Source organism: Maylandia zebra, linkage group LG1 (genome assembly GCF_041146795.1).
Source record: "Maylandia zebra isolate NMK-2024a linkage group LG1, Mzebra_GT3a, whole genome shotgun sequence".
NCBI classification, from domain to species: domain Eukaryota; kingdom Metazoa; phylum Chordata; class Actinopteri; order Cichliformes; family Cichlidae; genus Maylandia; species Maylandia zebra.
Genome location: NC_135167.1, coordinates 11,107,636 through 11,176,047, shown reverse-complemented (window position 1 = coordinate 11,176,047; position 68,412 = coordinate 11,107,636). Strand labels below are relative to the sequence as shown.

The 68,412-nt window shown below is 38.2% G+C and overlaps 2 protein-coding genes across 2 annotated transcripts in view; one reads left to right on the top strand and one right to left on the bottom strand.

Annotated features, from left to right (window-relative positions):
* Positions 1–25,992: 25,992 nt before the first annotated feature.
* ube2q1 (ubiquitin-conjugating enzyme E2Q family member 1) lies at positions 25,993–38,275 on the bottom strand. Its single transcript, XM_004539630.3, has 13 exons — positions 37,556–38,275; positions 37,078–37,182; positions 35,048–35,170; positions 34,678–34,731; positions 33,367–33,507; positions 33,014–33,098; positions 32,423–32,483; positions 32,236–32,326; positions 31,773–31,831; positions 31,596–31,644; positions 31,349–31,444; positions 29,725–29,791; positions 25,993–29,204 (listed from the first exon to the last, which is right to left on the bottom strand). The coding sequence occupies exons 1-13, from the start codon at positions 37,712–37,714 to the stop codon at positions 29,173–29,175; spliced, it is 1,122 nt and encodes a 373-aa protein (XP_004539687.1). The 5' UTR covers positions 37,715–38,275; the 3' UTR covers positions 25,993–29,172.
* Positions 38,276–64,469: 26,194 nt separating this feature from the next.
* Positions 64,470–68,412, top strand: part of chrnb4 (cholinergic receptor, nicotinic, beta 4 (neuronal)) — a 10,585-nt gene continuing 6,642 nt past the window's right edge. Inside the window, exon 1 of the mRNA XM_004539631.3 lies at positions 64,470–64,770. Coding sequence (XP_004539688.1) covers positions 64,722–64,770 — 49 coding nt within the window. The 5' untranslated portion in view covers positions 64,470–64,721. The remainder of the gene's footprint in view (positions 64,771–68,412) is intronic.

Sequence of the window (68,412 nt, the reverse complement as noted above, 5' to 3'; positions counted from 1 at the left end):
AAAACTCTTGGCTCCTTGAACAGTAGGGGCATCAGGTTTTTAATCTGGCTTAAAAGCCCATTAAAACTCATGAATCAGCTGGCGCGATAAGAAACTGTAGAGGACACTGCTTCCTTTCCCCTTTTAAGGACTGTGTAATCACTTCTCACATGTTTTACATAGATTAATGAGAGCAGAATTTGCTGGGAATCATGGTGAGCTGTACCTCACAGACAGAGATGAGGACAAATATTGCCTTTGTGCTGTGAAATCATTGCACTTAAAACCTTGGGACTTAAAAATGCTAGTCTTACATTGTCTACTGGATATTAGTTTAGGTATTGCAGTAGAGATTTATGGGATTCAACAGTCTTGTGAAACCTTCAGTGGGCCTAACATGAGCTACAGTGCAACCAGAAAGTCAAATTAGCCACCAATCTGTCTACGTGTCCTCTTGGCTGTCCATGCATGTTGATCACTGGAATCAGTTATTGACTAAAGTAGGCTGACACAGAAAAAAGACACATACAGATCACACTTCTAGTCTTGAAATCATATATTAACAGCAAGGGACATATATTGGGTCTACTAACAATCTCTCGTGTTGGCATTACCTTTAGTACACTACATTAAACTGCATAAATTGGGTGTTATAAAAGACCAGGTCCACAAACTAGACCCACATACCACATGGGGTTTTATATCAAACCTATCATTTCCCTGTGGAGTTTCCTGCAAATGAACAAAAAACTAAATTTAGTGTTATTCTTTTCCTTTTCTTTTTCCTTTTCCAGATGGCGAGGGTTTTTGTTGCTATGTGATTCCCATCAGCTGTCAGTGAGAAAAACTGTGTGTAAAGTATGGATGTAGCCTTTGTGCAGTGGTTATTTAATGTTCTTCTGATAACCACTTGTAGTGGCTGAGCAAACATCTGACTCTTCACACCAAACATAATCCAGTGTCCACAGAGCTGTTGCTGAAAAGAAGCAGTAGTTATTTAAAATAATAAAGATATACTTGAGATTTTGAAAGGGATTCCACAAACAAATTAAAATTTTTTTTACTACTTTTTATATTTATGCCTACAACACACACTTTATATAAAACATGGATGTAGTCACAGTGACATCACCTATTGACAAGTGAAATCCTGCATTGAAGAGATGACAGGAGGTGGATCTGACTGAGACGCTAAAAAAAAATCTACTTTCAGGTGAAAAGTTGGTGCATCCTTAAGCTTATTCTACTTTGTTGTTCTTTCGTCTCTAGTATGGTAAATAATTTACAAGATGAACTTTATGTTGTACTAGATAAGATTTGAAACGATTAATAACATAAACCCATTTAATTATGAGTCATTGTTAATCTCTGGCTCTATTCCACAGCATGTCTTTTGTCTTGTCCCCCTTCCCTTCACCTTCAGTTTTATATAAATTCTGTGTCAGATTTTCATGTAAGTATCCCAGGACATAGTATTTTATTTAAAATTTGTACAAAAATACAACAGGGTACCTTTATGATTGAATCACTAATTTGTTACTGACAAAGACAATGTATTCCTAATAGCGTTGCTTTAATCTGCCACCATCTCCCCATGTCTTCTGTTGCTAAGGCTTAGAGCAGAATAAATAACTTTGATTTATTACCTTTATCTAAATTAAATTAGCTTATTTACTTGTGCACGAGATTTTTTTGTGCGTGCCTGTCTCAGTTTTTAAGACTACTGCTACTCAACCTTTTCAGAGCTGTTGTAAAACATGCAAATCCATCCCAGTAAGCCAAAGCACACCTGTTGAAATTGACTGGTCTAGCCAAATCCGCCTCTTCAAAGCACCCAGAGAGAAAGCTGGACACTTCTTTCATTCAGCAGCCTCCATGCTCTGGGCACCGCTCAAGCCCACGCACACCTGTTCAAAGCGCCTCTTTCTGTCATCTAATTCCCGAATCATATCAAATGAACACATGGCGTATGTACAAACTTTTGCTTAGCTGCTTGATTTTAGATATTTTCTGTATATATTCCACTTGCTGAAAGTGATCAAATTGTATGTGCTTGAGAAATGATCTGATAGACTTTGGTTGTTCCTTGCTCCTACACAGCTCGTGAGGCACTAGTTGTACTGAATTTGACAGAAACTAATTTAAGCAGTGCTTTCTGCAGTCAATATTTGACTTATTTTGGGATGAAAGGAGGCATGGTTACATAAAGGTCTGGTGTTGAGACAAAGCAATAAATTCACTATCAAGAGAATGAAAGGAAAGATTGTAGTGGCCAGCTTTTACATAATCTAAACCCATCCTTATTGAGGACTTAAAAAATTAAACAAATGTAGTTTCTTTATCATTTTCCAGTAAGTAAGAAGCCATCTATCATGTCATACTGACAAGCAACTACAGAGTTTTCACTGGGAGATCAGAAAAAAGTTGCAATCAATGACTTCTTCATTTATACATCTTCCCATCAGTTCCCACTGTCACTCTCTCATCTCTCTCAATCTCTGCTAGTCTTTGTATGTCCCTGTTTATCATGTGTTCCTTTGCTTCCTGTCTTCCTCTCCCTGTAGTTATCTCGCATCTCTTTCAGCTCACTTCTGTCTCTCCAACTTCCCCTTTATTCTCCTGCCTTCTGTTTTTCTCTTTGTCTCTTAATTCCCTCATCGTCGTCACACGGTGCTAAAGCCTCAGCGATGCAAACTGACATGTTAAATATGGCTAATCGAAGGGTTTGGTGCTATTTCATTCGGCCTGACAAAAAATCAATTTATTCGCTCTCCTTCTTTCTGTGCATCATTTATCAACTCAAAAACAAACTTGTTTCTTGAGGTTTGTAACGATCAACTGTAAAAGAGTCATTAGCTTTGTATTTCAAAGAGGTATAACAATAAATTTCCTGCAATATTTTTAAGACTCAGGGCAAATTGATCTTGACATCTCTGACTGATGGCCAAGTGTACAATTTCACAGCTGTGGGTTTTGTTGTACTGACTCTCTTCCAAGTACAAATTCTAAAAATACTCTATTATATTAAAAACCTGCATTGTTTACGTTCATATTTTCTGTCCTTTCGTTTGCTGCCACATTACCGTGATTGCACACATCTACTTGTGAGATGCCAGTGGCTTTGAAAAATGTCAGTATTTCAGTATATAGTAAAAACAGGCCAGCTGCAACCTCATGTAGATCTGTGAAATAATACAAAACATTAACAGAATGTACTTTGTGTTGCACATTCAGCTCCAATGGATGGATTTTTCCACATTCTTCTAAATAAGAATTACTGAAATCTACTCAACATTTATGTGAGGATGTTTTTGATATGATAATAACAACCATGATAGAAACCAAGCTCATGTAAACTGTCTGACATTGTCTGTGTGATAATGTTATGAATTAGGATTTAAAAAATATCAGTGCTAACTATTAAAGGAGTCAAAGGGAGGCAAAAACCAGTAAAGGTATAATTGAAGATTTTTTGGTGATTCCCAAAAGAGCATCAAAAGACAATAAAATCAAATGACAATTGTTGAGACATCATTGTTTGCATTAATAAAGGCTGGATTGTGTTTAAACATTGTATTTTAGACTCAAATTATTATTTTGTCAAAGTTTGGGGATGTTTGTTATTGTTCAATAACCCCTTAGCTAAGGGAAGGGAATAATCATGGTCACTTCAAAGGAAACTAGCATTGACTGTTGGTGAGAAAAAGCAAGTTTCCATGGTAAAGCCTGATGTTTTGTTGACCCACTTATACTGTTCTCAGTGCTCCATAATTTATCCCACATTTTCTTTGAAATATTACAAAGGTTGTCAAATCATTTTTGAGTATTTACTAAATGTATGTGGCTGATGTTTTTGTTGCATGGGCATTTTTCAAATACCATATAGAGAAAGAAAGAACAGATAAAAACTAACTGACTAAAACTAACTTTTATCCAGTGTCCATTAGAGTTTCAGTATTTATTTGGGTGTGAGTTTTGAAAATGGCAAAACAAAAAGAAAATGATATAGAAAGACAAATCCTTGCAGGCGTGACTCTCCACAACAGACAGAGGACTTCAACAATCAACAAGAGCAACAGCAAGGCTGCTCCTCAGTGTGAGAGCAGCTGGCTGAAGTGATTACTGTGATTGCCCTGCTTCTACCCAAATGGTGACAAGACTGTAAGCAAGAAAATGAATGATTGGAAATGTCAGTTTAAAATGAGTTCAACTGAGATTTACATTTGAGGATTCTAATATGTGTTATTTAGTAATATGCACACAAATAAACTATCAGTGTTCTATTAAAAAAGACGATGACAAAAGTTTCAGATAATTCAGAGATTCTTTTTTTTTAATACCTAGATGTATGATTTACATTTAAAATGTGTTTCGTGAGCTGTAGCCTTTGATCTTTAACTAACATGAGAATTTGTATCACTACCAGTGAACAATTCTTATAAACATTTAAACTATCGCTCACATATAGGTTTATACCTTTTGACTCAAGCTTTCAAGATAATTCCCTTGTGGCCAATGGGAAATTTTATTCTTGTAATCAAAGTGAAGGTACTTCTGAGCTCCTCTTCGCATGTCATTTTGTCATCCACCATTGTCTAATCCCTCTATCTCCACAAAACGGCAAGGGCAGTGAATTAATAATACCCTCTGAGGGCTACGGCTCAAACCTCTTTCAAAAATGAGGTCTGACAAAGTCTCCACTCTAATTGTATAAGCATTGCCACTTTTCGCCCGCTTCCAGGCACATCAGTGGAAGTAATGCTTGCAAGAGCTGCCCTCTTGGCCCTGACGCTGCTGTCATATCTCTGCCCTGCCAACTACCCCCACAGCGGGAAATCAAATACACTTAATGGAGAGAGGAAACATTACGACTGTAATCGAACCTGGAACGAGATAAGTGTGTCACCAATCACCACCTTACTGCATATCGTCTCAGCGGTAGAAAAACCTTTTACCGTAACTACAGTGTCAGCGGTCCTCGTGATTTCATTTGAATGGTTGGATGACAAGGAGATTTATGTGTTCAGTGTATTCCACGACCTTGAGGCACATGAAGCCCATATAAAGCCATAATAAAATTTCACTTTTGCACAGCAGGAAAGCTTAAACTACAAAAAAGAAGTGTTTCACTGTTTGAGGAGAACACATTCACAGATGGTTACTCAGAGATCCACACATGTCCATCCACCGATGGCCTTAAGAGCTCCTGGTGGGCAACAGAGTGCGTGGCCAGTGGATCAAGTTCTCCCTTAGATTGAGGTCAGTCTTCTTGAACGCAGAGTTATACTAGTGCTCGGCTCACCACAATCCAGCTTCTGTTTCAGGGGAAATGGGCAGACCTCTGAGGGCAACCTCAAGGTGAAACACATGATAAGTGTTAGGGAGTATTCAGAGACACTGTATCCTGGATCTTTTTTCTTTTGAGTCAGAGAACTCAGGTTTCTGAGAGATGCTGACAGACATTGAAGGTAAAGTTAGCCCGAGAAGCAGCATTTGTATTGAAGTAGTTCAAAATAGTTGTTTCTTTACATTTTCTACAGGGAAGGTTTCTTTTGAATGCTTTTTAATTTTTTAACAAAGACATCCTTCATGACAAGTCTGTTGAACTCATCATCTATCTGCGGTTTCACAGTAATATTTAAGTGAAAATAAAAATTAAAAAGTACCAAAAGGTATTTTTATTCTTGTTTTCTATGTTTGTTTGTTTGTTTTTACATCCAGACACTTTGTTGATTTTGAGAATGAACCCTGCCAAATGAGTCAGGCTTAATCTCATGTTTAACTGTAAATGTTGTAACAAGCATTTTTATGCAGATGATTATTTCACATGACACTGACTCTTCCCTTGATTAAACCACTGCAAATCTGCTATAGGCTTTTGAAACATTTAGGCAATGTCTAATCACACTTAAACTTGCTTTAAAAAACGTTCCGTCACTCATCTCAGTGACTTCTTCAGTCTCAGCTTGATGCAGGTTCCCCCAACTTTATAAAGACACAATGACTGAAACTAGCACCACTGACAAACAATGGGCTATGAGGTCAGTTTCTTGATCATTAATATGCACATTGTCATGACCACTGATCAATGATAATTTGATCAATGCCCATGAGTATCATTTGCAGAGAGTTGGGAAATGGCTGCAATCATAGCAAGATGTATGATGGTGAACGATGTACCCTTAGACCTCCTCCTCAATTCAGAGATGGTTTTTCCCTTTTTGCATAAATGACCTCTTTGACTCCCGGCTCAAACCAGCGTTCCTCCCTGTCCGGCATATTACTCAGGGCCGCTGTATCTGTGGGGATGGAGTTCGCTCTGTGTTGTCAGATCCTAATGACACCCAGTTTGTGCTCCAGTGGATGATGAGAGTCAAACCTAATAAATACTGATCCGTATGGATTGGTTTACAGTGCACATCAACTTTTAAATGTCCCCTATTATTGATGGAAATCTCACAGTGATCAATGAATCAATAGTGAATTCTGGTATGTTTGAGCCAATGACTTGGAGCCCTCTTTTCTATTTCTTCTGTGTACAAGTTGGACACAATGGGTGAAACTGGGGAAACCCAAGGTACATGCATGTTTCTGCCTGTAGTACTGACCCTTGTATGTGAAATATGTGAAATGAAGACTCGGTTCTGAGAGCAAACACAATTAGTGGGTGCTAAGAGGTTCGGGTCACCCTGTAATCTCTTACGACCTACCTCCACTCCGTCATTGACTGGAACACAAGTGAAGAGAGATGTAACATCATCATGTTTATAAGGTTGGGGAAAGCTGCATTTAGCTGAGACTGAAAAAGCCACTTGGATAAGTGACAAAATGTTTCTCCTACTGAAAACGCTACATCCAGACAAATAGAAGCTACATTTTATGGGGTTTTTTATATTAAAAAGTAAATAATTCCATGTATATTCTTGAAAAAGTGACATAGCTCCTAATGCAAAACCTAAGAGTTACAGTTCACTTTTGCCTTGCTCAAATGGTCAAGCCACCTTCACACTCTCACAGGGTAATATTGTGCAGAACCAACATCCTTCTCTCCTCATCATGGTGATACAGTGATACATTAACAATAAATAATGAAGAAATTCATCAGAAGAGACTTTGCATATAGATAGCCTACTTAAGCCGGAAGCGACTATTAACATAACTTGCTGGAGACTGGAGGATAATTAGAGTGGCTCGCCTTCTTTCCCTTCCTTTTCTGTGACTAATAGAGAGACGATGGTGACAGAGGGAGGATACTGTTGTCACAAGACTACGGTTCATCAAAAAGACACTAAACTTTTGACTAAGTTGGGAGAACCCTTATAATCTGCAGATGTGCACAGGAAATACAGTAATCAGAGAGAAATTTTTAAATGGCTCTAGCTCTAACAGTGTAATTTCTAGTGGACACGAGCGCCTGCTCAGTCATAGAATTTGCAGCTTTAGATGCTGGAAGTCGTCCTGCTTATTACAGCCAGATGATTTTATGATATCCTGAGGAATATGCAACTTGTCTCACCTCAGTGGGTGTTAAAAGACTTTTCAGGCTCATAAACCAAGTTCCCCCCATGTTTTTGCTTTTTAGGCCAAACATTTATCCTAATCCTAAACCCTGCATGTAAAAATGTTATGACAGACTAATTGTGCTAGAGCTGTGCAGCTGTATTAACATTTTAGTGTCCACTCATTGGCTCTTGTACTTTTGTGTGAATCAGCTGATTGTAAACTGACAGATGACTCCCTAATTCCCTCTGGGTTGTCTTCCAATGCTTACTTAATTATACAAATCTCTTAAAACAGGTCATTAAACACAGAATACATTAAATATTATAAGGTTTTCAATTCCAGCTATCAAACATTCTTCCTTTACTTTGGTTGCACAAGATTTGGTGGGGTAGCAGTAGGGCTGCTGTGGAAAATTGGACCGATTTCCAGAGTTTTATTGTAGAATTAGAAACATTGCCCATTGTGTAATTAATGTTGGCAGAGTGACAGGGATTTTTAAATATGCGTGCACCTGTTTTCCTCATAACCTTTCCAATCTGTTGTTTGCTGCTGTCAATAGCCTTTCACTGGCTTTAGCTGTTGCAGTTGTTATGGAAACTGTGGCTTATTAAGGATGTTAATGCTCTTTATCTGCCGTTTTAATACTTGGTCTTGGTAACACACAACTCTAATTTTCTTGCTGTTTCATGTAATATTAAAAACAGAAAAAGAAACCAAACAACAATGAAATGATTAACAACTCATGTAGCTCAGGTTTGGATGACACTGCAAATTAAGGAATGCTGTACATGCCAAAAAAATGCTGAGACACGACAATTATGATGCACAAAGACTTTCTTGAGGGCACCACCTGCAGGGTCAGGTGATGTTTAAACAGCTGGAGATCCCACAGCAATTATATCACACCATTTTACAATTTTGGATGGCAGTTACAAAATAACACCCTTCCCTAAGATTTCCGCAACCAAAAAAAGCCTGCAGGTGTTCTTTGGGATATTAGCTGAAGAACAAAATGCAGTGTCTGTGTTTTCCCAGCAGCATTTAGGTTGCTATCACATTATTCACAAAATAAAAAAAGAATGGGACTCTGTGTGAAATGTGCTGCTCTGCAGTTAGCGTTCATATATTTGAGTCAAGACTAGAACTGATGTGTAAAAATGAGTGGCCATAGAAAGAGAGGCGTGTTAGTGGTACAGCCTTCTGATTTGAAAAGTGTCATGTTGAGACCTGAAAATTGATTCAAGGACATGACAGAGCCCACATGCTATTACTCATGTGCATGACTGCTGCTTTCTAAAGGTTTGCTCGAGACCACCGGTCATGCATGCCAGTCTAAGAGTGAAATGTCAGTGAAGACAAAGAGATTTGTAGATAAAAATAGTCAGTTTCCATACTTCCATACTTACTCTGAGACATGATGTGACAATGTTAGCTAGCACATACATAAACAGTATGCAGCAAAACTGAATGAAGACCTGGTTGATATTGCTAAAATGTTAGATCATTATGATTCCTATACATTTAATGTAAATATGTCCTTCTTTGATAAAGATCAAGTGTAATCCAGCTAATTTCTTAGCAAAGTAAAAAAAAAAATTCTAAATCAACTGCAGGAAAGGTGAATGCACACAATTTTAGTGAGATTTCACTTAATATATTAAAAATATAAATAAATAGAGGTTAGCCTTTATTTATTTATATTTAAATTGGATCCTTACTCGTGGATGAAACCAGTCCCACAAGCACCTGCAGAGTGATGTTCTGCCATTCTTTAAAGCTGATTCTTTTTAGCTGCTCTGTGCTGGAGGGGTTTTGTTGCCTTCAACGTTCCACTTTAAAAATACTCCAAATGACTGGCTTCTAGTCAAGGACAGAGTCAATCGGGTCATCTTCTTCTAAAAGACTTTTGCATTTGTTGCAAAGAAATACAAATTTCTTGAGACTGAAAAAGCCATGTATGAAAATCACATACCTATACTTTCTGCACATACTTATGTACATAATCTAACTTGCACATTGCAGACTACATTATGCAAACGCTTTGGGTGAGTCATGTTAATGACCCATGAAATCAATAAATAAACACATTAAAATATATTTTGGACTTGGATCTATCTGTATATATCAGGCTTCTTTTCAGTTTCATCTGATTTCCTTTGCAGTATTTGAGCAGTCACAGAAATACTCCAGGTAATTCTTTAAAATGTCGACTCATTAGGCATTAGATACAGCCCAGGCTAAAAAGAAAAAAGAAAAAAATGAAGCTGTATAGTGTTTACAGGTCTAGCCATGTTCAAGCAATTATCCCTAATTGGAAATTACATGTGCACTCACTTTTGTTGCATTGCGTTTGTATGGTTTTAATGTAGCCTGTCTGTGTTTAATTGTACATAATTAAAATACATTTATTATAAGATTTGTTGTGCCAGTAACACTGTACAGTGCTGGAATCTATTTAGCAGTATGTTTCATACATACTGCACGCCGTGACTGAATATGTATAGAAAAGCAGGACAATGATGCTGTTTACAAATATCAAATTTATCACATGATTACTTTGCACCATGTGAGACAAAATTCAAGGCAATATTTTTCTAGGTCATCTGCCATTTCCCATAAATGACTATTTCTATAAAAAGAACAACATGTCAAATAGCAATGTTTAAAAAAACACTGACAAAGTGAAAGCAATTGCTTTGTAGTAATGATCCGCCTGGAATTATCACTCAAATCTGCAGCTCCCCTCTTGCTGTTTTCAGCAGGGGGAAAATCACTACAAATTCACTGCATACTACCTGCCCAGCATGAAAAAGCAGACAGATAAGGTTAGCAACAAAGTGGCCCCACAATTTCCAAGAGACTGATTTTGCAAAATGGCCTTCTTTCTTGGTCAGCACTCTCTCAGTCCATGGCAATGTAAAACTTGCTTCACTGTGGACAGTGATGTTGGCCTTCCAGCAGTTTCCAATTCATGGCAGGATGTAGCCTTGATGGTTCTTTGGTTGTTCCTGAAATTTGTAACAAATCTCGTCTCGTCTGTGGGTGACCATTTGGGTCTGCTTTCAGACTTCGGCAAAGTGGTGACACATCTAAATAACTTGTACTTATGTACAATTGTTTGAACAGATGATCTTGACTCATTAAGCTTCTGAAATGACTTTCCCTAAGCCTTGTTTTTACCACTATTGACAATTTGTGGAATATACTTAAAAGCTGGGTCTGTTCCAGGAAACCAGAAAGTTTAAATGAACTCCACAAATTCTACCAAGAAAAATGGTCAAATATCCAGTCAGAATTATTCCAGAAGCGTTTTGATGGTTACCAAAAGTATCTGATTGAGATGCAGCTTGCTAAGAGACATTTAACCAAATATTAGTGGAGGTGTATAGGCAGCCTGCACGTTTGGTCTTGTGTGGATTGGAGAAAATCTAACACAACTTCAGTCTTTTGCACAGAATTTTATGTAAAGTCATTCAAGAGATATGCTGTATAATCATTCCACCCTGGAAAAAGAACAGTTCAAAGAAATCAACAAAAGCCCAAAATTACCATGACATTCATGCCCATAATGAATGCATGCAAACTTTTGACAATAGTTGTATATTTAACTTCAGTCTCTGAAACCTTACTGCTTCACCCTGACAGCTGTGTTTGAGAGGGAAATTACTTTCCAGCTGCTGCTGATGGCAATGACGTTTCTCTTTGTTGAAGACAAGACAGGAGGAAGGAGAGAATGTGGAAAGATTGTCAGCAGCATTCATTCCCTCTCTCAGTTGACGATGGATGGCTTCAATGCGTCCTTCACTGCCGGCCTCTGATAAGCCCTCTTTCAGAGACCCAAGGAGGAGGGCCCTCTTAATGGAATTGCTCTCATCTGGGTAGCAGTGGTCTATCGACTGCTCTTACCAGTGAAAGAGGACCCCGTTTGTGAACTGGATGAACCGGGAGATTGATGAGGCTTTGCTGTGTCAAATCAGCCCAGCATTGTCTCCTATCCAGCCCGAACCCTTCAACAATCTATTTAGGAGGGTATAATTCATATCTATGTAAAAATGAAATGTTTGTACTGGACTGCAAAAGCTGTGCAATGCCAATACATGTCAGCCTCCAGTGAAGCAGCTTGAACAGCCTCCATGCAACTGGCGAGAGGAAACACAGCGTAATATATTTCACTGTCTGTGTTATAATATGAGTTCCAAAAATATAGCATATATTGGAAAAAAATGGATAATAGATAGCTATCAGTACAACAATAAATGACACTGTGTACACTTTTCTCATTTCTGCCTGAGAGAGAAATTTTTGATTAAACTAATAAAGTCAACCAATGTCAAAGGACGATTTTTTCCCCCCAAAATGTGAAAAGTACAAAAACAGAAGAGTACTTTATCTAGTAGCAGTAGCTGTCTAACATTCTGTAATACAACAGATATCCTCTGAGAGTTCAGGAGGCAGACGACAGTCTGATAAGATACTTATCTCCACTGAGGCTCTACCGCCTTATCGCTCTTATAGAGGCTCTTACCTTTTGGCTCTGACACAGCCAGACAATGATCCATTCTCAATAGGACTTTCAGCTCTGTGTGGAGGAAACTATTTGTTTGCTTGATTTCACTGTCAGTCTTATAAAACCTTGAAAGTATTTGAATTGTGTGCACAGAAAAATACATTAACATCTATACAGGATATGTATTTTACATCTATATCTCTAATATCTACAGAAGAAAATTGGTATAAAAGTCTTTTCATTGTAAAATTAGAACGTAAAGCTGCTTATGTGGCTGTGTTCATGGTTATCAACAGCATTAGCGCTATATTTTTGTGAAAAGCAATTTAAAATATTGCTTGATGGCAAAAAGCCATTCCCAAGATGCAGTTGTCCCCCAGTAATGGAAAGTCCTTTGTCTTTTCTGTGAGCCCTGTCTCTCCCATAGTCGTGAAGCCATTTGGCCAATGTAGAGGTCCATTCATCAGGTCTGTGAGTGCCCTCATGTCTGATCATCCGTCAGTGGCTTCCTTATGTCTGTGACATCCCTCCTGCTGCTTCTCAAAATAGAGCAGGAGATTAGGAAGATGAGAGCATTTTAGCCTGGTCCCAGGAGGTCATTAATTCCCTCCATCCAACCTTCCAATCACCCAAGTCTCCACCTTTTTCTTCCAACATCCATCCTTTCAATAGCCACCCTGTCCACTTTCCTTCCCCTCCTCATTCTCTTTCTTTCCTTCTCCTCCCAATTTTCCCTACCATCTTCACCTGATGGAGCCATCATGGGAAATCACTGTCGAGTATGTGCTATGCGGTATGGGGGAGGGCATCATCAGTCACAAAATGACACACTAGTCCAGCAACAGACACATAGTCGGGCACAGAAGATAAATATTGACTGAAAGCAGAAAGAGACAATCAAAAGTTTTGGAACAACCAAAAATCTTGCACAGTTTACTTGTGGATCATTATGAACATAAGATAAAAACAAAACAATAAGAAATAGGAGATTATATGACTTTACATACAACTAAAAGATTACACCATTGCAACCTCCTCAGATGAACAGCAGATTTGAACCTAAGCACTGCTTGCTGTGAAACAACATTGATTAAGATTGCACTATTGTGTCTCCCTGTGAACAGTAGGTTTTAATTGTACAAGTTATTATAAGTAATTATAATTGACATAAAAATACAAATAAACAGATTTAACACTCTATACGTGTCTCTCTTTCTATCTTCTTTATTTTTTGTCATTTATTAGAGACAAACTGTGGGTGCAATCAGTTTTTCATTGTCTATTAAAATTTAGAGATTCATCTGTGTATCAGAATCAGAATCAGAATCAGAATACTTTATTGATCCCTGGGGGAAATTATTTTTTGTTACAGTGCTCCATTTTAAACCAACATTAAGACAAGACAGACAATACGCTAACTAAGAATAGTACAATATATACATATATATACATACATACATACATAAGTCACTTATAAATAAATATTTGGAAAAGAAACATGTGTAGTTGTAGCAGCAAACAGTGTGTTAAGTGGATGCGTTGTACAGGGAGATGGCCACAGGCAGGAATGATTTCCTGTGTCGTTCAGTGGTGCTTTTCGGTAATCTCAGTCTCTCACTGAACGAGCTCCTGTGACTGACCAACATGTCATGGAGTGGGTGGGAGGTGTTATCCAACATTGTCTTTATCTTGGACAGCATCCGCCTCTCCGACACCACCTTGAGGGAGTCCAGCTCCATCCCCACAACATTGCTGGCCTTACGGATCAGTTTATTAAGTCTGTTGGCATCTGCGACCCTCAGCCTGCTCCCCCAGCATGCAACAGCATAGAGGATCGCACTGGCCACAACAGACTCATAGAAAATCCTCAGCATTTTCTGGCAGATGTTGAAGGACCTCAGTCGCCTCAAAAAATAGAGACGACTCTGGCCCTTCCTGTAAAGTGCTGTGGTGTTTTTAGCCCAGTCCAGTTTATTGTCAATGGTTTGTTAGATCCTAATCCATGTGTCACAGGTTGAGAGACAAGGTACTCCTGGTAATAATCCAGTTACAATGCAGTTATTGCCTCACCCTTTCTACAATGTAACTGTGAGTAATGTGATATATATCAGATCAAACCAAGAAGCTGTCATCCTTGTTAAGATCTTAAAAGGTTGTCTTCAGGGCATTGCCATTCTAATTAGTAGGAGGGTGTTCATTAACCGGAGACTTATGATACAAGTATCTTTGCTGTTCTAAATGAATGTGAGAATAAAAAAAATGTAGCAGTACAGACAATGAATATGACTTATTAGCATGTAAGTCATAGTAAACTGTACCAAATCTGAGTTTAATTCACCAATGTGAAAAATATAAAAAATATGATTGCCGCTTCCCAGAATTGCATAACTCATGGTTCCACCTTTCTTAACTGCACTACTGTATAATTCTGTATAAACAAACATTCTGTACAATACGATAATTTTAATTCTACAACAGTTTATAACTTGCATAGTTCATATTTCTGTATAGCTTTCATATTTGTATCCTGTTCATAGCCTGTACACCACTACAGCCTGTACATACTTATAGTTATAGCATATTCATAACATACCTTCATACCGTGTACATTATAACATACCCATAATAGACCCATATTTTGTACCCTCATACCTATAACAGACCCATTTCTGTAACATATTTACATATCTATATTATTGCTAATATATATTTTGTAATATATCTATATCATGGCAAAAGTACTTCTGGATGGATGCAAACTGCATTTCGTTGCCTGTACTTGTGACATGTGCAATGACAATACAGTTAAATTCTATTCTATTCTTTAGCAGCAACAACTGCACCCACTCACCTCTGATAACTCTGATACCTGATAATTTCACCCCACTGATTTTTCCTGGACTGCTTTAGTGCTGCCACGCAGCAAACTTTGTGTGTGTGAAATGCTCTTTTCAGATACCGCCACAGCTTCTGAATAAGTTTCAGCCCCTAATCTTGACTCGGCCATGGCAAAACTTAGATGTAATTGCATTTGAACAATTCAGAGCTTTTTGGTTTACTCCAGATATTTCACAAGCCCCTGTCTTTGAAACAAGTTCAACTTTCACAAGTCCACAGAACATTCCCTCCAAAGCTGCAGGGGTCATAAAACTGTGTTAATGTTTTATTAGGTTAGCGGTTGTTTATACCTTGTCTCTCCCATGAATATCATTTCATGTGCTACTGGTGAGCCCTTTCGGGCAACTTCATGCTCATTAAAATGGAATATTTATTAAATGATTGTTTAAATAGTAAATAGGCTTGCATGTGTTGAATCTAGCTGAGATCCTTTATCGATGCAGTTCTGAGGGCTTTTTGGCTTCAGCAACTGAGAAGGTGAAAACTTTTTCACACAGGCCCACTTGAGATTACATAATTTTTTATGACTCAAACACAAAAATAGAAGAAATACAAAGTGGGCACAGCACTGTATTTGTGTAACCACCAACAGCCATGAACATAAAGCTGCACATTGGATGAATCTTCTGTCATCATTAGAAATAATGAAACATACTGCCGGCACTGCCATGGGATTAATTCTGTGGAATCTGTTGAATGAGCGTTTTTCCAACAGTATTTTATTGAAGTGTTAATGCTAGTTAATATTTGTTGTTGTTGTTGTTGTTGAATGGTGAAACAGATGGCCTGAGTGTTAAATTACTCCACTGATGAACAAACTAAATGATCAACTGTTAAATACTAATGTTGATTGTTATTATTGAATGATTATAAACTAACACAGACTGTAGACACACAAATTCCTCTCAATTTGAATTTGTGTAAAGTTTAATGGGTGATTCTTACAAATGCTTGTCAAAGAAATTTATTAAACCATGTAAAGTGAACTTAGTAATCACTTCAGAGGTACAGAGTGAAGGCTACCACTCTGTCGGTGGCCTTCGAAGGCTACCATGATGGTAAATGGCCTGTATTTGTATAGCGCTTTACTAGTCCCTAAGGACCCCAAACGTCCAGTCATCCACCCATTCACACACACATTCACACACTGGTGATGGCAAGCTACATTGTAGCCACAGCCACCCTGGGGCGTACTGACAGAGGCGAGGCTGCCGGACACTGGCGCCATCGGCCCCTCTGACCACCATCAATAGGCAATGGGTGAAGTGTCTTGCCCAAGGACACAACGACCAAGACTGTCCAAGCCGGGGCTCAAACCGGCAAACGATTACAAGGCGAACTCCCAACTCTTGAGCCACAATCAAAATGTAAAGTACAAATAGGTCCATAAGTAAGGTCAATGACAATTTTTTATGGCTTTACCTTGTGTACCACCTGTGTGGAGTTGAAATCAGTCAATTAATTGTTTAAGAATCAGAGCCATTTTATAAATTCAAAGGTTTAAAATTCATTGGAAAAGCTAATATAGTTTTAAATATAATGATTACTTTTTTAAATGCTTGATAATTTAAAGTCTAGAAGTCACTGACATCACCAAATGCTGTGTCATCTACCTTGATGTGCTCTGCTAGGCCTTTATTATAGCCACCTTCTGTTGCTGTTTGTTTGTGGGACTCACTGATTTCAGTTTTATCTTCCAAAACTAAAAAAAAAAACATGCTTTGAAAAATTCTTGGTTTGCTTTTGCAGTAGACCGTGAGTCATTATCATTTTGCAATATGAAGCACCATCTAATCAGTTGTTTAACATCTGGCTGAATATGTGTAGAGAGTATAGGCCTGTACACTTCAGCATTCAGTCTGTGACTTCTGTCAGCAGTCACACCATCAGTACACAATAGTGACCCAGTTCCACTAGCAGCCAGACATGCCCATGCCATACCATTGGCTCCCCCATGTTTAACAGATAAAGTTTTATGCTTCAGATCGGGAGCTGTTTGCTTCCTTGCGTGTACTTTTCTCTTCCCATCATGTTAGTACATGTTAATCTTGGTTTCATCTCTCCAAAGATGTCTTTCTTTTTCTTTTCAGAACTGCGCAGAATCTTCTCAGCGTAATCTGGCCTTCCTGTTCTTGAGGGTAGACGGTGGATTGTACTACAACTACAAAAAGATTTATTTGGAATGTATTTATTAATTGGTAATAATAAATAACAACAATTTTTAGAGTGAAAAATATCATTTCAAAGCCCAAATACGACAATTATGGGGGCCAGTTTAATCGTGTAATCAGTCATTAAGAGCAAGAAGCGTTGTTCATTATTCAAGCAGCATTTACCAAATGCTATTTATATATATAAACTTTCTCACTTTGTCTTAAGAATTGAGGGGTGTTTTTCGGCTCTATAGATGTATTCACACTGTTCATATTGTAGCTGCAAAGCTGTGCCTAATGAAAGCTGGTATGTAAGTAGCTACAGCAGCAAAGAAAATAACACAAAAGATTATCCTGCTTAACTTAATATAATGAAACAGTAATGAGTCAACTAGGCTTTGCATTAATCAGCCTGCACAACCCTGCACAACACACGGAAAAGTGATGTTGTCTCTAACAGGCCCAGACTAATTTTCTTTTGTCTCAGTTGAGATTTATTTGATCTCTTCTTTCTTGTGTTGAAGGTATTATTTTTGTTTTCTTTATTTGAAAGACAATTTTGGAAGGCATTATTGTCTTTCTTTCTAAGCTATATTAGATCATCACATGTGTAATATAGCACAGTGTTTGGCTGTTGTTGACTTCAGACAGTTAACTAGAGCCAGAGCAGCTTTTTAAAAATCTTTTACAAACAAACAGTCAAACCAAAGTCAGCATTATATTATAACACTAAATATCATATACCTTAATTTTTTTGTATTAAAAAATCTCACACGATACATTTTGGCCTTAAGAGAACATTGCAGGCTTTAAAAGAAGTATATCAGCTCTAATACAAAGCACATGACAAAAGACAACTACCCCTCCTCGGCACAATATCTGGTTAATATAATCCAAGAAAAATTCTAAAGAGAGAACAGAGTGCTACTCTTTCTGCTCTTTTTGTGGTTTTAAATCAATGCTAAGATGATAATTCAGTTACATTTCTTCACTGCAGGCAGGGGGCTGCGTGAGCGAATCACTGTAAGATGAACGGTCCATTTCACTGAAATCATTGCTTTTCCTATTGATCATCTGATGCAGGTCTAGCCCGAGTCCAGATATAGTGCTGAAGAAACATATACATCGCATTGGAGGAAAAAAACATGCAATCTCTGCCTGGAGGTCTACCACACACACACACACACAAAGAGATGATGATTGGTAGCCTCATCTGAGCAAGCTGATTGATCAAACACACACTGTCGGCAACTAATTCCCATTAAGACTGTCTAGCTGTTCTTTGTTATTTACTTTGCAGTAACATGAAAGCTAGTTAGCAGTTTGTCATGTTTCCTCCTGCTCTGTGTGGCTTTTTTTTTTCAAAGTTTCTAATATAAGAATGATTTAACAGTGGCATGTCTTCTCTGCTGTAATAACTGGAGCATGCATTTTACAGAAGGAACAAAGCACAGCGCTCGCTGGACACTATCTCATCCAAGAGTGTTTGGTTTTGTTGTCCTTTTTGTTCTGTCTGAAGGAAACTTTCTGCTACAGTGCCCACACAGTATTGAGTAAGCATCTGGAATGAGTCATAGCCCCTCTAATGGAAATCCATTTAGCCTGGTCTGAAGTATAAGTCTGCGCAGGGAAGCATAGCGTCACGCTGAACTGAACCTCTGGCTATCGTTCACAAGGGAGGACAAGTAGGCAACACTCAAGGTGAAAAGACCAGCCTAGACAATCAACAGCAAAGATATGACTGTTGTGTGACAATAGACGTGTTTGCAGTTAATGACAATTTTTTTTATGAAACTAATTTTAAGGTCAATCTATTTTTTTTAAATACAATAGAAAACTTTTGAACAATCCAGGGATCATACTGCTATGCAGTCCAGTCCAGAGTCTTTATGATGGACGACACTCAGTGAGTGTCCTCTCTCAAAGAATTATCAGATTTAAATGAAAAGAACCAGGAAGGCTGCAGAATATGGAGAAAAATGCAGATTCGTGGCTCATTAATATTTACATATACTTCAAGCAGAGGGAGAATTGGATTTTGAGGCGGGCCTTTTATGCATTCTGCCTCTTGATTGTAACGTTGCTGCAGCCCATGAGGCAAACTATGAATACATTTGAAGTGAATCTTTTAATGGAGACATGAAAGGAGGCCTGTGAAGGTCAGCTACTCAGTAGCGCTGAGAGCAACTGAGCTCCTTTAACCTGTTTGTGTCACTAAAAAATTGAATAAGAAAGGTTTCCTTTTTAAAGTGTAAGTGCTGTAATTTAAGACTAAAATGTATATTCTTCTCTTTTATCACTGGAATTATGAAGCCTAATGTTTTCTCAGTAGCAGGCAACCATTTATATAAAGCCTTGCTGCTGGTGGATATAAGCAATCAATCTCTAATTGCTTTGTTGAATATTAGCAGACAAGAATTATATTCAACAAACGTTTATGGAAGCATGTTTGTGTAACATTGATGTTTTCTTTAATGAACACTTACATTTAAAAAAAAAAATTGGCCCCAATTCTCCATTTTTGTATTGTTTGAGGTGAATAACTACAGTGAACACTTGTGCTTTTACTTTGGTTCTTTGGGGAAAGACCTCATGGTGGTTTGGGTGGAAACTTGTTTGCATCACCTGGAACCCTTAAGGAAATTTTCCCAACCTGCCAGATAGCCTATATACGTCACGCACTCACTTGCTTGTTTCAACGCATGATGAGAATTTTCAAATTATTCAAATAATCCGTCCTGTAATTGTGCTTGATCTGCATTGTGGCCACTCAAGATGCTCAGCGGAGGATTATAAGGGAAAGATTTTCTTCAGCTTCACATGTGTGTAAGGGCTGGGACTGAAAAATGAAAATATAAAATATTCCCACAAGGTCTGCTTCATGTTCCTGTTTCTCTTCCACAGATTGTGTTAGTGTCACTTTAGAGTATCATATCAATACTGAAAGAGTAATAGGCTCCATCACCTTTTTCTTTGTGGTGACTTTCTACACTAACTTTTATAATTTGGTTCTGTGCGTCTGTGGGTTGGTTCAAAAAATTTCATGATTCATTTTCTATTCTGTGCACTTTGTCAGCCACCAATTTATTTTGAAGGCCTTGAAGATAAATCTGTTGTCAGTCGACTGGTGATGTGAATTTAGATATCCCCTGCCAAGGACAGACCTGGTAGCAATAAGAGACATGAAACAGAAAGGCATAAAGAAATGCAGGAAGGTTATATTTAGGTCTAAACTACTTTTCTTTGTCATTTATTTGTTGTTGATTCTGCCTTGTGTGCAGAATTATCTTCCGTGATGATATGAACAGGATTTAAGAAATCTTTTGTTAAAAAACCGAAACCTGCAAGACCTGCAACCCAGGTCTTGTTTCAGTTGCTTAACCCTTTAAGACCTACCATAGAACCAAGTCCGCCAGAGCTTATATTATATTTTTACATGCTGTAGAGCCATTTTTGGGAGCATTTCAAGTTGCTATACATCAATACAACCATTATAGCCCAAATTTTAATAATATGTAAGCATTAAGTGCATAGAAATTACATAAATTGCAAGAAAGTGCAATAAACTACAAAAAAATTGAAAAACTTTTTTTTTTTTAACATACATTTCTAGTTAGAGAAATTTAAGAGGCTTATCCCTCAAAACTGTAAATACAAAAAAGTTGCACAAAATAGTTTCCCAACACAGGAAATTTATTTTGAGTGTCTTCATAGTTTTATTTTTGAAATACACCAATTTTTATACACTGTAGGAAAAACGAAAATAAATATTATAATGCAAATTTGCAAAAAAGCAGCATATGCATCAAAATAAACTATTTCCAGCAGTGCAATATGAGTCCTAAGCATCCCAGAAACGACACAGAAAGTCATAAAGTCAAACATAACTCATGAGGCCCTGATGGTAAAAAAAAACTACATTTCCTCGAAAATGACGTCACTTCTGGTTTCGGGCAGGTAATCGCGGACATGAGATAGTTCACGCTGACGTCTATTCTAATGTAGGAAGTGTTATGAACAGCTGATCGGATCGGCAAAGCGTGTTTCTGGAATATTATGTTTTTGTTGCTGCAAGTGCTTTTTATGCAATTTTTGCAAAGCTATATGTGGAAGGAAACTGTGACCTAGGACAAGCTGATGGCATAAGATGCAAGTACAACTCCTCCGGTTTCATATGCAAAAAAAATTATTGCGTTAGCTTACGTGGTTGCAGTTCTACAAGGATTTAAAAGTAGTTGCGCAAAACGGAGCGTGCCTGCTCTGACCGGCTTTAAAGGGTTAAGTAATCCAGCATAAAGCACAAAATAAAATCTGCTGATTTTAATTCTCTTGTCCAATTCAGAGTTGGAGCTTATCATGGGGTGAGAGGTGGGGTCACTAATCTCTCAGAGGCCTAACATTTGGAGTTAGACAACCATACATGCTCACATTGACGTCTATCAGTTTAGTCTTTGGGAGAAAGCTAGATTACCCAGAGAAAACCCACACAGGGGGAGAACATGCAAGTTCAAACAATGCATACATTTGTCATATGTAAAGATTTTCTTTAAAAAAGCCGCTTTATGACAAAAAAAAAAATGTTCCCACAGCACACTTAAGGTATGACTATGCAGCGCATTGTTGCTGCCAATAAACTAGTGGATCATATGTCTTTGGAACAAATGAGGTATCTTCTGACCTTCACAGTGACATCAGCAATTGCACTGTGGGTACTGTGGGTTACGCAAACCAGGCTGTCAAAAAGATCCAACAAACTGTCTTTCGCTGCGGTTGCAGCCACTCCTGCCTCAGATGATGATGACTGTTAAGCTGTTTGTGGTATCATGAGGTTTGTTCTACACTCTGTCAATCAAACCTTATAGCAACAAGGAAACCACCTGTCGAAACTAGGGTGAAACACACCAAGATCTCATTTAGTTGAGGTCACATGATGTGGGAGTTTTGAACCACGCTTTGGAGAATTGTTTCGAAACATGCTTACGGTTAGCTCGATACAGCTTTGAGACATCAGTATCGAGCGTTCAATCTATAGTTGTCTGTCTCTCTGTGTTAGCCCTGCGGCAGACTGGCGCAGGGCTAACACAAGGGTGTACCCCACCTCTCGCCCTGTGACAAGCGAGATAGGGTCCAGATCCACCTACCACAGCCCTGAATTAGATAAGCAGAAGAAGATGGATGGATGGATTCACAGAGTTCCACACATACAATAATGTATTATTCAGTAGCCATTCATAATGTTCTCCCTGTGACAACTATAACAGTCTGTACATTCATCACAAGGAGATTTCTAATATGTGATAATATACTTATCTATCCTAATTACTAGGTTATGTCTTCTCCATCTTCATCGCCTAAAGCTCGAGGCCTCAATTTCAAATAAATGACTAATTCTTTTGATCTAAACAGCAGCACAGTGTGAGCAGTAGAGTGTTTTATAGCTTTTCACTATCTGTCTGTGGGGATGACACCTGACATAGCGATCGAGATGATCTGCTGTAACATCAGGTCACACTGAGATTTGCTCTTTTTTCAGAGAGAGACACGATTACTCTAGCCCTGTGCCTGTGCTCTCCATTTAGCTTAACAAGGCTCACACAGAGCACTATAAAAGTGCTGCTTGTCTATTAATACCAGGAAGCACCTGCTGTCTGTTAAAACATCTGGTTTTGTTCCTGTTGCACTGTTTAAAGCATCTTTGGGATACTGACCGCAGGAGTTGGCAGGAACAGATTACTTTAATTAAATGCATCCAGGAATAAAAGACGACTACAGGCTGTCACATCCTAAATGAGACACAGTGCTGCCCTTTAAATATGCCTATGGAGGTAAGAAAACTGCATGATGAAGGCACTCTGCATATTTTGTTTACATAGCTACTGTAAGCTAAAGAGAATAACGAGGTATAAAATATATACTTTTTTTTTAATTGGGGGGGGGGGGGTGTTAATATTTCCATTTTCTTTTTATGATGTTTATTAAAATGTTCAGTATTAAACAGGAAATTTAAACCTTTAAACTTGTTCTAAGTGTGTTGTCTTTCTTGGAATTGTACATACACTAATCATGGGCATGAATGGTAGTTTTGTACTGCTGGCAACACGACATCCACAGATCACGATGCTGCCACCGCCATGCTTGGGAGTACATATAGTGTTCTTAGGTTAGAAAGCCTCACCGTTACTTTTAAGTATTTGTCTTCTTCCTCATTTATTTTGTTTTCCTGCATATTTACTTATACATTTCACATCATCAAATATATTTTAATATTAGACAAAAACAAAAAAAATGTAGTTTTTAAATGATCATTTCATTTAAAGGGGAAAAAAGCGATTGAAACCTACCTGTGAAAAATTCTTATGTACAGTTGTTTGATGATTTCCAAATCTGCAGTAGCTCCAAGAGACCTTTACAACTGCTGTCTAAAATTCTCCTTCTTAACTTCACTGGGTTCCTTAGACTTTCCCATTGTTCTCAGTATTGGTTAATACAATGAGTACTTTCAAACAAGTCCTTTTCATGCTGGCAAAGAGAAACTACCAGTTGTAGTTGATCACGATCACCAAACAGAAGACCTTGGCCCTATTATATTTTCTCCCGCCTTCCTAAATTTTCTTTCCTGTCTGTCAGCTTAGACATTCTCATATTACACATATGTTGCAATAACTGAAATAACAGAAATTGATAAACAGATGAAAGAAACACACAAACAAGAGAATTTATAGAGCTCACCTTGAAAAAAAAATCAAAATATATTTGGCACAACATTAGCGAAAACTCAAAATGAATTTAGACCTTTGCACTAAATTCTTTATCTTAAGTGATTAAAGATGTATGCTACACAATCATGTCACTTGATAATGAGAACGATTCTGTTCCCTTCACCGGCAAAACAGCAAGGCTATTTTAAAAAATGTTTCAAGGCTAAGCTAAATACTAGCTGTCTGTGGACAGCTAGTATTTACAGTAAACATAAATTAAATCTTTGCTATCTGCATTAACCGTAATGTCATATCTGCCCAGTTGGTGAGAGGAGGAGGATTGGTCAGGTACAGGACTAAAAGGCTCAGAGCTCCCAGTTGATGCACACAATCTGAATCTGGGTTTACACTTGAGCATGTTGCCAGTAAAAGGTAATACAGTCAGGCTCTGATGGACGTGGCTATCAAGCTGGAGGCTATCAATCAGCTCCAGCTGGTTTTGAATGCGTCCCACCACGCAGTGCTCTGGCCCAGAGTGGAGGAGGAAAAGTCAGCTATTTCACACCCTCAGTTTGGACACTTAATCACACAGGGTATTTCCTTTGTGTTCCACCCTTGCTGATCTCTTGCAGAGCTGGATCCAAGGTAAGCAGCAGGTTGGACACGGATAATGAGCCCTTCTCTTCTCCAGCTCACAGGGCAGCCATCCAGACCTACCAGTAAACAAAAATAAAAACTGCTGTAACAACCGGCCATTAGCCTTTTGTTGACAAACTGCTTGTTTCCACTTCTCATTATGCTGGCATCCAAGTTTAAATTAGCGATGTGGTACCAGTTCCTAATTTTGTGGTTCTTGGCTTAAGTGGTTTATAAAACCCATAACTATCCAGGTTGCAACAGGATGACAATCAATAGGTCATCTGTTATCAGTGATGGGTCTCCTGCTCGTTATGAGACCTGTTTGGGATTAATTCCGCTATTTATCACAAATGTGACATCCATTAGATGGGGGAGAGAAAAAAAACTGATGGTAGATTATGAACTGTCCATGTCCATATGAGACTGAATTCCATCAATAGCAAACCTTTCACTGAAAGAAATGACCTCATTATTCATTCATTCAACCTTGGAGGAAATGAGCTACAGAGACGGTAAGAACAGGAATGAGTTTTATAATGGAGCACTAACTGCGGACCAATGTTACAAGCCAATGTTGAATATCACAACTGACTTTGAAAGAAAAAAAAATAGCCTCAAGTTATAAGGGTGCTCCATTACCACCTAGTGGTGTTTTCTAGCACAAACAGAACCTGGAAGGCCAACTAACCATTTAACTAATTCTACTATTAAACCATTAGTTGAAACACTAAAGAGGATCAAATCTGTTTATCTCATTTACCCAGAACACCACCTGTTCAAGTAGTTTCCCTTTGGGAAGTTGCAATAAATTATTGCCATCCAAAGAAACTAAACCAAAAATTGGAACTTCCTCTACTCCCTGCAAGACTATCGAAGAAGAGAAAGTCTCCAATTTGATCCCATGCATCCACTTCCCTTAAGCTGTTACTGTTGCCTTCACACTAGATGCATCTATGGGTATGTGACACTGATGCAACCATACTGTCATCTGACTACACTGGTCAAGTTTAAATTACTTCAGACATACAGCAATGTAATCTGAACATTTCATCATAATTGTTGGTGCACCGTGCTAGTTCAGATACCCATCTGAGCAGGTCCTATTATTTATTATACTAAAAAAGGCATAGATTCTTAGATATAAGTTAAAAAACCAAAACCTTAAAATCATGTTTAAAGAGAAGCAGATGGACAGTTACTGAAGTCACTGCCACATTTCTTTTGGTCTTGTCAAGATACTAGGTGAGGAAGGCTAAGCAAAAGCTGACACCTGAATAATTAAGCAAACACCACCATCTACTGGAAAATGTAAGACATGCACTCAAACGCTAATAAAATTAAACTGCATGGACATCAGCACCTGCAAAAGTACAGTACAGTAATTATGCATGTGTGCAGCCAAAAAAGTTTTACACTTTAGTTTCAAAATCTGTTAATTACCGTTTAGGCTAGAGTAACATATTGTACTCCAACACCAGGTTTTCCAGTGTATATTCTACCTTTTGCCCTGGCAGCTGAAATAGCCTACATCTCCAATTCAACCCCAAGATGAATAAGTAGAGATCATCTTACTTCCATACTTCTAATCAACTTGTATAAATAAAGAAATAAAAAATTCATAAAATTCTTTATTCATAAACTTGATGCAAGTTTACAAATTACTTTACATGGTCAAAATCACCCTTGCAATGGAAAAAAAGAAAAAAAAAAGAAAAGAAATTAAACAAAAACAAAGCATGCCGACAGTGCATAACTTTATAACCCGGCCACCGCAGTTAATGAAGCAAGGTGAAGAACCCAGTTTCAGGCTAGTTCAGTCCTCCGATACGTTACTCGTCAAGCCAAGGTTTTGTTAGTCAGACATATGTTGGTGTAATAAAAGCTCTTATTTGGAGCACAACAGACTTGAGTACACCATTACCCCAAAAGGTCAAGTTAAAGATGCAGGATTATAATTGATCTGATGGCACACGAATCTGAACTGCGGCTTTTGTTGGGAACCCTGGCATCTTTGAAAAAGTAATCCAACCAGGTAGGATGTCTTGTAAGTCCATGAGTCTCATACTGTAGCTGACCTGGTTAATTAAACAGCACACAGGGAGAAACAATTCTGTGCACTGATGTAGTAGGAAAGCACAAGTACGCATGTGTTGAAAAACTGGATACATCTATTAAAAAAAAACAAAAAACAAAAACAAACAGCCAACCACTTGTCTTTGGTTGCTTAGGGGAAACGATCCACTGATAAATGGACATGCAAAATACAGCAATATCAAAGACACAGGGTAGATGTTTCCTTAACTCCTGATCAAGTGCTTTATAATCAAAAAACATCTCTTCTCCATTTTGTTAAATCATTCCAAACACTTGCCAAGTAAATATGAACCTCAGAATCCTATCTGCAATTTGACAATAAAACCTACAGGTAAAAAGGAGGCGTAGTTTTAAAACAGCCCAAAAAAAGGTTGCCAAATTCAATTTTTTTTTCCTTTTTCATGACGATATTCTGAAGCAAGAGCTTGGAAAATCGAGTGTGCAGTATGTATTCCTGAGTTTGCTTCTCCAGATAATGCAGGGGTGGGCTCAAAAATATTACCGGAGTGAAGTGAATACCAATGCACATCATAACAGTTAACAACCATGCCAATAATCCATAGTCATGTTGAGATTGTTGTGGTGAGAACACCACAAGAGGGTGATTCTCACCATATCCTGCCAGACGTGCTGAACACGAACAAGCTCTATGCTTTGTACCCATCTCACACTGTTGAGACTGAGGTCAGTATCACTGAGGAAATTCTAAATAAACTCAAATATGAGGAATGCCTGTATGAAATAGCATAACTAAGCTTTCTACGCTGGTCATCAGGACAACATACTGAAAACAATGCAAGTAACCACACAACAGAACACCCACAACAAACGTGTAACTGCATTAATTGGAATGCTCCACAGTTTCTGCATATTATTCACATTACATCAAAGCCTCAGCATGCTGAGGGGTACAGCAGCGCTGAGAGTGGTCATGAATAGTAACCAGAGAGGTGGTAATGGGAAGAGATAGGTCTTTCCTGTGGCAAATCTGAACAAATATTTATCAAACCTGACCAAATATTCTGGAAATGGAACAGCCTCGAGTTGATCTTGCCAAGTGTGAAGCTAGAATGGTAAGGAAAGGTAAATGGAAAGGTATATGGTCAAGACTATTGCTGTGAATTTGTAGCTCTGACTGAACTTTAAAACAGCCATGAGGTCAAGGAAAAGTCAGCAGGTAAAAGGTCACTTTTTTCCTAGACTGCAAAATTGGAAAAGTTGTCAGGATGCAGACCAGTTACAATAACTAAGCAGGTAACTATACTGTTAAGGTCTTAAGACTAATTTTCAGCTCAACAAAACTCCACAAGACTGTCTTCACTGCATAGCCTTACTGAGGTTCGTCTGGTTTAAGTGATTAGATATGAATAGCCAAACCTTTGGCATGCCAGGAACAGCTGCATCTATGCCAATATTGTTAGGGTCATTGTAGTTAGAGGTGCCATCAAATAAGGGGAATGATTACTGTCACTGCTGTCAATAAAATAAGGATATATATATATATATTTATAAAAACAACAAAAACTGCAGTAGTCATAAGCTTACATAAGAACATGGTGAACTTTTGTTTCCTTCTGCAAGAGTGTCAATGAAGCAACTTTCTTACTCTAAATGGGTCTTGAGAAGTTGCAGTGCCCCTGCAGTTAATAGTCAAGAGTATATTGTAATACAGTCTCTGCCCAGCCAAAGACCCCGACAAGGTTACATTATAAACAATTAAATCCTTTTGCAGAAATACAAATGTACATGTTTACATGTGGAGTTAAAATCAACTACATTACAGTGTAATCCAATCCGAACATGCCTCTGCGTTGCCTGATGAGATTTTCTATGTTACCACTCAGGCACCACATCTCTCCTGCAGGAGGTGGTCCAGTGGCTGCTTGGGATGATAACAGTGATCTCCAAGCCCAGGAGGATGCTGTTCGTCATTATGGGCTGTGCCACTCAGACTGGAAAAGTCTCATCATCTTCTTCCTCAACTCAAGGTTTCAAGCTTTAAAAGACAGAGGTTTGAAAGCAAACTATCCCCAGAATCATGTTATTCCAGAGGAGGGGTCTTGGCATGAAAGATAATATATGAGCACAATATTACAGAGGCCATCCAAGGAGAGAAAAGGTGGGGGTCCTTCCAAACACTAGCATTTAAATGTCCTTCCCAGCTACCAGTGCATCATATTAGGGAATGTCACAAGCCATTCTCAGATCCAGTTTGTGACCAGAAAGGCCTTGTCTGGCAACTGGAACATCAGACTGCCACTGCTGGAGGATAAAGCCATGCCGCACCTTTCAATCCACAGCCAGCAAGTAACGTTGGCATGCTCAATGCCAAAACCAAAGGGTGAGAAAGCACATAATATTGAGTCTACCGATTTAATGGAGTATGGGACAAATGTTGAATGGAAAAAAATAATCTGATTGCATCAGACAACAGAAGTATAAAGGGAAGTAATATCTGAGGAGAGGACACTTTTTTCAATAGCTAATGAAATTGGATGTAAATTTCATGTAGAGGTGGGATGTCTTTGTGTTTGTGTGCTAGTTTTTGGGTTGTCAATTAATGGGAAATTTGGTATAGAGTTCCAAGTGTCATGTAGATAACAAAAATAGTTTGCAGGATAAAAACAATATTGGTCGCAAGGAAAAGGAAAAGAAAAATCTAAGACATATGGTCCCAGTTCAGGAAAGGCAACAGTCTGTATTAGCCGTCCTCCTTAGGGGGTGTGTACCAGCCTAGGAAAGGAAGATAAAGGAAGACGATGACTACAGGGTAAAGAAAAACAAAGTCAATAATAGCGAATGTCAAAATGATTGACCACATTACTTTCTACCTCACTGGCTTGCATCTGAATTTAGCAACATGTGTGGTGACTAGTGCAAGAACCAAAACCACCATGCAAATTTTTTTTCAGTTGTTAGACTAAGGACATATAGTGCACATTAGGATCTGGCTTTGTATGTTTGTTTTTTTCCCCCAGCAGTCCTTTTCAATTGCATTCATTGCCATTAATCATATATACACTAAAGATGTTCAGTTCCTAAATTCTTTATTTTATTTAATCAGACAGGTTTTATTGTAGCAGAGTGACATGAATCAGAAGCAGACTACATTCAAATGTAGTCCATGTTAGGTATATATACACCACAGTTAATGATCCAATATCCCTCGGCTTTAATGACTGAGAGGGTTTTGGTTTCAGTAAACAAGGTCTGCAATGTATTCTGTATGAAACTGGAGACAGAAAACACTCACCGTTCTTTTCATGGATCTGAACCAGGGATTTGTAGGACTGCTGTGCTCTGGCAAGATTGTACTGATTCTGCATTAAAAGATGAAAATGAAGCCAACTTTACCATAAGCACTGAGTTTAGGATAACATTGGAGAATAAGCAAATAGCAACGACAGCTGTTTCCTACAAGAAAAGGAGATTATTATCTAGCAAGCTCTAACATCAAGACCAAAACAGTGTGCAAGGTAGATGATAATGAAGACACTTTTTTGTCCTTCATACCAGACTGCATTCACAAACACCATCACCATTCAAGCTAGACTGCACCTGTAGTGCACCACACTTTACCTTCAGTACTAAAGTGTTAAGAATTCTGGGTTAATACATAATTTCCTTAGGGATTAATAAAGTATTCTGATTATGATAACAGAGATATTTTAAACTACAAATACAAAATCCAAACTGTTCCACTTCCATTAATTTGTCCATTTTTGGACAAATTGAAAATTTACAGGGAATAAAATGTGCAATAAAACCTTTATACAGTGCAAAACCTGTAGCAACAGTAAGATGATGTGTCCCTTTATTCTCAGACTCACTGAAGTCCTATTTACATTAATACCTACTCTGATCGACTCAGCATGGTTTGCCACAGTTTTCAATTAGGTCACAGTACCTGGTACCAGATACATTTTTAGTACCTGCTCAGATCGCTCGGGTTTCAAGTGATACAAGCAGGTACCAAAATGTGGCGTCTTCAAACTGCGTGCCACCGACTGGCTGGTCAGTAGCGCATTCGATGAGTCATAAGAGCGTCTCATTCACGTAAAAATGAAAACCGCCATTTTCGAAACCCAGCAACGAGGGATATGGCTACAAAAAACAACTTGCCTCAACATCCACCTTTTTTGTAGCGTTTGTGTCACATATTAATTAGATCACAGGACGCTCGGATAAGCTGCTATGACGACAACCACACAAGTTAGGTAGTACTGGATTATAGTGGAAAACCCGACGATCCGAGTTGAGTCGTGGCAATCCGTGGGGAGTTGATCCGAGTAGGTACTAATGGAAAAAGGGGCTTAAGTCATCAATTGTATATATTTTCACAAATGGGCTGGTGTGGTCCCCTGTCTGACTCAATTTTACTTTCTTTTTGGTATCTTTTTTTTAACTATCCAACTTATAATAGACTAATCTAACATCAAACATGAAGACTGGCTTCATTTTAAGACTCTATATGTAGACTATACAAGCAAACCTGCAACATGTTTTACACAAATAGCCTTAAAAGTGGTGTACTGGAAAAACACAGATGAACTACACTCATTATCAGATCTGTTGTCATTAGGAAAGAATAAATTGCAATAACTGAAAACTATTGCAATGTCATGCCAAGAAAGATGAAAAGCTGTTTTGCTTCCTATCTGAGACAGCCTGTACTGTGCATCCCTACTCAGTCCAACTTGATAGGAATTAATAAACAAATCCAACATTCACTACCAAAACAAGAGGCTGTTGCACAGTATGACTGGCCATCACTTAGAACCATGTAACTGTGTGAAAGCCCCTGTCACTTTGGTTCACATAATTCACTATGTGAATCCACCATTATATCAGAGCTGAAATGAAGCTTCCTCACTTACTTTATTGGCTCCAAACTGCACTCTGGCTTTTCCTTTAACTAAAGTGGCATTGATCTGCATGATAACAGACTCAATGGAATAGGCACTGCTCCAACCCTGCAATCAAAAACCAAATGTCAATAACAGCAGGTTTAAAAAAAATATATATATTCAAAGAGTAGAAGGAAAAAAAAAAAAACATTGAAAAACAAACCAAGGCAATACCTAAATTTGTCGTCTGCGTTTTATGAAACCATTCTAAAAATACCTGTTTAGTAAGAAGTTCCATGCACAGGGCACCTCCGCCAAGAACATAACTAAAGCACGGGAAAGGAAACAATAAGGCAGAATCACTTTTTAAATCTTACACTAATGCAGTCTCTGCTTGATAATGGCAACTTAAAAGGGAAGAAATTATAGAAGTGTACCAAGAAAATTAACTTACCCTCCAGAAAGCACAGGAGAAACTACCCGGACAAACGGTGGATCAAAAGGGAAATTATCCTGCAGAAGTAACCAGAAAAAAGGTTCATTTACTTCAAAAGATTCCTACATTGCATTTTACTTTGATCAGGGGCGACCGTGGCTCAGGGGGTTGGGAATCGCATCTGTAACCGGAAGGTCGCCGGTTCGATCCCTGGGCTCTCTGTCCTGGTTGTTGTGTCCCTGGGCAAGACACTTTACCCTACTGCCTACTGGTGTTGGCCAGAGGAGCCGATGGCGCGATATGGCAGCCTCGCTTCTGTCAGTCTGCCCCAGGGCAGCTGTGGCTACAACTGTAGCTGCCTCCACCAGTGTATGAATGTGAGAGTGAATGAATAGTGGTATTGTAAAGCGCTTTGGGTGCCTTGAAAAGCGCTGTATAAATCCAATTCATTATTTGTTAGCAAAACATCAGGTTTACTTACTTTATATGAGAAGTTTAGTAAAATGTAGTCCATTCCCTCCTTTTCCTTTAGCACTTGTAAGTCACTGTGTAAAGGGCTATCTGGATCCACCCTGTAGGTCATAAAAATCACAGTTTGCCTTTTTGCACATGTATATAATTTATTTTTATTATTTTAATTCATGACTCAATATCCTAAAGTTACTTACGTCCTCAGTTTGACGTGCCATTCGTATAGGCTGTCATTAACAAGTTCAACTGAATAGATGCCTGCAAAAGAAATTGTTTAAAATTGAACCTTCAGATATCTGCAATTGCAAGGCCTAGTAGCAGACTCCCTAATAAACCCCTGTCCTTTTGATCAGCTCTCTTGAGAGTGGTGCGTAAGACACAGAGGCAAAGTATAAAATGCATTTTGTTTAATATGACCCACCGTCACATGCTGTCAGCCAATATTCTTATTCTATGGTGTGTTGCTATAGAAAGATTGTCAGTAAACAGTAAAGGGTGTAGATGCCTACAGTACAATCACCACACCCACATGAGTGTTCATGTCCTGACCTCATTAGGACAAGACAGAAAGAGTAAGGTACCTCACAATGGTGAGAGTAAGGAATTGAGCACACTAAACATCTTCCCAAATACTTTCCTCTGACCATGTAAATGCCACGGCTCTCTATTGCAATGCCTAACGTTCAAAAATATTCCTCCATTACAAACAAAGACAGGACCCATGATACATTTATGTGTGATTATTTTGTTGCTCAAAGGTTAAACAAATCATTGTGTACTGTTTATACCTGTCTTATAACTCTGAGACCTGTAGATCTCTCTTAGTTCCTTCATCAAACGGTCAGAGGCTTGCACTGAGCCAGACACAGCTCCCTGGAAAATATAAAACAACTATAAAAGACAAAGAATGCAGTCCTAGGGGTAAAGCTGCCATTTTTACTTAAGCTCTGCCAGTGTCAGAGACAAAGCTTTATCATATCAGACATCAATATTTATATCAGTACCCCACATTGAGGGCATCTTTTGTTATTCACTAATGCAATCACTAATGACAAACGGGGTATACCGAAATGCTGCATAGATTAATGAATTAGAAGCAAGGTGTGATAAATATTAACCGGCCTTTTTTCCTGAAACTTACATTCAAATGGTCCTGGCGCTGGTTCTTTCGGATCTTCTCCAAGATTGCCAAATTCTCCTTCTCAATCCCATCATCCTCAGATTTCTTCCCATCTACGGGCTCCTCCTCTTTCATTTCATAGTGGTCCAAATCCTCGATGTCCTGTTGGATCATACTTAATATTTCAAACATTTTAAATAACAACAGCATACACATATACAACAAAACAAAAAGCCCACGGTTAAGACATTTGCAGTGTGATAAGATGAGAAAAGTTATTAGTGTTTGATTTTATGATGATAGTCATACATGCATAACTTGTGGATATTTTCATCAAACATTTTTCAAATTATAATACATAAACAAAGGCCAAAAGTACTCCACATAAAATCCATACAAATTAAGGAGTCGAGGGGAAAAAATATAAACAAAGACAAAAAAAGTCAATTCACAAAGCATGACTTGGGCTTACTGGGTTTCACTTTAAATTTGACCCTGGGTAGCAACAGCATTACCGCATTCTTGGAAGAGACCTCCGTGCACAGATACCAAGACGATTAAAAGTATTTTATAACATCTAAATTCTGTCTTTTTGTTGATCAACATTAGTATGAAATATGACTTATTAGAAGCAACTAACTGTATCATACCCCACCCCTTCTCCTTGAAGCAATTTTAAAATCTTGTTCTATAAACTTAAACATACGGTCTGAAAACAGGTCATATATTTGCAACTTAATGTTTGCAAGAAGACTTTTGAATTCTGTTTTCACATTTATCCCAGAAAGTTGCTTTCAGACCATTAAACACCACTGAGGTTCCAGCTAATTTTTTTAAACAAATAAGACCTTAAAAAAATCTGATCTATTGGTTTCTCTCATTACTTAATGATAGAGCTGTACTACTGATAAATCTGTTAACTAACTAACTAACTGTATTTTTGCTGACTTTCCTTTTTTTATATTTACTAATATGTTAGCTCTTTTCTACTCTTACTGACCAAAGGAGCTTAAAATTCAAACATTCATACAGCATATATTACACTTTATACAGCATATATCACTCAGACTCACGCACAGCCCTGATTTGGCTGCAGAAGTTGTGTTGCCTTTAGCACCCATGCGTTTAACCTGTTCATATATTTTTAATCTTATAGTTTTTTCTTACTTTGGGAAAGAAAAAGAAAAAAATCAGCAGACCCTTTCATGTTGATAACTATGAGGAATGTAAAGGCAGATAAGGAACAGAGATTCGGGGTATGTTGAATTTGTTTCAAAGTACAGGCTCCAGAGTAATGCGTCAGGTTTTTTTAGACTGAAGAGGATGACTTACTTCTCCCATTTCCTCCTCATCTTCTTCTTCAGATGTGACCTCCTCTGTTCCATGCTACACACACAAAAAACAACACAGACCATAAGGAGTTAATTAGTTTGCAAAATAATATTTTAAAAAACAGGAGAACACATTTTACTAAACATGGGAAGTGCCAATTCACTGACTTGAAGAAGAGCCTCACATGAATCACCAAGGGTGTTTATAATGTAGAGGGTCATTTCATAACTAACTATAAGTGGTTTTTGAGTGCAATATAAAACATCCCAATCTACATTAAGGTATTTTAGCAAGGCATATTCATTAGAAGTAATCTGAGAAGCTATTGTCCATTAGGCTGGATTTGACAACATCAAGTGGGTAGACTTGCCTTTCTGTCTTGTCCCACTGGGCCTGCAGGCAAGGGCTGGTCCAGCATCTCCACATCAGGATGTTGGGGAAGATTATACAGTCGACATAGGTCACAAATTAGTTTCTTCAACTGCTGTAAAAGCTTGAAAGGAAAAACAAAATAAAGAATTGGAGCAACTATACAAGTTTGCAAATAAGAATACAGAGCAAGGTCATATAGCAGAAACATTGACTTTCACATGTTTCTGGAAAAAAAAAGTTGCACACACTATGAGTATAGGAATCAGTTTTGGACAAATGACCCACATATAACTTTTAAAGCTAAGAATTAAACATAGAACATTAGCAGTGCTGCAAACAAATGTGGGAAGACTAGCATTGTATTTAGGCAAAAGGATGGATGACAATCTTTAAACAGGTGTATTATGCTGTTGTAAATTTAGTGCAGCTGAGAAACTGTACCACCAAAAACATCTGCGCTTAAAAAAAAAAAAAAAAAAAAAAAAAAAGGTAACGGAGATCTTATCTATCAACAAAGACAAAGGTTTGTCTCACTCATGTGTCACACAGCTTCACAATGTTGTAATCCTTATATAGACCAAATTAAGTAGCAAACAAAAATAAATCCAACCAAAAAAAAGCCCTCCTGTCCAAACACTAACACTTAAATACAACATATTTTTGTGCTACAAACACATGTAGAAAAAAAGAGCTTTAACCCCCCTCCCCCAAAAAAAGTACATAATGTACACCTCATACCAGGGATAAGAACCTACTTGAATATCTGACTACTTGTCAGATATTTTGACCTCTAAAGTTGTCCTGGTGATCTAATATGACTGGAACAAACAACAAACCTGCTCGTTGACATGCTTATCAAATTCCTTAAGTACACGCACACACTGATGCACGAAAGACTTTCAGATTTGAAAGCCTATGTAAAAAGGTGTGCATTTTGTAAACACAACACTAGTTAAAAAAAAAAGAAGAAAAAAAAGGTTAAATTAAAAAAAAAAAAATTAAAAAAAAAAGGGAGGGAGGGAGGGAGGGAGACAAACACCAAAGCAGAAACTAAAGGAGCCAGTAGAAAAACAGAAAAACATCCATGGCGCACAACAGTGTGATACTACAGGTAAACGAATGAAATTAAAAAAAGAAATGAAGAGAGGCAAGTGATGAACAAGTGCATCATGGGACACCCCCAGCAGCTTGAGCTTATAGCAGCATACCTAGGGGATGGTTAAGGGTCACCTGATCCAGTTCGCACTATAAGCTTCATCAGGAATAGAGAATTTTAAGCCTACTCCTAAAAATGTATGCCTGCTTCCTAAATCTAAACAGAGAACTGCTTCCACAAGAGAGGAACCCGATAGCTGAAAGCCATACTTCCCATTCTATTAGGAACAACAAGAAAGTCTCCACTTTGAAGAATTTTGAATTAAATTATGAATTTAACAGGTAGGCAATTAAAAGACACTAATATGGAATAAATATGAGCCCCATGTTAGTCTTCTCGCTGTAGCATTTTGAATCTTTTTGGGAAGCATCCAGGTTAACAAATAATATGAAACTACAATATCTAGCCTAGAAGTATGAACAAAAAACTACATACAAGCTCATATTTAAGATATTACATTTTATCTCATATTTTAAAAGAAATGCACTCCATCCGTTCTTTGTTTATTGTACTAATCTGAATCCAGCTGTTGTAACATTATCTAGTGGTTTTAGACATGTAGGTCTAGCCTAAAAATATGCTCCTCTATACGCCTGCAGGTGCAGTTTGAATGACTAGGGGAAAAATAAGGAGTGACACTGAAGTTGGAGTTTGCTTATGCTAATAGTGTCTTGGATTAATCTAAAATGCATGTTGGAGCCATCTGTATTGTTGATAACTGCTTAAAAATATGGAAATATGTTTCGCCCTTTAAAGTGAGGCCAGCTTACATCATTATTTGGTTAAGGTTTTGAAGTTGTTAAAGTGATGAGCAGCTTTATTCCTAAAGTGTCCCATGTCACAAAGTGCACTAAGAATATAAGGATATCTACCAGAGTGCTGCCTTTTCTCACATCTTCCAATCTCTCCAAAACTTGAGCCAAGCTCGGGTCATCAGAGTCCACAAACCAAATTGGCGGTGTAGATGGATAAGATTCCTAGAAACAACAAAAAACACAACACAATGATACCAATGCGTTTAACACTTATTTACACGCGTTGCAGGATTTTTAACGCATTGAATTTTACAATTATATACGAAAATTTGAGTTGACGACATTAGCATTCTGGATGCATCGTGAGCTAAATGCTGGGATTGCCTAAAAACATTGCGTAATGTGAACTGCCTCAACAAATATCACACAACAAATAGCGAAATGACACTGATTATTTCAACTATGTAAAACCTGTCCCGCTTAGCGTCAGACTGTACGGTTGTGAAGGTAGCTTATTACCTGACTATCAAGTTAACTTTAGCTCGCTAGCTACCAACAAGGCAAAACCCCGGCATCTGAATTCTCGTCCACTTACCGTTATATTACAGTGAATAATTAATAGCTTTTCCCCAGTTACATTAAACTGGCAACTCAGTTCGTCAGGTTTCCAGTCAATTATCCTGAATCGTTCGTGGTTTGGATCAAAAATGGACTCCAAAAACTTCAGTTCGGCCTTCAGCCCCGACACCGACATCTTCCACGCATCTCCGGCTGGGCCGCTGGGGAGGGGGAGAAGTCGGGACTTAGCGTTCAGCTAGCTAAAGAAACAGCGTAAACTGTAGTAAAAGAAAATGACTATAAAAAGTGGCAAAGAGATGGCGGTCTGCCCCAGCGGATTTAGCTGGATACGCAGTGCCAGCTATAAGTCCCCTCCGGTCAAATTTCACCACAAACGGAGGTATTTGCTAATGAAGCAGCTAGTTAGCTCCTAGCTTTAGTCAACGCCTGAAAACAGCGCAGTGCTTGGCAAGCTGCTAGCGAACGAGTTAGCGAGCTAGTCCGTTGTTGTCTTTCCGTCTATTGTTGTTGTCTGCCTATGATAACAACATTTTAAGGCTCTCGCGGTGTTCTGAGACCGTCTCCTTACAGTCCCATCGTGGTGTTCTTTATTATTTACTTAATCGGAAATCAACTATACACTCTGTACGATCTGACCTAATATCCCGCTACAGGGGTAGTGTTTTTCATCCCGGTGCACAACTGTAGCTGGCCTCTTGTGGGGTTTAAAGATGGCGTTCCGCAACCTCCCCGCTCCTGCAGAATCCCAGCATTCAGTGCGTCTTTAATTTATTTTCGGTGTGAGAAAATAAAGGTAAGTTCATGATAATAATGTCATTTAGTCAGGCATTTATTTGAGGACAAAACGTTCACTCTGATGTTCATTTCTTTGCAAGTAAAGCTAATTAATTTCCTAATTTTACATATTTTATACAGAGTAAAATTCCATGCACAGAACTTAGAATTTAGTTATTTCTAGTGCTTTGAGCATAATTGCTCAAAAAACACAGTGTTGTACAAGTGTGGGTGTGCAATAATGATTAATGTTGTCTTACAGGGGGTCACATGTTGTTCTTGTTATGTTTCATAGGGGAGCAGTGCCACCCTGTGCCACCCTTTAGACATGCCCCTGGCCAGGGGATGATATCAGCACAGATAAAATGAGGCTTATCTATTTATTTATTTTAAACAGCTAGTAATTGATGTCTGATAAAGCAGTAAGTTATCATTTATGAGGTGAATCCATTTGTTAATATTATATGATGAGTTCTGGCTAGCCTTGAATATGAGCAACCAAACAATTTAACGAAAACATTTTTTAAATATATCTTCCAAAAGCTAATTATTTATTTGAATTTTCAGTAGCAAGCATGTCAATCTGAACTAAAATGGTCATTAGAGTGTAATACCATGTTTTGATAATATTGACTTGCTGCTTTATTTAAAGTAAAGCAATTGGCCACATTTAGCCTAAGCAAAATATCTGTGTGTGTCTATGTATATAAATCAATGTTTAATTAAAAAATGTGCAGATGAAGCTTCATGAAGCACTGAAGCACTGAAGCTTTTCATCCAATTGGTTCATCCCAGCGCAAAGCTTCTTGAAGCTTCATTTGCTCTAGTAGGACACCTACTGGGGCAGGGATAGCTCAGTAGGTAAAGCGGTTGCCCCATGATCGGAAGGTCAGGGGTTCGAATCCCCTGAACGGCTACCCTGAGGTACCCTTGAGCAAGGTACCATCCCCACACGCTGCTCCCCGGGCGCTGCACTGGTGGCTGCCCACTGCTTCACTGAGTGAATGGGTTAAATGCAGAGAAGAATTTCCCCATGGGGATCAATAAAAGTGTACATTATATTATTATTATTATAAAAATATTAGTTGGCATGAATTTGAAGAGTGTGGCCTTTTGCACACAGCCTGTAAATGTCAACAACAAAAGGAGGGTGTAAAACACGTAGTGATGCAGTATACTGTGTATATTTATACTGGCAGTATGGAAAATGATTATTTGGAAATGCTTAAAATGGAAATGATCATTTACTGTGAGGTGAGGTGTGGTTGGGGTGTGGACAGTAGTTGTGCTTTTGTAACGTTGAGGTATGGACAGCTACACACTGAGGCTTTGAGCCTCAGTCCTGCCTGTTCACATTTTATTCTGTAAAAACTAAATTTTCACTGCTTTTATGACCTTTTTAGTGGGGAGAACATAGCTAGGATTTAATGATTTAACAAATCTTTTGAATCCTTTGTCCTCCACAATGCTAAATGGCTGGGAGTCCTCAATCATCATGCTAACCAGGTCTTCATCTATTTGAGATTGTTCTCCTGAGGAAAGACAATAAAGACAAAGCACAAATATAAATATCACACACATAACTTATAACAGTTATATAATATTGTTATATCATTTAGTAACATTACTGCATGCTATATTATCATGGCATTTGATGGCTCACCTGGTCTTGCTCTACAATCGGTGTTCCCCTTATTCTCATGCAAAGCTGTAGTGCCTAAGCATGGATGAGGTGTTGTTGTTATATCCCAGCTCCCTGGCACATAGCAAACACTTCACATTGTACAAAAGTAAAGACAGCTTAACATAAATTGTATTGCACCATCAGTATTATGAAAATACATCTTCTGTAGAAATTTACATACCTTGTTGGGAGGAATAAGATCAAAATGTTCACACACAGGGGAGGACATCCTCCTCTTCTTAGCTGGCTCCCTTCTCTCCTGACTTTCTCTCCTCACTCTCATAAACCTCCAAACTGTCTCACTAACCGCAACTCTCCATCAAACACCCACATTTTGAATGAAGTCTGAGGGGTTTATATCGCTGTCATATCTCGCGGCAAAGTTCGAACCACTTCATGAACCAGTCACGTGGTACAGCCGGGCAGCGAGGCTTCGGACGTCATCATTTTCAGCTCCTCCCATAAACGAAGCAAGCCTCGATACGCGCATCGCGGAAACGCTCCCTCAATTACTTGACACAAGCTTCGAAGCCTCGACATCACTACTGGTCATGTCCATGTTGCTTACGTGTATACGTTTCATAGTTCTTTGTTGTTCAAGTACAGAGTCCTGTTTGTAGTTGTCCCCGTCATATGTATCATTGTCACCCTGTCTTCGCTTTCCCTGCTGTCTGAGTTAAGTGTCAGTTCTTAGTTTTCCCAGTTCAGCTTCTAGTTTAGTTTTGCCTCTGTGCTTTCTGTTGTTTGCCACGTTAATCAGCCCAAATAAAGGCTCGCTTTTCGTTTCAAGTTCAGTACTGTCTCCTCGTCTATGTCTGCACCTGGCACCTCACACTCCCACACACGACCCGCCTGCCGCAGACCGTGACAGGCAAAACATCAGCTGAACTGTAAGCCCAGTAGTGATGGGTCGTTCGCGAACGAAATGGCTCTTAGAGCCGACTCTTTGACGTGAACGACGCGAGTCGGCTCCTTATCGCGAGCCGTCACGTGGGTTTTTTTTTTTTTCCCCCTTCTCTCACCCTCTCTCTCTCGCACTTTTTTTCCGCTTCACTGTGCACGTGAGCCTTGTGCTTTACGCTGGGCAGAGGGGGGAGGGGCGGTAGTTACACTCAAGTAGCACAGGAATAGAGCCAGAGGGAGAGAGAGCCAGGGACAACAATGTCACATTAGAAAGGTATAGTAATCATCCACAACTATTTTCAGTAGTGGAAGATAAAGGATTCAGAAAGTTTATTCATGCAGGTCCATATGACAGACAATATGCATGTTCTTCTTGTTTTCATATTATAATTTATATTTAATTGTGTTGTGGTTTGCAGTGTTTTGTGTTGTTTTCACTTTAAATTTGTAAAAGGAAAAAGCTGAAAATTTAAATAGTTAAAAGTTGAAATGTGAATAGTTGATTTTTGTATTATATGATTTATTTATTACATTTTATGTGGAGTGAATAAATAAAAGTATATTTACGGTGGCCCCTAGAGACAAAGCACATACAAACTTCAAATCACATACTAACTCTGAAGCATGTACAAACTCCAAAACACGTAAAAACTCAAAAACACGTACAAACTCAAAAACACGTACAAACTCCGAAGCACGTAAAAACTCAGAAGCACATTAAAGCTCAGAAGCACATAAAAACTCAAAACACGTATAAAAGACAACAGAAGTGCTCCAGGATGCTGGGCGCAGTGTTGAGCTTTTGTTATCTTGTGGCTACACAAGCCAGCAAGTACCAACGACCCGATTTGGTGTGTGGTAGTAACAGGTAAATGAACTTTTTTTTAAATTATTTGAATATATATGAGTGCCTGTGTATAAATACACAAACAATACACACATGCTTTCAATTGTGTAATTTAAGTGATCTAGTAGCTCTGCTTTGGAAGTTCAGTTCATGCTAGAAATGTGTTTTGGAGTTTGTACGTGTTTTGTCTCTAGGGGCCACCGCATATATTTATATATAAACATATAAATAAAACCACTTTTTTTAACGTTAGTAATTCCTTTTGTGCATAATTTTACATTATTGTTAATAATTAATTAATTAAAGCAACAAAACAACCTGAAGAGCCGGTTCGGAGCCGAAAGAGCCGGCTCTTTTTAGTGAGCCGAACCGAAAGAGCCGGATCTCTAAAAAGAGCCGGAAATCCCATCACTAAAGCCCAGACTGACCGCACTTCCTGCACTCACTACAAGAAAATTCCCAAAAAAAGAAAAACTCAACACGTGGATTTTTGAATGCCTAGAACTGCACAAGATTAATTGGACCCTAAGCTGGACTGAAAGACAGCACAGAGGCACTATGGCAGCACAGGAACAAATTCTAAGTTTAAGTTCCATAGAGACTGACTGGGGTCTACCACACCAGGCAAGACTCCAGGTGCAAGCTGTGCAAAGATGCCCCATGAGACAATCCAGTACATAACAGCAGGGTGCAGATGTTAGCAGGCAGGGCATATATGGAACGACATAATCAAGTGGCTGGCAGGAACTCTATAGGAACATCTGTGCCAAGTATCACTTTGAAATCCCGAGGTCAAAATGGGATATGCTCCCCAGCAACGTTCCTTCTAATTTTTCATGTGTCTGAACAAACACACAAACTCCCTTAGTGGTCTCTTGGACCATTGTGAGCAACAGCAGACGTGTGCACTTTGGTCACGCCAGCATCGAATCCATCCAAGTTACATGGTTTATTAAAATAATCAAATTACAGCATTTAGACTACCTTTAATTAACTGCTTTAGCCCACTTACAATTAAAATAAAATAAAAAATCTTGTTCATGACCTGTGTAGTATGTTAACACTATTGGAAGTAAAAATAACTTGAACTCCAATTTTGAAAACACAACTTTCTTTCTTTCTCTGACTTGTATTATGAGTATGAGTCAGTGGTCTGGGAGAGAGTCCTGTAACTCTCTGTCTGCAAAATATAGTATGTAATGACCATTGTTGGGCAGTTAATTATATAGTTACTTCCTCAAAAAAGTAACTGAGTTTTGCAAACAATGAAGTTTTTTTGCAGCTGTTTACCTAAAAATGCAGCCAAGGCGTTTTAAAAAAAAAACAACAAAAAAACATTTCAAACTATTGACAGAACAATCAGCTGTTTTGCATTAAATTTGATGCCATACAAATTATTTCTGCCACTCCAAAAAATTATTTCTGTCCACTATGAGATAAAGGAGAACATCACAAGCCTGATACCTGCAGGCCTAACAACGAGATGTATCACTCCTGTAACACCTCTAACATTCAGTAGTCGCCTCATTGTTCTGACACACAACAAAACTATAGACTACACTACACACTAACTACACAAGATTTGCGCTAAACGTGGCAAATCTCTCACATCTCAAAACACCGCCATCACTCCTAAAACTTCCCCCTTTCCTAAACAACTAAATGCCATGTTACCATATCATTTTTTGATTGGTCGACATGGTACATTTTTCCACCAATAGGAAAGGGTGGGGTTTTTTTTGGTTTTGTTTTTGCTCACAGGTGGAGAGTGCTTTCAAGCGTTTTCCTTATAAAACGCCATTTTTACTGTTTCTTCCTGCTGTAAATATAAACAACGGTAGTATTCAGGAAGAAAACCAAACATTGCATATATTTTTATCATAACTCTGGTTTTACGTGGCCTATCAACACAATTTAAAAACTGGTATAAAGTCCACACTTTTTACATCAATTGTTCTGTCTGTCCTGCTCACATCTCCAATGGTTGTACACCTTGTCATTAAGTGGCTTCACTCCACATCAGCCACGCCGCTTTGCTAGCTAAAACACCGGTGTCGGCACATAAGGACACTGGTCGTGTCCAAATTCATGGGCTGCATCCTCCTGAGGACCCGGCCTTCGCGGTCTACGTGGGCCGGGTCCTCAGAAGGTCGGGTAGGCCGGAAGTAAACGGCCGTGAAATTGGACGGTCTAGCCTTCAGATTAGCGTCGCCGCTGTCTCGGTGGAGTTTAATAAACTCAGCCGTCTGCTCCTTGCTATCTAAAATATAACAGGACACTGGCGTAAATTCTCGACTGTCTCATACTTATGTTTAATCAGGTTTCTGTTTGACGTTTAGTCAGCTGTGTAAAAACCAAGGAGGAGGGGGATTAATAAAGTTTTATTTTATCTAATCTAATCTAATAACTTTAATCTCAGCCAAACCGATTTACTCACGAACAAACAAAACACTGAAAAAAGCCCAACAATAACATTTTTAGGTTGTCTAAGTGACTTATATATTACGTTTAACCCGAGTAGCGAAAGTCCGCGATGATCTGAAAATGATGTGCCGGGAGTTGTGCCGTTCTTGGCCGCATCAGTAACCCTCGAGCTCCCGGCTAGCTGTCGAGCTGGTGGGTAGCAGACGTCTCCGAAAACGTCGAAGCACTTTGGCAAATATGCGATGTCTTGATAAACCGAGCAGATATTTGATGTTTACACAGCTACTTTCTCGCCTGAAAATATGTTAAACGTTTATTTTGTGACTCAGAAAGATTAGTAAGAGTAATTTTAAAACTTAGTAGCGGCCGCCATTGCTGGAAACTGGAGTTTGGCTGGGCCGCGCTATGAATTCTGGGATATGGTGGGCCACGAAGGACACACCCGACCCATCCTTCAAATTCGGGGAAAAGGAGGACGCATTTGTCGGCTGCATTCGGAGCAGTCTATGAATTTGAACAGCCTTCGGCGTGTTGCTGTGACGTAATCGGTCTACAAATGCGGCCTCAGGAGGATGCAGCCCATGAATTTGGACACGACCGCTGTCATAGCCTGTCAACGACGTTGATTAGCTGCGTATATACGAATGTGAATCGCATTATTGGCTGGACTATGGGATAAGGTGACATCGTTCTAATCCCATACGGGAGCAGCCTGTCACTTACTGACTAACACTGCAAGACAGAATTGTTAAAGTATTAATTTTAATTTTAATTCAGACGATGTTTTTTTGTGCGCAACGCAGATTTTCTGTGCGCTGAGACCGTGCCAGCAGGGCGCAATTACGCACGCAGCTTAGAGGGAACATTGCTCCCCAGGGTGGTGGAGAATGACCAAAATAAGGTCCTGTGGGACTTTCTGTTACAGGTGGACAAACTAGTGATGGCTAATCAAGTGGACATAGTATGATAGACAAGCAGAGGAAGGAGAGGGGCCTGAGAAGATGTGGAGTGGGAAGGCAACAATGGTTACTGTGGTAATTGTAGAACCCTGGGCAGTGACCCCCAAACTGGGTGAGTGGCTCCAGCAGATCCCAAGACAGAATGACATCTGAGATCTCTGTCCAGAAGAGCGCAGCCCTAGGAACAGCAAAGATACTGCGTAGGTCCCTCAAGCTCCCAGTCATCTGGCAGAGGTCCTGACCTTGAAGGATAAAGACCACCCACAGGGCAAGGGGGGTTATTAATTTTATATGACTGGTCACAATACACATCAGAATCAGAAAGGGTTTTATTGCCAAATGTTGAGCAGGTTTACAACATTAGGAAATTGCTGCGGTGCTTCAGTGCAAACATACTGTCATAAATTACGCTTAAATAGACATGAAAATAAAAATAAGAATAAGAATTAAAAGTGCTAAGTAGATAGATATATACACATGTCTTTACCATTCTATTTTTAGTAACAATAACCTATGAATAGGGAAAATGCACTGACTACACATACAGTCTATCATCAAAATAATCAGAATGCAACAAAGTTTAACCTACATTTTTATCTATTTATATAAAATGAGGTTAGTGGCAGAAAATGGATGGCTTGTTTCATTTATTTATTTGGAAACGTTACTGTTTAATCTACATACAATATGATAATGCCATACTGAAAACTTTGATTGCACATATGTATTTTAATTGTTACTTACAGTTACTTACAGTTTCAAGCACTATATGATACCCACTAGGGTGCAGTGTTGACTCAACATTTGAAAAACAAGGGTTTACGTTTGGAAGGGGCTAAGCTTAAAAACATACCTGCACTTTTGGATATACTTTCTACTAAATGTTTGTTGCTCTGTTACAGATTTACGGTTTAACTAATGGAAGTGCTGTGTTTAAATCTGTCGGTGTGCTGTGTTTAGACTGTACACGCACCTGCAATGCCTTTGATCACATTCTCAAGGAAAATGTAGAGGCTAAAAATATTTTTATCTTTTCGATTTTAGGAAGCAGTCCCTGTAGATCTTGAATTTAATTAGACTAGATAGAGTTGGTTTTGGGGAGCATGCTTAACCTTAAAAGCAAGCTATAAAACCTATTCTCTTTGTAAGTTTCTTATCAGGAGAGATTTGGAAGCAGCAGACTGGCAAACAATAGTGCTGTGCTGTCACCTTTAATTATGCTATCATAAGGTCTTTCTTTCAACAGGGATGACCTTAATTTTGTTTAGCCTTCTTAAAATTAGTATTCCATGATATAGACAGTAGAGGACACAGACAGCTCACACAAACATTACTGACAGAAACTCAGTGGCTAGTATTAATTGTAGCCATATGTGCATATCTCAGTCACCCCAACACTTAAGCCAAGAAATTACTGTGAGCTGTGTTGCATTTTGAGGTTTTATTAGTCTAGAACAACATATGAACAACATATCGCAGACAGCTTGTCCAAACCTGCGTAAGCCACTGGCGATGTGTATGGACCTACAGCAGGATAAGCTTCTGTATCATAAGTTATCCTGACATTAACTTTTTTAATAACGCGTTACTGTACTAAATTTACTAATTACATAAATATATTCTTCCTGCTGCAGTCAGCTGAGCAGAGCTCTCTACACCTTTTCAGGAGTGAAGATATGAAAATTACTTTTTTTGCATAAAAGGACATGAGCGTGATGGTATAGTGCAAAATGCACCCAGGACAAAGACAATAATATTATACTGCTAACACAACTTCAACTCTTTGCAAACGTCTACACAGTCAGCATGCTAACAAAAGGTTTGTTAAGAACCCAGAATGATATTAAAGCCAAGTGTATGTTGAGCCCAGTCCACCAGCCAGATCCTGAATTTTACAGCAGTGGCATGTGGGGACATTTACAGAAATGCGAGCAGAAAAAGTTGCAATAAAGACTATGAAATCCTTAATACAGATAGAACTCTAATATTGGAAAATTGTGCAGAAAATATCAAAAGTAAAAATAATTACTCTACCCCCATCAGTGTTAAATGGATTATCCAGCATAAGATAAATAAATTAATCAGATGCAGCTGATTGAATGTATTACATTTAGTCAACCAGTTATTTCTTAGCAAGGTCTGACTGGGCCTATACCTGGTCAATAAGGCAGTTTTATTAGCCGAGACATGGTCAGATCTGCCATGACCTCTCCGTCATTGCTAATGTACTGAAGAAGTTATTAAGAGTTTTTTTTCTCTCTCGCATGTTATCTTCTCTATGCCACACATGTTGGCTAAGGTGTTCAGCAAGAGGAAACTTATTTTACACTCATTTTACAGCAATGCTAATTGTGATTGCACACACAGCATAGACTGTAACTGATCTCAGAGCAGCTAAAGATAGAACTAGTGGCAATTTGCCTGGCATGCTGATTTTCCATCTGTTTGTTGTTAAAGGGTAGAAGTCAAAGGAGTTTGCAAAGAAAAGCGTCTGGACTTCTTTAAGTTACTTGAAGATGTTTCACCTCTCATCCGAGAAGCTTCTTCAGTTCTAAGGTCAAATGGTGGATCAGAGTCTTCTTTAAGTAACTTAAAGAAGTCCAGATGCTTTTCTTTGCAAGCTCCTTTGACTACGATGACCTGGATGACTGAGAACCTTCACAGACATTTTAAAGGGTAGAAGTTTATTCATGATGTGCATGTGCAAACATGTCTTGATAATGGGTGTTGGACACGTCCCTAAAATGGAGACAGCTGCAGTTTCCTATGAATACATTCCACAGAATACTCCGAGGGATGCAGTCGAACTCAGGACCAACCTCAACCTCGTCCCCAGACTCTGATTCCATTTCAGTGGAATTAAAGAGGTCCTTGAAGCTTCCCTTCCACTGCCTGACAATAGCCTCAGATGAAGCGAAGCATCAGCCTACGGCCCAGGGTGTCCTGGTGCCATGGGCACTTATGGACCCCCTTATGATCGAAGGTGGTGTTTGTTATGGACAACTGTGAAAACTGTGGTTTGCACAGAGTCCAGTAACAGAACACTGCTCGGGTTAAGATCAGGCAGGCCATTCCTCCCAACCACTCCCCTCCAGGTCTCACCTTTGTTGCCCACATAAGCATTGAGGTCTCTCACTAGAACGACGGAGTCCCCAGGTGAAGCACCCTCAAGAATCCTATGAGGGACTCCAAGAAGCACAAGTACTCTGAACAGTAATTCGACAGTTCCCCAATCCGAAGGTGCAGGGAAAACACCCTCTTGTCTCTTGTCCACTCTTGAAAAACTCTGATGTACAGGCTGCAAGTTGAAGGGTAACCAAAATACCCACCCCAGCCCGACACCTCTCACCGGGGCAGAGTCCAGCCCCTCGCCAGGTACCTGGTTCCAGAACTCAAACCACACACTGAGGTAAGCCCGAGTATATCTAGTCAGTGCCTCTCAACCTCACACATTAGCTCAGGCTCCTTCCCCACCAGAAAGGTGATGATCCATATCCCAATAGCCAGCCTCGCTAAATGTGGATTGTCTGCCAGGGTCTTCGCCCTTGGCTGCCACCTGCCGCTCATTGCATCCGACCTCTACAATGTGTCCTGTGGGTGGTGGGCCTACAGAAGGTTCTTTAAAGTTACAGTGTACAAAATCTCACTACTAGATGTCAATAGATTGCATATTTCAGTTATCTGAACTCTATTTTCTTTCTCCCTTTCAATTTAAGTGGATAAACCTGGCTGTGGTGCCCACTGTAGGACAAACAACTTTAACTGCTGTTAACCGAACTTTTCTTTTGGCAAGGTTTTTGGTTGCTTTGTTAGCTACTGTTAGTTGGCATTAGTGAAATGGATGTAACATTATTGGACTCTGACACAATGAATAAACTACCATATAATATGGAAATGTAATCAAACTGTTTATTAGCTGACATTAGTGGGCATAATTTTAGCTTATAACCAGCTGTTGGCCAGTCATTGTCAACTGTCCAAAGTCTGGCCTGCTAACAATAAATAACTATGACAACATTGGAAGTAAATAAGCATGTTTATGCATGTTTTTGTGTGTTAGAGCCCTGACTTCAGTCCAGGCAATGAGGCTTGAGGTGAAGAGGATGAAGTTTTTTTCAGATCCTGGTCACGTTTTCTCTTTCTTTCTCATTTTTGCTTCTTGTGAAGGGGACCCCTTCTCAGATAATACTGCTGGGCCTGAAGGTGCAAACATGAATTAAAACTTGTATGGAAACACTTATAAGTTATTTTCTCCTACACCTTTGGAATATTAGGTATGTGGCTGGTTTCTAACTGCAGACATAAAATGCTATTAGACATAAAGGTAATGTTGATCTCAGCAACGGTATTCAAACTGGTATCCACTCATGTATTTTCAATGAATTAAATCGAAGTTTATTAGAATGCATCAGTTTGGTGGAGTACATTATTACTCAATAATCAGTGTATATTTATGAGTACAATATTCAATAAAACAATAAAAAAATGACTGACTGTACCTTTATTTTTTTCTGTTCTACCCTCACTTGTCTAAATGTCAACATCTTTGTGTGGGTGGCAATTCTTAATTTCATTTTGTAGATTATTGCAAGTGGATGTAATATACTCTCACAATTTACCTGAACTCACTGAGTGTGCAGTGAGGTCAGGGCAATGTTAATGCAATGGTTCCTCAGGAAAGGTCAAGGTTCCACTCTAGCAAACATAATTTATTTTGCAGGTTTTGTGGCAGCTAGACTGGAGGTACTACTTTATGGGCAGGTGTTAGGAACATTCTGACGCCACTCTTTCTTGTTTTGTTTTGTTATTAAAGCACAGGCATTAAAGAGTAATTGTGTGAATAAGTCAGGGGAAATGGCCACCTCCCTTTTGTTCTGTTTGTGCTGCTTTGTTTTTTGAGAAATGATATGATTCTGATGGTAGGGTACTGTTGTAAACCACATTATATAAAAAGCTTCAGGCAAAAAGGGTAGTAAGCTCAGTATAATATCTATACCCATTTATATGTCTTAAAAGGTGTAATTTATTTCCATTAAGTATGCGATGAAAGTGTTGTTTTAAAGGTTACTTCTCAACATGTCTTAAACTTAGACCTAGTCAAATGACTTAATTTATTTCTAAGTTAATTTTGAAATTATCTAACCTATGCTAACTAAACTCATAACATCAGCATTGGAGAGATTGAACATCACGCATTGTTCAAAAGGAGTATATGAATATAGCCAACAAAGTTGCAAAGTTTATTGAATACTAATAACTTACCCTTAATATAGGAGCAAAAACACTTAAGACAAATAATTCCAAACACAGCAGCCAGAATGGACACAGGTGACCATGATGTGGAGCACACTGACTGGTAAACAGAGTGAGAGACAAGATTTAATAGAGAGATAGATTTATATACAGGGTTAATTAGGCACAGGTGATAAAAAACAGAACCTGAACACATAACAAAACAAAAAGCAAGTCATTAACAAAATGAAACAAGATTTAACTATAAAGAAAAGTTAAATGGGGGAGACACAGGGAGAGAAGCACAGGACATATACACACAAAGCTCCAACTAGAAACATGAAAAGTAAACCAGAGAAAAATTATAAATATGGCAGATCCAAATATTGAATCCAAGCTTTTAGATAAATTACAGTAATTTTTATGAATACTAAATTAAAATTTATAGTAAAAGATACAATGCTGTCAATTATTTCAATCGAAAAACATCATGTTTCTGTCTGTTTTTCATGGGTGCAGGGTATTACATCCATTTCACTGGTAAAGAGGACAAACAACTGAAGGAAAAGGTGATGGTCAAATAAGACATGAAATGTTGACCACAGTGTTGTTTAGAAATTGGGCCGAGTGCACATAAAAACAATTTTGGCGGAGCATGCAGTCAAAAAAAAGTCACAAACCAAACACTAAGATTGTCAGGGGTAAACAAACGAAAAAAAAAATGTTTAGCTTAATCCTGATTGTCTTTTCAGCCTTGTTTTATGACTGAGCAGCTGATGTGTGGTTAGTCTGAGCTCGTCTGTGTACGCTCTAATAAAGGGGCAGATTGCTGTTGTCCTCTGTGATTTATCCCACTCTTCTGTCCTCCATCTGCACAAGACGAAAGTTAATTAAAAGCATGCCTTGTCACCTCATTCCACCCCGGACAGCAAAAACAAATCATCTCCCACCATTCACATTTTTTATTATTTCTGTATGAGCAAAACAAGAACTGGTGTCAAAAAGGGCAGCATGAAGTGTCAAAAAATCTACTTTTTTTTTAGCTTGGCCTCAGACTTCATTACAAGATGTCAATTAATGACTGTTACCATTTGTTTCCATTTGTCCTCTTACAAATTGTTTTGTGTTGTCAGTTTGTAACATCTTTTTCATTCAAATTTAAATGCCTGGCTTGTCAATAGAACTTCACACAGATTTAAATTGTATATTAAATTGTATATTGTGACATATAATTTAACGTCATTTGTAATCTACATCGTTGCTGAAAGCAGACATCTGCGTCTAAGCCACCATGCTGTTAAAAAGTGTATTGTGGGAAATTGGTGGCGTTTGGATGTTCAGCTTTGGATCACTGATGCAATTCCTCAACCACTTCTGCTGCTGATTCACCACATACGGCAGGGCTGTTTGTCAGAGGAGACAGCACCATTCTCACTGAGGAGGAGCAATATACAATTTTTCTCTGGGGAGCAGAGACTATATGAGCAGGGACTGAGATGGAAGTTCACATCCAGGACGCAGAGTCCTCATAAGTGTTTGTATGTCCTTGCATTATCCTCGCAACTTAGAGACATTCCAATTTAATTGCAGAGAATGATTATTTTTTCCATTCAGTGCTGGACAGCAGCCACCACTGGATTCACTCAGAACGCACATGTCTGATCTCTTTTGCTGGCTTATAGATGTTTCAGAGATTTTATGAAAAAGGGAAGGGTGCTGCTTGTGATTGGCTAAAGAGTATTGTTTTCTATGTCTCAGGTATTGCTCCCTTTGAAGAATTTAATTTCTTGTAGAAGTTTGTATAGTCTAAGTTTAATTAAGGTCAGCATGTTGATGGTAGTCCTGTACAGTGGACTCCTAATAACAACTTTTTCATTTTACAGTCTATATTTTCTGAGATCAACCTGATAGCAGACATTGCTATCTTCTTAATACCTGTTTACACTTCACTTCATTGCTTTTCAATGTTTGTTTAAGTAGAGAAATGTATTTGGAGCACTTAATCATTAGGTTATAACAAGGAACTAGATGGAAGTAGGAATTTAGATTTAGTTTACTGAGGATGTATAGAAAGTACATTCTTAAGAATTCAACAGTAGACCCTGCATTTTATGTACGTAGAATACAGGGCATACTGAAATAGCTCGATCAAACAGCTGCTAACCAAAACATCAAATTAAAAAAAAAGAGGATAAGAACATCAGCTAATTCTCTTTAATAACAGAAGTGATTTGTACTAAAGGCAGGAACTTGTGCAACGCCCTCTAACTTTATTTCCAGTATTTAAAGGAAGTTTTTCTCTGAATCGTGGCAAGTATCTTGAGAAATTGTCCTCTAAGAGGATCATGATAAATTTTCGCAGAGGTTTTTGTAAGACCCTGCAAGAGCACTGCAAAGACTTCCTGTAAAAAAAATTGAAATACTGATTCAAGGAGACAGCAATAAATGTGATATAATATATACTGTAATGCACAAAGGAGAACACTAGAAATCATTTTGGTGAAAAAGCTAAACTCCTTTATTCCATGTTGCACTGAACATCTACTCAACAGTTTTAGCCATGGGGAGAAAGATGAACCACACCTTAAAGAGCATTTCTCCCATGTGATTTTTCTTTTATTGATATGAGGAAATAAAGAAATAAAGATATGTTAGAAGAGGAATTTTGTGTATTTTGTAGATTAACTGTGAAATGTATTATACTAACTCTATCGATTTAAGTTTTACACCAGTATCCTCCAAAACATAATTACTTCCATAGGTCTTAGTCAGTTTAAGTGTCTCTCCAATGAGTCTAGAGAGGGCCATTACTCCCAAATAGTAATGAATAAAGAGCAAATGTCACCTTGAACTGCAGCGGTATCAACAAACGCCTCTGAACAATTCATCAGTGAAAAAGTTTCACCTGTAGTTTACATCGCATGTACAGGTTTGACACGGTAAATGTAATAAAATCAAATGTGGTAATTCATTGATTATGATCACATTTACAAAAAAGGTCACTTTCAAGGAAATTAACAAATATGGTAACAGCATTATCACTGTTTCAATAATATGGCACATAGCAGCTATAATAGTTTGTGTTCATTTTGAAATCAGGAGAAAAGCTTTCTGTTTTGCATAAATTATTGCAGGGTAAAGCATAATGTGTATGACGTGCCATATGGTTAAGAATTAAAGAGCTTTTTTGAGGTAAACATTGTTGTCAGTCCAGCTAATGCAAAGAAAACTGTTGGCTTTCCTAACATTTTGTAAAGTCAGTTTTACAATGTAATGGATAAATGGAGTGGGTTGTACCAGTCTAATTTGATAAAAACGATCTGTGGAGCATTGCTGCTCAGTGGGGTCTGTTGTTCCTCACATGGTCTAACTAAGTAAACAGCAGCATAATCACATTCAGGCCAAAGTCTGTTTACTTTCTTGGGTACTGCTGCTTTGGCAAGAAGCAAAGGGGTTAGGTGACAGGGGTCTCATGAATGAGTGCACCATTGCTAATTTATCGATCCTAATGCTAATATAGTTTACAAGGCCAGTGAAAGGCCCTATAGATTGACAATGGGGGAAAGAAGCCCAGCTTAAATCAATTAGCTAAGAGTACAAATATCATGTAAATCATATCTCGTCTGGCCCTGGGCAACAGGCCTAAAATGGAAGGCACATGCAGCCAGAGAGCAGCACTTACTTACCAGAGTTGTCCCTCAGGTTCAGTTAAGCCACACTTGCTGTTTCAACTATCCTTCAGCTGAACTGTTACTGAAAAGAGGTCAAAAGTTAAATATCTGGTTATGTCAGTCAGGATGCCTTATTTATTCTGTATTACCAAGAGTGTGATGTTAATCCACCAAGCCTTTCTGATCTTTGTGGAACTAAACCAGGAGTTTTCACTTTTATCTGGATAACATGTCATTGTCTAAACCTTCCTCTCTGAATTGCAGAATTGCAGAACCTTCTGAACCAGATAATCTAGCAGCCACGACCACTTTACTCATAGATTTACCAGCAATGAGGAAATGTATTTATGGGTCTCTTTCAGCATCACATTTGATTTGTCACCTCACCATTTCTACTAATTTTCTTTTCTTCAGCTAGATGCAGCACTTTGAGTGCCTTATTTTATGATGACATTACTTTTCCTTTTGTCACATTGTGTGGATGTGGTTTTGGTCACTTTATATTATTTGTTGTTTCTTTATGCTCTCATTTTTTGTCTTTCCTTTTCCATCATCCCCACCAGTTGAGGCAGATGACCATCTTCTAGGACCTGGCTTCTGATCCAGTTTTCTTACTGCTAAAATTGACTTTTGCTCTTCTCACCATCACCAAATGGAGAATTCCTGGGTTTCCAATTATAATCAGATGTTAAAATGTTGAGATGATTATGGTTATGAATCATTAAATTTATCTAACTAAATTTAAATTGATTTATATCTCACTGAGACAAATAACATCTCACCTTAGAGTCGATTGGCCTCAGTCACCCGTTCATTCCATGCTTGGCTGCTGTAACTGAACAGTGGCACATAACACTGCAATGAGCTATTTAGGCAAAACACTGCAGTTACATTTATTTGGAATCCTAAACTAAACAGTTTACTGGCACAGCTGCCAGTACTATTTACCCACTGGGAGCGAGTGCAATGAGACACAAAACTTATAACTAATGATTTGTGGAAAACACAAACACACAGTGACTGATGGCATAAACCCTGTTGCAACCATATTTTTTTTTAAATCTTCCTCGGCATGTACAGTATTTCTGCCAGCTTAACTCTGTATGAATAAAGATATGGAGTTTAGTTTTGCAGACTAAAGTAGTATAACTAAAGAACAGTTCAATCTAAAAAGTTTCTATGTATTCCATCTGCTTGCCTATCCTGTGAGTATGGCAGGAGTCATATCATACAATGAGAAAAGGCGGAGACATATGGTGGCTGTGCTGAGAAGCTGTATGTGGCAGATAACATTTTCCACCAATGATTCTGATCACAGTGGAATCCTGAAGAAGTAGAGGGTCTCAAGGGGAGCAACATACCATCTGGATTCTTGTGAGCTGTGACATCCAATTTACCTCTACCTGTGGCCCAGTCAGTAACCTCTCTGTAGTGCTCACCAGTGCAGAGACAATAGCCTGAGAGATTAGATGGAGTCAAAACGGACAAGACCAACTTTTCAGCATTGTCAGGTTGTGTTTAGGTGCACAGAAGATTTTATAGTAAATAAAGAAACCGCTGTAGCTGACTGTATCTAATGTGTATGGAAAACCACAGGACAGTTAACCTATCAAAAATGTTCATTTAATCTGCTTCCACAAATCAACTACCATATTGTACATGAGGAGAAATAAATTATTTAAATTATTACAAATAATTTAAATGTAATTTTAATATTAAGATGCAATGATAGGCTTAAAATGATCAAACTAAGGATAATGTATCTTTGTGCTAAGCTTGCTGGCTTGTGTCTGTAGCCTTATGACGTCCACAGTATGTCTTTTATCCTGTCTTCCTTCTCTCATCCCAACTTTTCTTGGCAGATGGCCCCGCCCCTCCCTGAGCCTGGTTCTGCTGGAGGTTTCTTCCTGTTAAAAGGGAGTTTTTCCTTCCCACTGTCCCCAAAGTGTTTGCTCATATGATTGTTGGGTTTTTCTCTGTTTGTATTATAGTAAGGTCTACCTTACAATATAAAGCTCCTTGAGGCGACTGTTGTTGTGATTTGGTGGTGTATTTGGTGCACTCTGCTGTAAAAAAGATATTGAATTGAATTGAATTATACAGTGGTTATCTAATGCAGTAGAAGTTTATAAATGCAAAAAATGAAATATCATTATTGATATTCCGAAAAAGTGTCTTTGATCTTTTATTTTTATAAATACGATTGTGTAAAAATTACACAATCAGTGTTTGCCTTATTTGCAGTGACAAATATCTCTCCATATCCCATTTTCGACAAAAGATGTTTTAGTCCAAAAGTTACAAAATTATAGTGGTGTAATATACAAGACGCGCACAGGAGTAAAGCATCTACACTCGAGAGCCAGTCCACCAATAACAATTATCCTCTCCAACCTGAGGGTATTTGCTTTCAGGTAATTGATGGATGGTTGGATTTCCATGTGGGAAATGCACCTTCACATTCAATCTGTTTCACTTATTTTGGAGTTACTACCAGCCATGCTGCCTGTGGTTAGTTGATTATCTCTGCCCTGCCTCATTAGCAGCCAGTCCAGACAGACATGCAGCAATCAGTCACTTCATCATCTGAATCCTGCCCCTTAGGATGAGATCTCTGCAGTGATGAGGGCCTCTGTGGTCTCCTGGGTACCATGGATGACCTGAAGCTGAGAGGCGTCATCCTCTCAGCCCGTCTCCCTGAAGAGTTGATTTGATGGAAACCCAGACACTTAATTGAATCACAGAGACATAATCCTGACCAAATGTACAGACGTCATTAACCCGACATATCCACCGAGTAACGGCTAAAAGGATAAAACTGTGTCACGAAAGCACCAGTCATATACACATCTGTAAAATTAGTCAACTGTTCATTATATAATTACGTTTCCAGGTAGTTCGTATTACTTGAGCTGTCTGTTTTAGTGACTGTGGTGTTTTATGGTGGCTATAGTGATGGATTTACATAGATCCAAATTTTGAGAGTTAAGTGTCCTGAAAGTCATGATTAAAAGTATAATTTTTAATATGCGCAAAAGTCATCTCTCTCTTTTGAGAATTGTATTTTTCCCATTGTGTTTAACTAACTGATAAGGAGTTTTTTTGTTTCTATGTTTGGTTTTTACCTCATCTGACACTGGACTTAATCTTGTCCTCCTAAAATGTATCCTCCCATAGGGACCACTCTCATAGTGGTATATTACCCATCTCACAAGGCGGGTCATTTCCACATCCACCATTGATAGGCACTGATTAAATCTCTGCAACTCTGACCCTACTATGAGCCCCAGGAGATGGCTTTAGCTTCCATGGTCCATAACACTAGTGATGCCCCACTCCATCATAATTATATCTAGTCAGGGCCAATGTCTCCTGTTCTTCCTGTTCAACATAAATTAGTTCAGGTGATTGAATTTTGCATCAGGATTTTTGTATGCTATGACAGGCAGAAATTTTATTTGCAAAACGAGCTAAGAGATTTAAAGAAAACCAGGACTAGGTTTTACTCAAGGACACATTGTTGATTGAGCGGCTGATATTGCTGTTCTTCTCTTTGCTGCATAATTTGGGTCTAAGATTTAAAAAGACAGAATGTTAGCACTAGGTTTTATGTAAATTATGTCCAATATTTGACCTTATTTTATAATTATGTAGTTTCAGATATTTTCTCTCTCCATGACTTTCTAACCACTCATTAAATGCCCGATAACATGTAGTTTATGTGGTAATCACGATTCCTCTGTCAGCTAATGTTATGCAGTGATGACCTTGGTATTTCAGTAAGTCAATCTTTATCAGTTTACAGTATTTCTGATCAGTTTCCTATGCATTTTTTATTCCTAACATGCGACTTTTGTTTGTGAGGAAACAGAAGAAAAGCTTTACCAGCAGTCTTGCAGATTTGCATGACTTTGGTTCGACTGGGCTCTTGTCTGGGAGCTTTCAGACACACCTTTCTAAACGCATTAAGATCTCATCCAGGGCAGAAAGAATTGATTCCAGTCAGCTGTGATTGTAGGGATGCATGTCAGTGAATAGTGCCATCCTATGTGATCTCACACTGACAAATGAGATCAATTTTACAGTTTTCTTAAGAGTGGAGACCCATCTAGGTGTTTTGTCATTTAAATTACAAACAGGGAGACACACAAATATTGACATATTTGTATAGTCAGATAAATATATAATTCTGTATGTTGGGTGAACATGTGATTCTATTACGATTCTGTGCCTTTTTTTCTCTTTGTTTTTGCTTTTGGTTTTTATATTTTCTGTCTAAAGATCACCAAAAAAAGGCTGTAATTTATTTCAGCTTAACAACCACACATCCACATCTGTCAGGCTCAGTAATAATTTGTGACATACAATTTGTTAAGGAAGCCTTTCAACTTTCATTCCACTTTGGTGAAGGCTAAAACGACCACACAAGCTCCTTGACTGTGGACATCAGGGGAAGGCCACCTCTAAATCAGGGGCACAAGTAGAGATCAGAGATGGCCCAGACCAATCGATCCAGTCAGGATTTGTGGGGCTCTGTGGGAAAAAAAAGACAGCAATGTAGAGTACATATTAAGTCCTGTTCTATCTGTTCGTGTCACCTAAAACCATTTATCTTCTTCTCTCCCGCTGTATGAGTCAGTGGCCATCACAGTGGCCTCATCTTCTAGCCTGTCACTGAGAAGCAGAATAAGTTAATGAACAGGCTAATCTGTCTTCTCCAGAGGCTGTTCATTAATAACTGCTCTGTCTGACAAAATAGATATGGACTGCTGAGATAAGCCCTCATACTTGCCATGTTTTGCATCAATTTCCTCTTTCTTTCAATCTATATTTTTTATTTGCTTTCTTGGAAAAAAGAAAACTAGACATAGGGCATGTGCAAAATATGCACATGCAAAATACCAGAATCAGTACTAAATATAGCATGTTTTACCTAATGTACCATCACCCTCTGATGAACTGACTGTAATTTTTGAAATACCTGCACTAATGATATGATAGCAGGATGTATCAATAAGTAATTAATTTCGTGGTCAGTGAGTGGTAGGTATTTTCTTCCACACAGAATTATTTTGCGGTTTTTCAGTGGTTCAGACCAAGAAAAAATTCTAAACACTAAAGGCATGCCAGTGGCCACTCTCGAATTTTAAAGACTGGCATGTAAAAAAACATAAGGAAACTTGCAGTACTATTTACACAAATATAGGAAGTAAATCTACAGTTAAGCAAAACGAAAGTTCAACCGATTGACCAAAGATTTTAGTAGGTTCCTGTCAAAGTGCTATTTATTTATTAAATGCAAAATTAGTCAAAATCTACTGTCCTACCTACATCGGGTAGCTCTGCATGTTTGAGTTGACAGATTTTTTCACTAGATGCCTTTCCTCACTCATCCTTAGAGGATTTGTGACCTCCTTCAAATGTTTTGTTTGCACTACTTTGATCTGCATGATCATATGTTTTGCATATTAATAAATATTTGGAGAAAATAATACCCAGACTTCAAATGTGAGTATTATTTACTATTATTAGGTTTAATTCCACAAAATTTTACTTAATATACTTCACTTTTTACAACTTTGTTCACTAATAGCCCTTCTCCACTAGTACCTACCTGGATTCACTGAACTTGACTTGGTTTTTGGGGTTTTCCATTAGTACCCCATTAGTACCTGTTACAAGCCTCTTTTTTAGTACCTGTTTGGTCCAAGTGAGCTGAGTCGATCTGAAGATGCGATGTCAGCAGACTGCATGCCACCATCGATGGCATCACTCGATGAGTCAGAGAGCGACTCCTTCAGAAAAATCAATACCGCTATTTTTGAAACCAAGCAACAAGGGAAATGGCTACACACAAACCAACACCATGGTTCCCAAGTCTGACAAAAAGCCATAGACTGAGCAGCAGTACGCGGTACTCAGCTGTAATGGAAAACAACTGAAACTAAGTAGAGAAGAGTTGACTCGAGCCGAGTAGCTACTAGTGGAAAAGAGGCTTAAGTACTTTTTGAAGGGGGATTTAGGCTTTCAGTTTAGACTGGAAGTATTCAACACGTTTAATCCAGCAATATTGTGGAATATACACCAAAGATATGGCAAGTGTAATGAAGGATGCATGATAGCGTGATGTCATCCTCTGATACATTTATAAAGATGCTTGTGTATCTACATAAACGCGATGTAGATATCTGCATGCACAAATGCTGACCGCCACAAACAGACAGGCCAAAAACTCAACTTTATTCATAGATTAGCATAACACCAAAACACCTTGCAGATGCAGATGAGCTGATCCCTTTGAGGGCAAAGAAAGTGGTCAATCGATATCCTCACATGAAGCTGAGACTCTGGTAGAGGAGCCAAGCACTCCAGGTAATGAACTGCCTGCATGATATATATCCCTTATGGAGTGGGACTGCAGTGGAGCAACATGGTACTGCAACAGCAGCAATTCTTTGATTAGGCATTTCTCTTCCATCACGCTTCCCTGGCACACAGAAAGTCTCTCACTCACATACACTTACTGTTTGCTGATGTGTCAACATATTCACTGTCAACCTGTCGTGGGGCTCACAGAGCTCATATTACATTTTAATATCGCAGAGTCAACTGTGTCAGAGGGAAGCTTTATTTTAATTTACTTGTTTTTATTTTGCATCTTTAATCTGAAATTTTAAATGCTTACCTTCTGTATAACGTTGGGAAAACATGAGGCTGTAGTTATAAAACCAAGTTCAAAGCTTAGGGATTCCTGAGCTCTTTTTCTTTTGATGCAAATGGAGAATTTGCGCCCAAAGCCCATGTAAAATGAGTCAAAAGCTACTTCATCTTTATCTGTTTAATGATTTTCCTACAATGGTTGAACCAGCCATGAATAACCAGTGAAGTGTTAAAAGTGCTGATTACCTGCAAAACTTATTTACTTATTCTACTAATTTCTTTTAAACTCCACACTAATGTAAACCCCTCAGATTTTCTAATCTGTTTAATTACTCCACAGAGAAAGTAATTTGTTACACATTACAGTACTTCCACATTACAACAATTTGTCAGCATGGCCTGAATTGTCACATATTTAACATTTAACACTTATGTAGACCCTAGGCTACAGTCCCACACACTGTCGTTAATTCATATTCTAATGAAGACATACATGCAATACTTCTTTGAGATTTATCATAAATCCAAAGCAAAGTTAAGAACAAATGCATTTCAAAGCGAATGCGCTGTCCAGGTAAAAATGGAGGCTACATAATCCTGCAAGCCTGTGTCTAATTACTGCCTTTATTACCTGTTTAAGATCAGGCTCTAGCAGCTGTGCTGTGATCTGCATTCACAGAGTTTTAGTAACACTCTGTGTTCTTTGTTAGCTTTGGGTTGGCATGCGGTCGATAGGGATGTTTGCAAAGAGATGTTGTTGTCTTGCACTCTTTTGTGCAATAAAAATAAAAGTATTAATTTGTATGTATTTCCAATTTATGTAACTTAAATTAACTTTTGCTTTTTAAATCTTCATTTTGTACACACATGCAAAAATACTGCGAAAAGCAAAAATCTTTAAGAAGTTAAACTAGCATGGGAGTCTGCAGCATCGTTAGGAACTCTTTGGGGTCATTCTGGGCCAGATTGTAACCGGCTCTTCTTGCCAAATATTTTTACCCCTGCTAACAGCAACAATGTTAACATCCTTATGCTGCTGCATTTGTTTACCATATATTTTAGTAGAAAACACAGAAGTACCTCTAGGAATGTTGGTCATAAATTAGAATTTTGGAAAAGTTAAAGTTTTGATGTTTCTTCAAGCTAAAAAGTCAAAACATTCCAAGTTGTAAAAATTCATCCAGAGCCAGATATGGATATTTGTGCCAAAACAATCATTTTGTTAGTTATGAAAATATTTCATTGAAACAATCATGTCACTAGCGTGCCTAAAAAAGAATATGTGAACAAAAAGCTCAGAAGTATACTTTTGTTCAAATGCTAAAGCAGTGAATTGTATAATGGCAAAGCTATTTTCTTTGTGGTTGGGCTTTTACTTAGTGGCATTTAAACCACTGAAATGTTTTAGCTTTCTGAAGTAAAAGAAATCCTTGCACTTAATGACTCACAACCAACCAGAGAGGATTTCCCCCCAGGGCCTCATCATTGGAGTTAGTAAAAAGGAGCTGCCAACATCTCACTTGGTTTCCACATAGTCTATATGCCTGCATCACACAAGGTGTGACATGTGCAAACATATTGTTGTTTAGTAGACCTTCTGAGAAACTGGACCAGGACTGAAATTGACATCAAACAAATTAAAAAGTTGTTACAATTTCTTTTATTTATTCTGACGTGTGACTTTTTTTCTTTTTTTCTTTTCTTGAATTAAAAAGTAAAGAAAACCCTGGAATGGTGCTAAAACCGTGTTACTTTCTGCAAACAATATTTTGGAATGAATTACTTATTTATCTTCTTTTCCATTCAAGTATAATGGATGATATTCTATTATTGATGGGATGCTTGGCTTAAATCCAGTGTCCAAACAGCCTTCCTACTCTCCAATAAGGAATTATATTATCAATATTGAGCATTTCAGAATGTGTCCCAGTAAATTGTCATCACTTTTTAATATAATGAAGTTGTTGGCCATTTGCAAAATGAAATGGCTCGTGGTTCATTTTTGTGACGTGAACGTACTGCAGTCCCTTGCATATTCAAAGTACACTATCAAAGTCTACAGTTGTGTCTAGAGTCAGAGTTCAAATTTAAGTTGTAGTCAAGGTGTTAAATCTATTGACTGTTTAGTTCAGTCTTTGATGGCACAGTGTGAGCTGTAGTAATGAAAAGAGAATGTGTTGGTCAAGGGTATGGCTTGTAAATTTTGCCAGTTCATTTCAACTCCTTTATTTATTCCAGCGTTCTTTTCCTCACTGTGTTTCAGGGCAGCATAGTCCACAGTGAAAGCAAGAGCTAAGAAAAAACGACAAAAATGTGAAAAGATCTCCTGAAGAGTCTGACCTTATCAACATGTTTAACAAAAGGACAAAGATTCACTGAGGTAAAAAGTACAAACTTATATTTTATGCTTGCAAATCAATGCATATTAAACTGTTATATACATACATATATACATATGTACATTTTACATCAGAAAAATTTTATAAGTATTTCCACAAAGACATATCTGCTAATTTAAATATGAACGTAACCTCATCATATAAAAATAAAATATTTAATTTCTATCTCACAGCCGTTGTTATTTGTTAATTTCGTTAACTATGAAGACAAACTTGCACTTGTACACTTGAAACTTGCTATGGTAGCTATTATATCACAGTGACCGTCATTTATAAGTTTAACATGCTCTCTAGTTTAGTAATTCATCTCTAAGTTCACACTTAGTCAAAAGATCAAGAGTGCATTGTTTCAAGTCTCTGGCTATTGAAACAGTAATGATACAGAGGTAAATGAACACAGAAAAAATAGCAATCTAAAGCACTATTGTGAAACTTCAGAAATGTATCAGTGCAGAGTAAAAAGTGTGATATTTAAGAAAACATTTATTTTCTGCATGTACAGTTGGTGTACCTGGTCTAACATATGATTTATTAAAAACAAGTGAACAAACTGTTCAGTCCATGGCCCTCTCCCCGTCAGCCTGATAAAAACAAGAGAGGGTCAAAACCTAATCAGGCCCTATTGATCTGCTTGCACTGATCCAGTCCAGAAGTCTTTGGACTTTAAATTTATAATCCTCGGAGGGTCCTTGGGGCTGTTCTTCATGCCTGATACGGTTCCTTTGCTGGTCATTATAATGAGGCTTTAAGCAGCTCGGTGACTGTAAATCTGCTACGCTAAGATTGCATTGCTTCAGATCTGACTGGACCTCACCTCGGTAAATCTCACATACAGAACCGGAGAATAATTTACTGCTCTTCCGCACAGTCGCCAGTGCAGCGCGAAGTCAGCAAATGATCCCAAGACACCGACACTGTCAAATTATGTCGCGGGTCTGGAAGAGTATTAAGTCCAAAATATCAACATCTGTACTTGGATGCTTGAGAAAATATTACTGAGACTGGTGCTTGATTAGTGCTGTTAGTCACATAGGTGTGAATGCTGAAATCAGCCTATATCCCCCTCATGCTGCTGTCTGTGGAAAAGCTTTAATCTTTAAAAGATGAAAAAAAGGTTTCTTTGAGAATGTTTTTCCTGTAGTTCGCGGAGATACTGACTATCATGGAGCCTAATTAGGGCACAGGTGAAACAGAGATTAAATAAATACATTTGGGTCGTTATGCTGACATTACTGGTTCAATATAACTGCCCTCTAATTACCTATTATCTGAAATCGCTCCAGAGCTGGTGTAAACTTGAACTAACTGATCACAGATCGGTTACAGGCAGCGGCACAGGACAGATCTGGATGAGTTGCAAGTGAGAGCAGCAGCGCACTAGAGCAGGTTGCTCCTTTTTGGCGGAGGGCAAAGTCCTGGTTGCCGATGTGGTCCCAAATGGGGGCTTCAGTGGATTTCAAAGCTGGATTGTTACGAAAGAACTTCACTATGTGACAGGAGACACCGCGCTGTGATGATAAAGTGACTAAATCTCACGCTTGTAGAATCCGGCATGTCCGAAAGCTTTGCTACGGAACAGCGCAGCTTTGAGTCTTCATCACTGACGACGGACCAGATGGTACCGTAAACATGAGTCGCGCACTCTCGATCCTCGCTTATCTTCTGCCTTTGATTCACTGTAAGTGTGTTTCCCCTTTCATTTAAGTAGCAATTTAAAATATTTCTAACATTTGGTACTGTGTGTGCGTCACCGCCAAATGTATCTCCATGTTGAGGAAACTACAAAAGAATGTATGCTTTTATTGTCCAAAAGTAGAATTTTCAATGCATAAGCTCGTTTAGGCTATTTTCAACTCACCTTTTAATTATTTTTTTAAAAACCAATATTTCTGTAGAAGACATAGATAGCTAAGCTTTTTAAATGTAGCTGAAATATGATATGAATCTATCTATCTATCTATCTATCTATCTATCTATCTATCTATCTATCTATCTATCTATCTATCTATCTATCTGTTTTAAAATATCTGGTTTCGGGTCACAACCAGTACCATCCATGTTTTAAAAAAAACAAACAAAAAAAACCCCAAAACAAAATAAAACAAAACAACATTTATAACATCAGACAATTTAGGAAACAATTAGTTAGCGAACATTTTTGGTTCACACTTTATGTTACAGGATTTGGCGCCATATTATTGCATTTATGAGATAATTCTTCAAGTGTGTCCAAGAAATAAAATGCCCCCCCCCCCTTTTTTTTTTTTGCCATTTATATCATATTAGTATATTATGTCATATCTAATAGTATATAAACCGCAGCTATCTTTGGCTCTCCGTTTTGTTGTTGCTGTAGTTTTTAAACTGATTAGATCAAGGTTCCAACTCCATTACAATGTAAAATAATGGGTTTTAAAGGTGTGCTGCACCAAATGACCTTTATCAACTCCAAAACAGCTTACAAATTTGTTTAACATGCCTGACCTCATTTTCAATCAGTGTAGCGTCAACACTATTAATTTCCCATATTAAACCTGCATGCACATATACACTTTAGATGCTATTCACAGCAGCTGCCTACAGTTGGTCTGGCTCAAGCAGTCTTTAGGTCTGAGGAAGAGGGAACTTGTTTGAGTCTGGCTTCCAAGAACTTTGAACGACATACCATCTGCTCAGTGGTGGTATGGAAGTCCTGCTGTGGTGAATAGGATCTTGGTGAGTGTCTGATAAAGGCACAGTCATGGCATTATTTACTGACCTGTGGGGGATAGACTGATATTACGCCACACCTCGCAAAGCTGCAGGAGTCTGTGAGTTGATGATGACACACACAGCTGGATACTGTTTCTAAAACCGCACACCATCATCACATGTAGCTGCAAGAAAAAGTCTGAAATTATCAGGATTGCTGAACTGGCTACACATAAAGTGCCTAAACTAATAAACCATGTACCCTTGTGCTCTCAGTATCTTTATTAAACACATCATGTAACGACAGCAAGAGACTTTCTGAATTTTCAGGACAAAAGTCAATTAATTTATACTTAATTCTTAGAATAATATTGCATAAGAAAAGTGTAAAAGTGGGCTTATTTATTAGTAATTTTTTACGAGACATATACCTAAATCTTTTCTACAGGTCTATCTGTTTATTTGCAATTTAGGTTAACAAAAATGACCCTAATTAGATGTTCCTATACCTGTTTATGAGACTTTTGAGAGGAATTTTGGACAATATGTCACTACAGTGCTGTTTAGTGCAGCTGTGTTTCTAGGATGTTTTAACAGCCCTTGTTAGGTCAGCCCTCAGCATCTCAGTTGGATTAAGGTCGGGTCAGGGCTTTGATTTTACAATTCCAAAATATGGATTTTTTTCCCCATCATTCTGTTTTAGGCTCATTGTCTTGTTGCATTACCCACACTGAGTTTCAGGTCATGAACTGCTGCCCTGACATTCACCTAAAAATGTTGAACTGGAACAGGATAACAAAGAAATCCCAAATCATGAAGTGTTCCACCATGATGTGGTGCACATTTTTTCCTCCAAAGAAAATTTAAACTTTGTCTCATTGCTCTCATTGGCGACGTTGTGTCAGTTAAATTTCCAGATAAGTGTCTGCCATCTTGTTAAGAGGTGTAAAGTTTTAAAACTGTTTTTTTTATTATTTTAAGACTAGTGTGGCAGTCTTTCATTCGAGATTTTATTGATTTTTTTGCTGCTACTGTTTTTTCACATTTGGTGTGATCTTTGCTCCTTAGGATCTCCTAAGGAGAATACCATTTGTAGAGCATTTATCTAACTGTCAATAACTGAATGCTCAGGTCTTTAGAACAGCTTTTGTAGCCTTTCCAGCTTTGTGTATCCCTATAATGCGTCTTCTAAAGTGCTGTGAAAAACCGAACTCCCAATAAGCCTTAGAAGAAGTAATCAGCACAGAAGTGCAAATACTTTTTCTAGCCCTGAATGTTAATGATTAGTCAGTGTGTTCGATGAATTACCAGCCATTGAAAGCTATCAGTTTAGGCAGATATATTTTTGTGGCTTTTATTAATATCTGACTACATTTTATGAAAAATCAATGCAAAGATTTACTATTTGAACCTTGAATTTTTCCCTTGTAGTTAGTGATAAAAGTAACAAGTTTTCTTCAATGAGCACATTAGTACAAGTCTTGCTTTACTAGAGCATTCGCCACACATAAGTCAAGTCAGCAACTCCAAACCTTGTGGGGACATCAATAACCAGCTGCAAGTAAAGGAAATAGACGAGGTAGTATTACACGTATCTGCTCTGCTTCAGAAGAGAACTGACCATCTGTTTTAATCAGCCTTGCCTTCACACTTTACTTAGACATTATTTATCAGGAATAGGAGAGAAGGCTGAGTTCATGTGTTGGAATTCATAGTTTATTTTTACTTAAAATACAGATTTGTGGTTTGCTTTAAGCAAAGCTGTTACAAAAGCACAGTTATTAACATGTTGTGAAAATATCTGCCCTTCTACAAAATGTAATTACCTTTTTGGGAAATGACTTTTTGGGACTTTGTGACATTTTTATGTAATTTCCAGTAACCCACAACCTTCCTAGTTTACATATTTGGGTGTTAATAATTGTGCTTTTGCTTCATGTTTGCTTAAAGCAAACCCACAGATGTGTAATTCTACCTTCCTTAAAAACTAAACAAGCAGTGTGACTGAAGCAATCCTCATTTATCTCGCTTAGAATTTCAGAGATTAAGCAAGTACTTAAATCATGTTAATCCACCCCCCCCCCCCCCCCCCCAAAAAAAAACAACAACAAAAAAACAAAACAACAAAACAAAACAGGAGTATGGTTAGATGAGTATTCTCTTTTACCAAAATTTAGTGTTAAAGCTGGAAGGTATCTAACAGTATATATAGTAAGTGTGTTCATGCCAGGGTGGTAGATTGTGTATTGTGGCACCATCAGTTCAAGCATTTTTACTAAAAACACAAAACCAATCACATCCCTAATCTTCAACTTCCCATTAAATAGTGTAGCTTTCATGTATGAGGTTTTATAGAAACCTAACAAACTTAATAATACAAGCTTTTAACACAGTTTTAAAAGAAATCTTTCGATTTACACTTTTTTTTTAAAAAAAAGTTTTGTTTCTAAATACTGTACACTGAAAGTACAACAATAATAGAGAAAAATGAATCTCTCTTTTCACCTAAAATGCCCATTTCCTACTACCTTGTTTAATGTGGTCTTGATTTTTTTCTGTTGTATTTAAATAAGGTATTTTGTCTTTAACTGATTTGTGTATTACACTGTATATTGGAGATTATTTATAA

What these genes read in the sequence shown, in the direction of transcription:
- ube2q1 (XM_004539630.3), bottom strand. Translation starts at nt 37,714, where the DNA reads ATGTCGGTGTCGGGGCTGAAGGCCGAACTGAAGTTTTTGGAGTCCATT. An exon ending in ATGAGGAGGAAATGGGAGAA is followed by an intron (nt 33,508 to 34,677) that starts GTAAGTCATCCT and finishes ATGATCCAACAG; the next exon opens with GACATCGAGGATTTGGACCA. An exon ending in TGGCACGTCAAACTGAGGAC is followed by an intron (nt 32,327 to 32,422) that starts GTAAGTAACTTT and finishes TATGACCTACAG; the next exon opens with GGTGGATCCAGATAGCCCTT.